We start from the raw sequence: 70626 nt of genomic DNA, 5'->3' as shown, positions 1-70626 counted from the left end.
TATATTTTTATTTCCATATAAAATTTTTTTTTTTTTTTTTTTTTTTTTTTTTTTTTTTTTTTTTTTGAGATGGAGTTTCGCTCTTGTTGCCTGGGCTGGAGTGCAATGGTGTGATCTCAGCTCACCACAACCTCCACCTCCTGGGTTCAAGCTATTCTCCTTCCTCAGCCTCCCGAGTAGCTGGGATTACAGGTATGCGCCACCACCCCCAACTAATTTTGTATTTTTATTAGAGACAGGGTTTCTCCATGTTGGTCGGGCTGGTCTCAGATTCCCAACCTCAGGTGATCCACCCACCTCAGCCTCCCAAAGTGCTGGGATTACAGGTGTGAGCCACCACACCTGGCCCTGTTTTGTTTTCTTTATTGTGAGAAAAAAAAAAAAAAACTTTTTAGTTTGATGGAACCTCATTTGTCTATTTTGGCTTTTGTTGTCTGTGTTTTCGAGTCAAATCCAAAAAATCATCACCCAGGCCAATGTCAAGACTTTTTCCTCTATGTTTTTGTCTAATAGTTTTATAGTTTCAGGTCTTATGTCTCTAACCCATTTTGAGTTTATTTTTATGTGGTATGAGATAAGGGCCTAATTTTATTCTTCTACATATGGACATCCAATTTTCCCAAGACCATTATTGAAAAGACTATTCTTTTCCTATTGCATGTTCTTGCCACCTTTGTTGAAGATAAATTGACCATAAATGTATAAGTTTATTCCTAGGTGCTCTATTCTGTCCCATTGGTCTATATGTCTAGTTGTATGGTACCATACTGTTTTGATTACTATAGCTTTACAGTATATTTTGAAGTCAGATAGTGTGGTGTCTTCAGCTTTGTTCTTTTTTTTTAAGATTGCTTTGGCTATTCAGGGTTTTCTGTTGTTCCATATCAATTTTAGGATTTTTTTTTCAATTTGTATGAAAAATGTCATTGGAGCTCTCTCCTGATGCCATATAAGACATGCCTTGCTTCCTCTTGGCCCTCCACCATGATTGTAAGTTTCTTGAGGCATCCCCAGCCATGCAGAACTGTGAGTCAATTAAACCTCTTCTGTTTATAAATTTAAAAAAAAGAAAAAAAATCATTGGAATTTTGATGGGGATTGCATTTAACCTGCAGATCGCATGAAACTTTTAACAATATTAATTCTTTCAATCCATGAATAAGGGCTATCTTTCCATTTATTTGTGTCTTCTTCAATTTTTTCAGCAACATTTTATAGTTTTTAGTGTACAGATCATTCACCTCCTTGGTTAAATTTTTTCTAAGTAATTTTTTATGCTATTATAAATTGAATTGTTTTCTTGATTTCTTTTTTAGATAGTTTATTGTTAGTGGACAGAATGCTACTGATTTTTGTATGTTGATTTTGTATCCTGCCACTTTACTGAATTTTTTATTAGTCCTAACAGGTTTTTTTTCCCCCTTCCTGAGGCTCAAACCTAACAGTTTTTTTGGTAGAATCTTTAGGGTTTTCTATATATATAAAGTCATGTCATCTGCCAACAGAGACAACTTTACTTCTTTCTTTCTGATATGGATGCTTTTTATTTCTTTTTCTTGCCTAGTTGTTCTGGGATCTCCAGTACTATTAATATATTTAATTGAAGTGGTAAAAGTGGGCATCCTTGTCTTGTTCCTGATCCTAGAGGAAAAGCTTTCAGCTTTTCACTGTTCAGTATGATATTAGCTGTGGGCTTGATAATAATATTATCTCATAATATGACTTCTATTATGCTGAGCTTTGTTCCTTCTATACTTAATTTCTTGCGAGTTTTTTAATCATGAAAGGATGCTGAATTTTGTTAATGCTTTTCTCCATGTATCGAGATGGTAACAATTTCTATACTTCATTCTGTTAATGTGGTATATCAGATTTATAGACTTGTGGTTGATGAACCATCCTTGCATTCCAGAGGTAAACCCTACTAGATGATGGTGTATGAAAAAAACCTGAGCTGTTCTCCTTGGAGAAGAAGAGGAACATGATTGGGGAAGGGCCAACAAGGGGCTTCTTATGTACTCTGTGATGACGTTCTAATATAATTCATAAACTGGGTTGCAGGTACCTCAGAATGTTGTTGGTTTTGTGTTTATACCGTTATTGATATACATTAAATGTGTTCTTTTGTATATACAAAATGTTTTACAATGTGTTTTTATAAAAGCTCTAGGAACATTAACCATGATGAAACCCAAGTCTACTCTAACAAATAATTGTTTTCCAGTGACTGCTGCTGTTTTTATTGTTGAAGAGACCTTATTGGCACTAGTCATTGATAGACTTGGAATTAAAATGCTTAGGCATGAAAGATATTCCAAGCACAAGACTTGTTTATCATTAAGGGTTTTTTTGGTCAGAAGCAACAGAAACTATCTCTGACTAGCATGCGGAAAAGAAATGTGCTGGTGGGATTTGAGATAGAACATAGAAGCTCCAACTCTCAGGGAGGACAGGACAGGGAAGAGCTCCTGATGTGACAGCACAGCCAACAGAACCTGCCGTTGGCCTAGCTTGGCAGCTCCAGCTGTTACACTGTTTTTGTCCCCTGGCTCAAGACTCAAATTCCAGAGATGAGGGAATCTGGCAGGGCTGGTTGCAGGTCCACCCTGAGCCTGTGAGGTTATCAGGCCTGCATGGCATTATAGCCCCAATTCACAAAAATGAGGGGAAGGCTAGAAGAGGTTCAGTGAAGTGTAAAAACAGTGATGAAAAACAGAAGTGTAAATACCATAACTCAAAAAAAGAGTGGCTGAGACTCTAGTGTGAATCACTTTCACTGGGACACATGAATTGGAGAGTAAGATGAGTTCAAGCAAACAGCCAAAAACTTGAGTGAATAAAGCCAAACAATAGAAACCAGAAATCCAAAAGTACAAACAGGAAGTATGAAGACTACCTAGAAATTATGTTTTGCTCCACTGGGCATCCATTAGTCCAGCTTTGAGTGTGTGCTATGTTGTGAGGCTCAGCCCTTTTGACTTTGAGCATCACTGCAGACTAGGTGATCTGAGACAACCTCTTACTGCAAAACAGTGCAGAGGACACACCCTTTGAGTTATCTTTGCTCCCACTAACTTTAGGAGAGGATTCCAAGAAAAATGAGCTGTTAACCTCTGGGAAAGTAGGGGTTGCCTTAGGGCAGCGGCACAGCTGTTAACACACTTTACCAGTGGAGAGGGTAGGAAGCCAAGCCACTGTACCAGGTTAGTGGTGCCCTCTGGTGACCAGTAGAGGCAGAAGCAACTTTTGTCTGGAAGAAAATGCATCCAAGTTAGAGCCCTAGATTAGGAACAAAAAAATGAATTCACGATTATTAGGAAGGCACATGGGAAATGCAACCACATTGTATGAGAGTAGATGAAACTAAAAACATTTGGAATCCCCCTCTCCCTCAAATAGCAGATCCTGGAACTGTCGAATACCAAACATACAGCATATATATATATGAGAAATGGTTGCAGAAATAACGGATGGAATGACACAGATGAGCACATGACAAGATGCAACCAGAAACAAACAGGGAGACTTAAAAACAGGTCTTCTAGAAATTTAAAAAAATATATTTATCTGTTGAATTTTTAAAAACCTCCAGAGGATGGTTGAACAGAAAATTAGACAAAGATGAAGAGAGAATTAATAAACTGGAAGATATGTCTACAGTAATCCACCAAAATGCAACACAAAGTGATAAAAATTTAAAATATGAAGGCTTTGATGAGATATATGAAGGACAGAATGAGAAAGTCTAACATATATCTATTTGAAATCCCAAAAGTAAAGAATAGAGACCCTGAAGAAGAGGCAGTACTTGAAAAGATAATGGCTGAGATCGTTTCAGAACTTATCAAAAAATATAAATATACAAAGCTAGAAAGCATAACATATCCTAAAATAGTAAATTAAAAATAAATTCATGCTTGAAGTATCAGAGTAAAGCCATGGTACACCAAAAATGAAAGAAGTTCTTAACAGGGGCCAGAGAAAAAGGACAGAGCATCTACAATGGAAAACAACTGGATTTCAGGGAAACCTTAAACAATGGTACTCAGAAGACAGAGAAAAAACACCTCCAGAGAACTGAGAGAAAATAACTCTTAACCTAGAGTTGTATACCCACAAAACTATTTTTCAGAAAGGGATACAAAAAAGACATTTTTACATTAGGAAAAACAAAAACATTTGTCATCAAGAAGCTTGTACTAAAGAAATTTCTAAAGACTATTCATGGAAGAGATATTCAAATCTAAATAATTATTATCTGAATAAAATAATAGTAAAGTATAATGTATGGAACTAAAATATGGAACGAGAGCATAAGCATAAGTTTAAAGTATTTTAAGCTTGTAGTATTATCAGGAAAGAGTTAAGATAGTAATTAATGTTAGAGGTGATTAAGTTAAATGTGCATTTTGAATGTTCATTGCAGCACTATTCACAATAGCAAAGACATGGAATCAACCTAAATGCCCATCAATGACAGACTGGATTTTAAAAATGTGGTACATATATACCATGGAATATACACAATGGAATACCATGCAACCATAAAAAAGAATGATACCATGTCTTTTGCAGAAACAAACACGGATGGAGCTGGAGGCCATTATCTTTAGCAAACAAATGCAGGAACAGAAAACCAAATACCGCATGTTCTCACTTATAAGTGGGAGCTAAACGATGAGAATACATGGACACCAAGAGGGGGACAACAGACACTGGGGCCTTCTTGAGGGTTAGAGGTGGGAGGAGGGTGAGGAGCAGAAAAAATAAATCAATAACCCCAATAAACATAAGAGGAGTATACATATCAATTAAAAAGACAAAGGCCCAGCACGGTGGCTCATGTCTATAATCCCAGCACTGTAGGAGCCTGAGGCAGGTGGATCGCTTGAGCTCAAGAGTTCAAGACCAGCCTGGGAAACATGGTAAAACTCTGTCTCTACAAAAAAAAAAAAAAAAATTATCCACGAGGATCACTTGAGCCCAGGAAGTTGAGGTTGCAGTGAGCCGAGATCGCATCATTGTACTCCATTTTATAAAAATTGTGACCAGAGGCTTTCGGGAACCTACTCTTGTTATTTTCCCTAGGAACAAAAGTTCAGTATTCATTAATTCAGTGTTTGTTAGGACTTTATAAAACATAGCTACAGCGAATAATGAGAATCAACCATAGTTCAATTTACCAAGAATAGTTAACAATTCTAAATTTGTGTATCTGGGCGAAAATAGCTTCAAAACACATAAAGCAAAAATTGCTGTAACTATAGGAAGAAATGGGCAAATTCACTAGCATAATAGGAGGCACCTTTCTGAATGATTGATAGGCCAAGGAGACAAAAAAATCAGGAATAATTCAGAAAATTTGAATAGCACAGTCAACAAGCTTGAGGATAATTGACAGATATAGACAGTACATTTTCCTCAAGCAAACATGGTACAGGTACAACAATTCTTATCACATATTAGCCCACAAAGCACGTCTCAGAGATTTTGAAGATTTGTATTACACAGATCACATTCTCCAACCAACTGGGTTAGAAGTCTGTATCAAAAAGGTAAATAAAACTAGTCATATGTTTGGGAAATTTAAGAAAACATTTGTAAGTAGCTCAAGAGTCAAACAAGAATCACAATGGAAATGTAAAAACAGAACTGAATGATAAGGAAATCACAAGGTATCAAAAGTTAAGAGCTACAGGGAAATGGTACTTAGGGGAAATACAATGCCTTAAAGACTTGTATTAGAAAGGAAGGCTAAAGTTAACACACTAAATGCCAGCTAAAAATTTTAGGAAAATAGGCTGGGCGTGGTGGCTCATGCCTGTAATCTCAGCACTTTGGGAGGCCAAGGTGGGCGGATCATGAGTTCAAGAGTTCGAGACCAGTCTGATCAACATGGTGAAACCCTGTCTCTACTAAAAATACAAAAATTAGCCAGGATGCTGAGGCAGGATAATTGCTTGAATTTGGGAGGTGGAGGTTGCAGTGGGCCGAGATCACACCACTGCACTCCAGCCTGGGCAACAGAGCGAGACTCTGTCTTAAGAAATAAAAAATTAGGAAAATAACACAAACTCAAAGCAGGTAGAAGAAAACAGACAATAAAAGATAAGGGCAGAAAATAATAAACTAGAAAACTAAGTACAAAGAGAAGTTCAACAAAGAAATGTATACTTTGATATGTGCTGGAGTCACATTGGAGACTTGTGACAAATGATGCTGGCACAACTAATTATCCACACCATGTACAAAAAATGAATCCATACAGGTTGAGGACTTATATGTGAAAAACAAGACTTCAAGGGTTTGAGAAGAAGATAGAGTAGAATATATCTCTGATGCTGAGCTAGGGAAGAATTTCTTAAACAAGACACAAAGAGTCCTAACTGAATAAGATGAATACATGTGAGTTCATGAAAATTAAGATTTCTGATTATTCAAAAGCACCATGAAGAAATCAGGCCTGGGTGCAGTGGCTCATGCCTGTAATCTCAGCACTTTGGGAGGCTGAGGCAGGAGGATTGCTTGAGTCCAGGAGTTCGAGACCAGCCTGGGTAACATAGTGAGAACCTGTCTCTCCAAAAATTAAAAAAGTAGCCAAGTGTGGTGGTAGGCACCTGTGGTCCCAGCTTCTCAGGAGGCTGAAGTGGGAGGACGGCTTCAGCCTGGGAGGTTGAGGCTGCAGCGTGCCATGATGGAGCCACTTGTACTCCAGTCTGAGTGACAGAGTGAGACCCTATCACAAAAAAAAAAAAAAAAAAGAAATAAAAAGTACAGGCCACAAATTGTGAGCTATTCAGAAGATATTCATAATGCATATTATGAACAACATGCAGACTGTATTAAGAATTTCTACTTATCAATAAGTAAAAGGTAAGCAACTCAACAGAAAAAAAGAGTAAAAGACACAAAGATTAACTTGTATACCCAATAAATGAGGGGACACATCCTAAACCTTTTTAGAAATCAGAGAAATGCAAATTAGCAGCACAATATCATTTTATACCCAACTGATTGGCAAAAAATTAAGGCTGACAGTAACGGGTGTTGGGGAGAAGACGAATCAATGAAAGTCCACATACACTGCTGGTAGGAGTGTAAATTCAAACAATCACCTTAGAAAACTATTCAGCATTATTTTGTAAAGTTAGGCTTCTCTTAACATATCCTGTAACCTAGCAATCCTAATCCTAGAGAAACTCTTGCACACATACTTAATACAGAGTTTAGGCATACGTCCATATGGACACAGGTATTAAGCAAAGAACAAAAGAATGAGAAACACATTCTGGGCCACCATATTCTCACCTGGAAAGCTCAGGAAATGCCTTTGACCTGCCAGGGTGACTGGGAATTGTGAGTGAGGAAACGTATGGTAATGAAAGCTCTTTGAGGGCCAGGTGCAGTGGCTCATATCTATATAATTGCTGATGCTTTGGGAGGTTTAGGTAGGAGGATCACTTGAGCCCAAGAGTTTGAGACCAGTGTGGGCAACACAGCAAGACCCCATCTCTTCAAAAAAATATAATAGGAAAAATTAGCCAGACCTGGTGGCACAGGCCTGTAGTTCCAGCTACTTGGGAGGCCAAGGCTGGAAGGTCACTTAAGCCCAGGAGTTCGAGGCTGCAGTGAGCTATGATTGCACCACTCCACTCTAGCCTGGGCAACAGAGCAAGATCCTGTCTCTAAAAACAATGAAAAATAAAAATTTAAGATACAGCTCTTTGAGACCTGTGATGTGGAACAAATTGAAGAATCAACTCCCACTTCTCTCACAACCAAAAATTTTCTATTCTTGTAGCAGAAGCCAGTGGCCCTGCTCCCCTGCACAGGGTTAAAGGCGAGGGAGGGTGGTGAAGCCAGCAGGACATCAGGGGAACCATGGAGGAAGGAGGTAGCGGCTCCCTTTGGACTCAGGCCTCACATTATCATTATTATTATTATTATTATTTTGAGATGGGGTCTCACTCTGTCACCCAGGCTGGAGTGCAGTGTTGTGATTGCAGCTCACTGTACCTCAGCTTCTTGAGTACCTAGGACTATAGGCACGTGCCACCACATCTGGCTAAATTTTTGTATTTTTGGTAAAAGACAGGGTCTCACCATGTTACCCAGGCTGGCCTTAAACTCCTGAGCTCAAGCAATTTGCCTTCCCCGGCTTCACAAAGTGCTGGGATTATAGGCGTGAGCCACCATGCCCAGCCAGGCTCCACTTTCTCACCAGCCTTCCTGCCTTCCATCAGTCATTCATCTACCCATCCAGTAAGGATCTTTTGAGCGTCTGCACCACAGGCCTGCACGCCCACCCTCCCTCTGTTGCTCCGTGGAATTAACATCTTACCTCAACCTTGTCAACACTTCTCCAGTCCTGGCATTTGGGCTGAAACCAAAGCTGCTCGCGGTGGCTGGGGTAGCAGATCCCATCCGGGCCTCTGGTTTGGCAGAACTGGTCTGGTAGCTTAGATCGGACCCGGAAACTGAGAGGCTAAAGAAAACTGGGCTAAGTCTGAAAGAAAACACACTGGGACTGTAAGATGCTGACGGGGACTGGAAATTCCAAACCCACCCCAGTTGTGGGCTTCCTCAGTCCAGTCTGACAAGCGTGTGTGGACACAGGGCAGGCACTGAGTGGGGTAGACAGACCATGGCCACGACCAGAGAGGATTTTGGGATCTAACAAAAAGGATGTCTTCTCAGACGCACTAGGAGAGAGCCTGGCTTCCAGAAGAGCCCTGCCAAGGCTAAGCAACAAGGAGGCCTTTCATCCTAGCTCCTCCTAAGTCCCCATGTCCAGACATTTGCTTGGTGATGCCATGGTAACCGTGATGCCACAATGGAACATTCTTCCCAAGGCGGTAGAAGAAATCCTTCTGTTGAACTCTACTGTGTCAGGCCAGCCTGAGTTCATTTCTCCTTGAGCAGGAGCGGTTCATGGAAGAACTCTGAGGATCATTCTGAGGATAAGAGGCGTCCAGTGTCATGAGTGGAACATGGTGACTTAGAACTGTGCACAGGGGTTCCTTGGGCTTCTGTGCATTGCTTGACAGCTGTGTGACCTTGGACTGGCTACTCGATGTCTCTGAGTATCAGTTTCTGAATCTGTAAAATGGCGATAATCAGAGTGTCTACTTCCTACTGCGGTTGTGCAAATGAATAAGCTAAATGCTGGGGCTGTTCCTATGTAAAGATACAGGCTGTCAGCCGGGGATGGTGGCTCACGCCTGTAATCCCAGCACTTTGGGAGACTAAGGCGGGTGGATCACCTGAGGTCAGGAGTTCGAGACCAGCCTGGCCAACATGGAGAAACCCCATGTGTACTAAAAATACAAAAATTAGCTGGGCATGGTGGTGCATGTCTGTAGTCCCAGCTACTTGGGAGGCTGAGGCAGGAGAATCGCTTGAACCTGGGAGGCAGAGGTTGCAGTGAGCCAAGATCGTGCCACTGCACTCCAGCCTGCCAATAGAGCAAGACTCAGTCCCAAAACAAAATAAACTAAAATAAACAAAGAAACAGGCTGTTAACAGTTAACAGAGCCTAGCATTCTTTTAGCCAGCAGAGTTTAGTAGGAAGGATAAAACCACAGCACAGGCATTAATCCCAGGGTGGGCTTCCACTAAAACTCTACTTCTCTTTCAGCAGCATTTTATGGCTACAGAGTTAAGGCAAGGGTTGAATTTCACGAGTCAAAAAGCAACCCTTTTCAGAGACCCAACTCTCTGGGGTGCTCAGGGGCTTGGGCTGAATTGAGAAGAAAATTGACAAGAGTAAGCTGCCTTCTCTTCTCGGGCCATCTCACAAACCACAGTGCGAGCCAACTGGTCCTGCCTCTTTACTACACAGAACCAAGCACTAGGGATGTGACAGGTCAGTGTCCTACATCTTGGAACCTTTGTTGGTAGAAAGAAGGAGAGCCTCCGACGTTTGGGAGGGAACATGTGTGTTTGGGAAGCGGATGGATAAAAGAGGCTTAGGAAACCCCGCATGTGTTTGGGAAGAGGATGGAGTCACTGGGTTTTGTTTCCCCAGCTGCCCATGGTGTCCGCGACGGGTCTCTCTGGGGATGGCAGAGATGCGAGGGGTGCTCCTGGTGCTGCTCGGCCTTCTCCATTCTTCCACCAGTGAGTGCGCTGCTTTCCTCCCTCTGACTTTAGCTGCACATGTGGCTTAGACGAGGATCATCCAGGAGAATGAAGTGGTCCTTAATGTCCAAGGAGGGGCTCAGGGAAGATGACTCACAGCACTTTGTGCTGGGCGGCCTGCATTGGTGGCAGGAACCAGGCAAAGAAGTGAATCATGGGACGTGGATGGAGGAAACTAAAGTCAGAGCCAATCCTTAGGGTGGTAGTGTCGTTAGGAAAATAAGGCTCTCTGGGTACAGGGGTGAGCGAGAGGCCTGCCTCTGCACTCCCAGCCCCTGCCCTGTCCTTCCTGGGGAATACTGCTCTTTTGCAAACTACAATCCCCAACGGCAGGACTGGTCCCAGGAGCAGCAGGGGCTTCTACTGCTGCAGGTGTCTGGGAGGCTACTACAGCCTCAGATGGCAGAAGTGGCAGCTGCGGTCCCCTCCTCCCTTGACCTCTAAGCTGCTCAGAACTAAGAATTCCAGCCTACAGAGGGCAGGTGGAGAGGAGATAGCTGGCTAAAGCAGGCTCTGTCCCACCTTGCTGCCATCCCAGCTGGCCCTGCCCTGTCTTCCTGGGGTTAGATGGGAGACATGAGAAAGTCCACACACACCCTCACACACACATGTGCGCGCGCACACACACACACATGCACATACACTCACACCCACACATATGGGCACACACACACATGCACAAACACACAGGCACACACATGGACTGTCACGCACACACACACGGACTCACACACACACATGCACACACACATGCACACATAGAGGTGAGTCCTTCAGCTCCCTCAGCCTCCTGCAGCTCCCTGTCTTCTTGCAGCCCCAAGGAGACCAGGGGATACCCAGAAAACACAGAAAGGTCTTCTCCCTCCTTAAAAAGCCACAGCTAACGGGTCAAGACAAGCATTTCATCTCTGGGTCAGATTTCCTCATTACGTCTTGTCTTTTAAGGGTTTTGTAAGGTCAGATAAACTAGCCAACTAGAGCTTTGAAAAAGCAAAAGTGGTCACACGCTCATAAGCTCTTGTGGGATTAGGGAAGGTTGGCGAATGCCTTGCACCGTAGATTGCCAACGTCTCAAGGAGAAATCAGACCAAAGATAACGAATCCTGTCTCTAGTGGTTCTGATGCACTTAGTGACCTCCCAGACATCATCTTGCTAAAATCAGTCTGTCATTGCTCCAGCAAAGTCACCAAGTGTCAATTAATGGAGATGTCTGGTCGTATGATGCCCCATGATGGAGAGGTCCTCTGTGCTCCTTTAAGGATAATTCTGTATGTTACAATCAGTTCTTAGGGTCATGGCTTGGAAACTGTTTTTGGTGCTCATATGTAAGGTTGCCCCCGGGGGAAGCCCTCCCAGACTTTATGTCCTGGGCAGAATTCATGCCCCCTCCTCTTATACTTTGGGCACACTCCCTGGGTCACATATCCCTCTATATCGCCATCACTCTTCAGCATGTCACTCTGATGGGCTCCTAAAATCCTTTCTTGGAATCCCAGGCCCTACCTCAGCACCTGCCAGGGCTGAGTGTGGTTGGATGCATGGCTGAAAAAGGAGTCACTGGTCGGGCGCAGTGGCTCACGCCTGTAATCCCAGCACTCTGGGAGGCTGAGGCAGGCAGATCACTTGAGGTCAGGAGTTCAAGACCAGCCTGGCCAACAGAGCAAAACCTCATCTCTGCTAAAAATAGAAAAATTAGCTGGGTGTTGTGGCGTGCATCTGTAATCCCAGCTACTCGGGAGGCTGAGGCAGGGGAGTCACTTGAACTCGAGAGGCGGAGGTTGCAGTGAGCCGAGATCGCGCCATTGCACTCCAGCCGGGCGACAGAGTGAGGCTCCACCTTAAAAATATATAAAAATAAAAAAAGGAATGCACAAGGTCACACATACTACTAGCAATCACAGTGATGACATCCTGTAGCCTCTGGAAAATTCTATGGTACATTAATGAAGAGAGCAGAAATGCAAATAATGTCTTCACATTCTTATGAAAGTAGTTTTAAAGCTGGGCACAGTGGCTCATGCCTGTAATCCCAACACTTTGGGAGGCTGAGGAGGGAGGATCTCTTGAGTTAGGGGGCTCTAGATCAGCCTGGGAACATAGCAAGACCTCATCTCTACTAAAAATAAAAGAATTTAGCCAGGGGTGGTGGCAGGCACCTGTAGTCACAACTACTCCAGAGGCTGAGGCAGGAGGATTGCTTGAACCCGAGAGGTTGAGGCCACAGGGAGCTATGATCCTACCACTGCACTCTAGCCTGGGCGACACAATGAGATCCCCTCTCAAAAAAGAAAAAAAGAAAAAAAAAGAAAAGAAAACAAAAATAGCTTTAACCTTGCAGATCCCAAAAGTGTGTTGAGGACTCCCGGGGGTTCCAGACCAGGCTTTGAGAACTGCTGATGAACACGAAAGATGGCAGACATTGCCAATATGTACCGTTATGTGTTCAATAGATGAGAGTTTTTATTTGTAGTCTAACATAATTTTGGGATTCAAAAATGCCACTGAGCATCTTTTAGGGTGAAGAAGACATACTAGGAAGAAGAAAGAAGCAGGGGTTGCGGGTAACGTTAGTGATGATCGAGACAGCCCGCAGAAGAGAGGGTCCTGAGGTCTCCTTGCCCCGGCAGTGAGGCCCCGCACCTGCTCCGCAGGTTGTGGCGTCCAGAAAGCTTCCGTTTTCTACGGTCCTGACCTCAAGGAGGGCTTGGTCAGCAGCATGGAGTTCCCGTGGGTGGTGTCGCTGCAGGACTCGCAGTACACACACCTGGCTTTCGGCTGCATCCTCAGCGAGTTCTGGGTCCTCAGCATCGCATCCGCCATTCAGAACAGGCCAGTGCCCCTGCTTTTGGGGCCCGCAGCATCGCCGCGGGTGAGGGTGGGGGTGGCCCTGTCTCCTGCTCAGCCTGGGGAGGCCCTGCAAGGTGCATTCTGGGGGACAGGGCTTTTTACCAGCTCAGCGTTTGCTCTGCTGTGAGCCCTAAAATCACCGGTTGCCAAGGCTGATCTCTGCTGTGAGGACTGCAGGCCTCGCAATGGAAAAATGAAAAGATGAGTCCTCCATTCAATGCAGGTGGGATATTCATTCTGATTTTACTGCCATCACAGAGGCACTGGTTCCTAATACTAGGGTCCCTACCGCTTATCCTGTTCGGCCAGTCGATAGGAGCCCTTACCTTAAAACACTTGGGCCTTAGAAACGTTACTGCCACAAATACATGTACACAGAGAAAAGCCTCGAAAAAAATACAGAAACACTTTTAAGAGTGCTTATCTCTGCATGCTCAGAATGCACAATTTCTGCTTTCTTCTTTTAGCTTCTCTGTATTCTGCAAATTCTGTAGTACAAATATGCATTCTTTTAAACCAGAAAAAAATCATAAATATTACTAAAAGAATAAAGTTTTTGGTAAATATTTCTCACTCTTTGACCCAGTGATTTCATTTCTGGGAATCAACATTAAGGAAATAATTTCAACCACTGGAAAATTTGTATGTACAAAGTTGTTCCTAGGATGGTTAATTACACACACAACACTGAAAAGAAACCTAATGTCCCACTATTGCGATGAAATTATAATTGTTCATATATATACATGCTATACACATAAATATATATTATACATAATATATAGTATATAATATACATGTAATTATATACTAACTCTATTATACATAATATACATGTATATTATAACATATATGTATATTGAATATATGTACACAATACTCTATTATATGTAACATATAGTATATAATATATAATTACATATAAACACACAGAGAGTATTGGGGGAGAGAGTATAATGACTATAATTGGCTAAATAAATTATAATATAAATCCTTGATGGAATATTATGCAGCTGGTAAATACTTTAACATAGGATTTGTATTTTTAATTAAAAATACATGTGCAGCCGGGTGCAGTGGCTCACACCTGTAATCCCAGCACTGAGGCTGAGACGGGCAGATCACTTGAGGCCAGGAGTTTGAGACCAGCCTGATCAACATGGCAAAAACCTGTCTCTACTAAAAAATACAAAAATTATCTGGGCATGGTGGCATGCACCTGTAATCACAGCTACCAGGAAGGCTGAGACAGGAGAACCACTTGAACCTGGGAGGTGGAGGTTGCAGTGAGCTGAGATCGTGCCACAGCACTCCAGCCTGGGTGACGGAGCCAGATTCCATGTCCAAAAAAAAAAAAAAAGTATGTAGTAAAATGTTCACGAGAAACCAAAGGATGTACAGTGAAAAGCAGCTCCTTCCCTCCCCCACCCCTCAGTCACTAGTTTTTCTCCCTTGAGTCACATTCTGTCACCAATTTCTTGCCTATTCCTTCTTAAATACTCAAAGCACTCATGGATATCGATATACCTATAGGTCTGGCTATATTGTTTCTTATGTCTATTGACAGAGAATTTTCTTTCCCCTTGTATTAGTCTACTTAAGCTGCCATAACAAATATCACAGACTGGGTGGCTTAAACAACAGAAATTTATTTCTCACGGTTCTGGAGTCTGGAAGTCTGAGATCCAGGTGTCAGTAGATTTGGTTTCTCCCGAGGCCTCTCTCTTTGGCTTGCAGACAGCCACCTTCTCGCTGTGTTCTCACATGGCCTTCCCTCTGTGCCTGTGTATTCTTGGTGTCTCTTTCTCTTCTTATAGGGACACCAGTCCTGTTAGATTACAGCCCCAGCCTATACCTCATGTAATCTTAATTACCTCCTTAAAGGCCCTATCTCCAAATATATGGTCAAATTGGGGGTTAGGACCTCAACCTACAAATTTTCAAAAGAATGCAATTGAGTTCATAACATATCCGCGACACACCCACCATGCAACTGGTAGCACACCATACACATTAATTTACTCACAGCCTTTTTTCACTTTATCATAAATTTTAGAGACCTTTTCTTATTGGTACATAAATGGCTAATGCATTATTTTTGTCAGCTGCACAATAGCCTGTAATGGAAGTACCGTAACTACACAGTCCTCTGTTAATGGAAATGTAGGCTGTTTCTAATCTGTTACTGCTGCCAAAAATGCTGCAACAGACATACTTGTACACGCATTATTTCACATACATGCAAGTGTGCCATAGTGTAGACATCCCAGGAGTAGAAAGACTGGGCTAAAAACGACATGCATTTAAAATCCTGAGAGCTACTGCCAACTAGCTCTCCATGGAAGTTCTGTTTTCTATGTAGTGTTTTCATTATGGCTATTTTCTATCTGGTCCATTCTTTTGGTTTTGATTTTCTCTTTGACTCAAAGGTTTTATTAAAGGGAGAGCTTGATTTTTTAATTTTATATAATTTTTTTTTTTTTTTTTTTTGGAGACAGTCTTGCTCTGTCACCCAGGTTGCAGTATAGAGGTGCGCTCTCAGCTCACTGCAATCTCGGTCTCCTGGATTCAAGCAATCCTCTTGCCTCAGCCTACCAAGTAGCTGGGACTACAGGCGCATGCCACCATGCCCAGCTATTTTTGTATTTTTAGTAGAGATGAGGTTTTGCCACGATGGCCAGGCTGGTCTTGAACTCCTGATCTCGGGTGATCCACCCGCCTTGGCATCCCAAAGTGCTGGGATTATAGATGTGAGCCACCATGTGTGTCCAAGACAGAGTTTTAAAATGTCCAGGTGCTAGGGTTTTTTGTTTTGTTTTCTAACATTATTGAATTATACCATGTGGTGATCTATTTAGGATTTGTTGAGGTTGTCCTGCCTGTCTACTATGGGTGGTCTATGTGAATATTTTCACAGGTAAATTAAAAAGTTCATTCATTCTCCATGGTTGGTGTATAATTCAATATATAAAATTGGGCAAGGAAGTCTACTTTATCTGTCCTAGACTGTCAGAGGTGAATTAAAATCGCCTACCAGCCAGGCGCAATAACTCACACCTGTAATGCCAGTACTTTGGTTAGACAATACAGCCAAACTTAATTAAGATGACCTCATCTTTGTTAGTCTGGATGTCCAAGGATTCCTTCTTTGTCACTCAAGTCCAGCAACTTTACTAGTTGTGCTGGATTTCCCCCACCTGCCCCTTCAGATCTACTCTACTCTTCTACCCTGCCAGGCCCCAGGAGGCTCACCTGTATGGGTTATACCAGTGGTCTTTTTTGCCTTCTGGATTCCAGCTGGTTTTGGCCAACAATCATATAAGAGGCAAGAGATCAGAGGGAGTGGGGAGAGTGAAGTCAGGGTCCTTACTCCTCCGAGGACTACTGCATATTGGCTGCTGGTTGGCTGCTTTTACCAGCTAAGTGACCCACTCTACACAGCTCTGTCTGATCACATCCTCCCCTCACCTAGAGCCCAGAGACAGTGTCAGCACAGCGTCGTTACCTCACCAGGAGCTGCCTATAGCATGCAGTGCCCAGAGCTGTCCTTGTGGTTTCCCTGCATCCTGCCAAGACCTTTGTAAAAAATCCCTTTATTAAACTCACCCCAATTAATCTTATTTGAGTAGAACATTTATTTCCTGTTGGGACCTGACCAGAACTATGTCTCAGCGTTAACTACCCCAAACTATATAGTGGACAGTCAACACTACTGGAGGTAGGTTAGCTGTCTCCAAACTATAGATTCAAGTCTTAGTTCTGAAAAGTTTTCTTAAATTATATCTTGAAATATCTTTCCTGTTTCATCATTTTGGTTACTTTCTTTGTGGTCAGCTGGGTCTCCTGTGACTGCCTTATCTTTCATTTTCCTCTCAAGCCTTTAAAAATCTTTGTTAATTTTCATTTTGGTCACATTTCTCAATGCCCCTAATTGTGTTTTCTGTGGGCCCTATTCTCCTTTATGCTGCTTTTGATTTGGGCTTCATTTTGGTGATGGTCTTGTTTCTTTTCTTTTTGCTTCTTTGATGAGAACATGCTCAACAAGCTTTTTCTGAGCTCTGTGGCAGTCAGTGTCATCTATAACTTTTGCACTCCTGCCATCCTTCCTTTCATCAGCTCTTCCTTTGACTCTGAGATCTGAATTCTTTAGCGTCTCTTGGTTTTATGGTGTTTGTATTTGTTCCTCATTCTCACAGTTTCTTGGGTGATTCCCAAGAGGAGAAAGGGAAAACACCCAACTCAATTCTATTGTTATTAGAACTTTAATTTCTCCAAAATGTATTTACAGAATATATAATAAGGAAAGATGCCTATCTTAAAATGTCAAATACTAAAAGCGGGAGTCAAGATGACATCTTTGGTAGAACTGCAATTACTACTTTGGCAAACTACAATATGTAAAAAACAAACAAACAAAAAACCTATTCATAGAAAAAATGTTAATCAGCAATAACATGTTAACAAATTTTCTTTAGTGGTGGGGCAAATGGTGTTAAGATTGAAGAATCTCCAGGATTCTGCAGGCTCACAAAAGAGGGCACAAGCCTAGGGGTTCATAAAAGATTTCCTATAAACTTGAGTCCAAAGGGGTCAGGAAGAATTAACACATGGAATAGGAGTGTTCCAGGCTGAAAAAACATAAATAGGAAAACAGGGAAGTGTGAAGCTTCCTTGCTGTCTTGGCCTCTCAAGATTCCCTTGCTCTCTCTCCAGGAAGGACATTGTCGTTATAGTGGGTATAAGTAACATGGATCCCAGCAAGATTGCTCACACAGAGTATCCAGTCAATACCATCATCATCCATGAGGACTTTGATAACAACTCCATGAGCAACAACATAGCCCTCCTGAAGACAGACACAGCGATGCATTTTGGCAACCTGGTCCAGTCCATCTGCTTCCTCGGCAGAAAGTTGCATACACCACCAGTCTTGCAGAACTGCTGGGTGTCAGGATGGAATCCCACATCTGCAGTTAAGGCATTCCTCCTCCCAGAGGAGGCTGTGTGTGTGCTGGCAGTGGGGGTGACCTGGATAATCCAATCTAGGGCCTATCTTAATTTAATAATGGAGCTTGCTTGAGGTTCTAGAGTTTGGCTGAAACCCTTACCTAATCAGTCAAGTCTCCTAGGGCTTTCCCTTTCTGTTGCCACTCTTCTTTTTTTTTTTTTTTTTTTGAGGCAGGGTCTTTTTCATGCAGTGGTGCCATCACGGCTCACTGCAGCCTTGAACTCCTGGGCTCATGTGATCCTACTGCCTCAGCCCCGAGTAGCTGGGACTACAGGCACATGTCACCATGCCTGGTTAATTGTTTTAAATTTATTTTTTGTGGAGATGGGGTCTTGCTATATTGCCCAGGCTGGTCTCAAACTCCTGGGCTCAAGCAAGTCTCCCACCTCGGCCTTCCAAAGTGTTGGGATTAGGCATGAGTTACTGCGCCCATTCCGTGGCCATTCTTACATCACATTGGTCCTTTACCCTCTAGCCCTACATCAAAACTGAAAGTACAGAGGCAGTGGACACCCTGGAATGAGTACAAGGGTACAGAGGGGTGAGAGGATGTTAGTCCCCAAACTAGGGCTGATTGTCCTCTTGTCTAAGCCATCCTTGTTTTCTTTCATTTTGGGGAAAGAAAGAAACAAGGAAATGGATGCTCTCTAGAAGAGGAGGAAGGGTATTCTCTGCTTGTTTGCACATTCGAGTTCAAAGTGGAGGTAGTTTTTAGCAAAAACTCAGTCACAGGTTCTTATTTCTATGAAAAAAAAAGGAATTTACAAGAACATATCTGGCAGGGCACAGTGGCTCATGCCTGTAATCCCAGCACTTAGGGAAGCCAAGGCAGGTGGATCACTTGAGGTCAGGAGTTTGAGACCAACCTGGCCAACATGGTGACACTCCATCTCTATAAAAATACCAAAATTAGCTGGGCGTTGTGGTGCATGCCTGTAATCCCAGCTACTCCGGAAGCTGAGGCAGGAGAATTGCTTGAACCCGAAAGGCGGAGGTGGCAGTGAGCCAAGATCACACCACTGTACTCCAGGCTGCGTGACATAACAAGACTCCAACTCAAAAAAAAAAAAATTCTCACTCTCATTTGGCTATGTGAGTGGGAGTTGTGTTGACATAGGGGACTGCCTTCTCATTAATAATCCCTGGGCTCTCTGTTGCATGGTCCAGACAGGAAATCACATGACGATGAGTATCCTGAGGAAAATCTTCGTGAAAGATCTTGACATATGTCCCCTACACAAACTCCAGAAGACAGAATGCGGCAGCCACACGAAAGACGAAACCAAGACTGCCTGCTTGGTAAGAACCTCATGGAATAGAAGCTAAGTGTTGAGAGTAAGCCTTGGTCACATCCAAGGGAGCCTCAGACCCCTTCCCTAGATGGGGAGCTCTGTGAAGGCAGGGACTAGAGTTTGGGATGAATGGCTGTCTCTGGAGTGAACAGCACTTGGCAGACAGTATGCGCTCAATAAAAATCTGCTGAATGAACTAACCAGTCATGATTTTCAGTGTAACATGATGAAGCTTGTCTAAGTCACAGGTGCTTTTTAACTAGCTAAAAATTTGAAAGTCTGAGTCCAAACCACACAGGCAGATATGCTTTGAGCAGGTCTACAGTGTGGGGCTGCTGTATTCAGCTTCTAGGGAACCTAGACGCCCCTCTGATGCTATCAGTTATTGGGTTTTTCTTCTCTGAGAAGCCCTGCCCTCCAGCCAGATGAGAGCTGTACAGATGTGGCTGTCCTACTGCCTCAAAAAAAATGTGTGGAAGTCACACACACCTGGTTCAGGCCCCTTCATATCCAAATCTGGAGAAAGTGTGGCTTACTAGGGTCACACAGTCAATAAAAGTTAGAGCAAAGACAAGGACCTAGGTCTACCAGATATCCAGATAGAGTTTATCTCCTCTACTCTACAATTGCTTTTCTAAGAGGCTTATCACTCACTCTCCTTTAAATAACCTTCAGGACACCTGATGGGGAATTTTTTTTTTCCCTATAGGATCCAGAAAGGCAGGATTTTTAGAGCAAGGGGAAAAATACATATATAAAGATAATTTTTTCTAAGTCATTTTATTGCAAAAGCATGGACTGCCTCTCATTAAGAAATACATTTGCCCTTCCAAAGTTGGTGTAACATCTATTGAGTGCCTACTTCGTACTGGGTCCTCTGCCAGGTGGGGGATCTTAACAATTTCCTAAATTAGATAATGTGTTAAAATACGGTGAAGATTGAGCTTTTTAACAAAATTCTGCCCTCAACCATTCCATCAAACAAGTATCATACGTCCTCAGATCTAAGATGCTGCCAATTATGGAATGCACCATCATTTTATGTAATCCTGAGAAAGAAAAAATGCTGTCAGTTTCTCTGATATCAACTGATTAAAAGACATAGCCTGGCCGGGCGCGGTGGCTCACGCCTGTAATCCCAGCACTTTGGGATGCTGAGACGGGCGGATCACAGGGTCAGGAGATCGAGACCATCCTGACTAACATGGTGAAACCCCCATCTCTACTAAAAATACAAAAAATTAGCTGGGCATGGTGGTGGGCGCCTGTAGTCCCAGCTACTCGGGAGGCTGAGGCAGGAGAATGGCATGAACCCAGGAGGCGGAGCTTGCAGTGAGCCGAGATCGTGCCACTGCACTCCAGCCTGGGCAAAAGACTGAGATTCCATCTCAAAAAAAAAAAAAAAAAGACACACCCTAATTTCAAAGATGTTGATTTCTAACTGTATCTTAGATTCAGTGGAATATTCTAAGCTATTTCTACTCTAAGTGACCATCTTTTAAAATCTAACTGCAAAGTTCAGGTTGGTTTTTAACTGTGACACACCTCTAAACAGGCCTTCATTTTTTAACAGAATTATGCTTGCACACCACCTAATGGTGACCGGTCCCCGTAGAATCCTGTCTTAGAAATATGTTCTCAGGTCCAGAGGTCTTCAAAGCCACAATTCCCACATGTAGAATCAACCACCAGGTTCAGAATCTGCCTATGGGTTTCCCCAAAACCCAACAAAAGCAGAATCACTCTGCACTCACCCATCCAGCCTTTATTCTACCACTGTTAGGGCTTTTGCTGAATGTCAAGGGAAAAGATCACACACTGAAAGACCCCACTCTGGGCTGTGGCCGCTCCCTTGGGAGATGAAGTACGGTAGCTCCAGAGGGGCATCTGGAGCTGTTCACCTCTGCCTCTTGTGCTTCAGAAGTCGCAGTCCCTACAGCATTATGGGGAAGAGAAAAAGTGCATATGCTGTGCCCAGGTGGAACAGCGACCTGCAAAACCATGCCATAGCTGAGGACATGTCCCAATCATTCATCCAATCATTCATCCTAAATCACATTCTTTTTCTTGCTCTGGCTATACCACTACAGTTAAACTGTGAATGGGACTGATGAAGCAGGGAACCATGTCATTCTTAGCCAGGGAGCCCCCATGACCTAGGCAGACATAGTGAGGTGCACACAAGGGCCTGTTCACCAGTCAATTGAAAAGTCAAGAGTTCTGCACTAAAGCACCCCCTTCCATCCAAAGAGAGGCACAGAATGAAGTCCTCAAGGACTTCCTCACGTGTCTGGCCTTGACCTGCTGAGATCACCAGGGAATCACGGTAGCTTTTCAGCACGGCCTCCCTGCTGCCCTGCCCGCGGAGTTGCTCCTTTCTTCTCCCACTGGTCTTTCTCTCTGTTCTGGTGTGGCTTCCTTGGAAAAGGGGAGATTTATTGAAAGAGAATACCCCGCTGGGCATGGTGGCTCATGCCTAATCCCAGCACTTTAAGAGGCTGAGGCGGGCAGATCACTTGAAGTTAGAAGATCAAGACCAGCCTGGCCAATATCATGAAACCCCATCTCTACTAAAAATACAGAAATTAGGCTGGGTACGGTGGCTCATGCCTGTAATCCTAACACTTTGGGAGGCCGAGGCGGGTGGATCACGAGGTCAGGAGTTTGAGACCAGCCTGGTCAACATGGTGAAACCCCATCTCTACTAAAAATAAAAATTAGCCAGGCGTGGTGGTGGGCGCCTGTAATCCCAGCTACTGGGGAGGCTGAGGTAGGAGAATCGCTTGAACCCAGGAAAAGGAGGTTGCAGTGAGCTGAGATCATGCCATTGCACTCCAGCATGGGGGACAGAGCAAGACTCCATCTCAAAAAAAAAAAAAAAAAGTGTTAGTTGGGCATGATGGCACATAGCTGAGCTACTCGAGAGGCTGAGGTGGGAGAACTGCTTGAAACTCAGAGGTGGAGGTTGCAGTGAGCCAAGATTGCACCACTGCACTCCAGCCTCGGGGACAGAGAAAGAAAGAAAGAAGGAAAGAGAGAGAGAGAGAGAGAGAGAGAAATACCCAAGACAGACCACACACCCAGGCCTTGGATGGTGAGGGGCTGAGGCAGCTGCTCTCTTGCCTTCTGCTGCTCATGGTTGAGTCTGTTCAGATTGTTTCCTGTTGTTAATTGCAGCCCCATTCTGTGTCTCAGTCCAAACCGCGAGAGCAACATGTCATTGCCTGGGCCTTCCAGCCAGGCAGGCCACACAGGTCAAAGGTGGCTGGCTAGCCTGGGGATGACCACCCCCTTCTTGGACACAGTTGGGCCACAGGAGGGGCAGGAATTCCTTTGAGAGGAGATCTGGGGGCGTGGGGTCAGGGCAGGTAAGGTAATGATACCTAGTAGTTGCCTTGTTGCTTTTCCCGTCTTCCCCAACTTTTCAGAAAAATGATGGCCTTTATAGAGACATCAAGATGACGGTAGCTAATATTCTATTGAGTGTGTGCTGTGTGCCAGGCACTGTGCTGTGCTCAGCACGTGTTACAGGCATTAACTGTGTTCCCACTTTGGCTCAGAGAGGATTTGGTCACTTGCCAGGGTCCCATATCTAGCTAACGGTGCCAAGCTTCTACTCCCTCACCTTAGGTAAAGTGTATGTGGCAGAATTCCCGAGTGCCAGAGGACTGCTCCCTTGGGAGCGGGGAAGACCAAGAGTACAGCCAGCCAGGCTGGTGAGCAGCTGCCAGGCGGCAGGAAGTGGCTTAAACTAAGGGTCGAAGCAAGGCAGAGAGAAGGGAAAATGTGAGCATTTCAGGACGGAACGGAAACAAACACCAACATTTCAGGAATGAGAAGCCAGAAGAGAGGGAAGGTTTGGCCAAAGGACTGGAAAGGGGCAAGAAAATGAAGTATGAACCAGGAAGCTATAGGCAATCAGTAGAAGTCCACAGCTAATTTGCATAATAAAAGGAAAAGTCATCTTGCTGGAATTTGTGGTGGTGGCTGCCTAGATTTGAAATTGTACCCTATAATTTGCCCCATTTCCAGTGAGAACCAGCATAAAACATTTCTAGAACAAACAGTATATTGCACAAAGATAGATTTACAACAAAAACTAGTTTTTCTAAGACTTGAAGCCTTCTGTCTTTTGTCACAGGGGGACCCAGGAAGCCCAATGATGTGCCAGCTACAGCAGTTCGATCTGTGGGTTCTGAGAGGAGTGCTGAACTTCGGTGGTGAGACGTGCCCTGGCCTGTTTCTGTACACCAAGGTGGAAGACTACAGCAAATGGATCACATCCAAGGCTGAGAGGGCCGGCCCTCCCCTGTCCTCACTCCACCACTGGGAAAAGTTGATTTCTTTCTCCCGCCACGGACCAAATGCCGCCATGACACAGAATTCTGATTCTGAACTGGGCCATGTTGGATCATACTTGCAGGGACAAGGAAGGACCATCACGCATTCACGACTAGCAACCAGCTCTAGAGATGATCTAGATGTTAGGGAGAAGGGTGTAAAGGAATCAGGCCGGTCTCCTGAGGCATCTGTACAACCCTTATACTATGACTATTATGGTGGGGAGGTGGGGGAAGGTAGGATTTCTGCAGGTCAGAAAAGGTTGCATCAGCCCGCAGAAATCATCTTGGTTTCCTTCATGCTTGTTTTCTTTTGCAGCAGTGTCTAGTCCAGGAGCCACCCCACCAAACTGAAGAGTAAGCTCAGAATGCTGAGTGCCAGGCATTCACCATGCTGTTTTGGTGTCTGTTTTTAATAGTTGCACACCAGGGCTGCCATGGATAAGCCCACAGCACACACTGGGCTGGCTCTCCCTCCTCTGTCCCTCTCCTGGGTGTGGGAAGGTCACTTTTATTATGCTTGTGAACTAAATGCTGGCTAACAAGTGTCAAACCATTAGAGCGCCCTGTGGTTCTTTCACTGGCAACAGTTCCAGGGGCCAGGCTGTGAAAACACTCCCCATGGGCAGATGTGGCCCAGGAGGTGATGCTCAGCCTGGCTGGGGGGTTGGGAACACCAGGCAGACAGGGAACAGTGAGAGGAGGCGGTGACTAGAAAGGAGCTGATTACTTTAATAGGTCATGTTGTGGTCTGTAAGCTGTGGCCTGCCTCTGGCTAATTCCCAGCAAGGTAATCTGCCTGCAACTGCTCATTGGTTATTTTCATTCTATTCCAAGCCTTACGGTAGCCTTTTAAGGACATCTGAAAGAAAAAAGAAAAGAAAAGAAAAAGAAAACTATAAAGGAGAGTGGGGAGAAGGTCACTTGGGGAAAACTGTGGTTACTTAGAATGCAGCCCTCATCCAGCCCCGTGATGGTGCAGGCAACCCTGTGTGGGGCAGCGTGTCCCCCATGCATGCTGCTGTGTGGGGGCCACCAAGGGGTAGCACCCACCCAGAGGATTTTTCTATAGAGCATGTTTCTTCTGCTCAGTGAAGTAAGAAGTTGCATGCTCCTGCCACGATTCTGCTACTTCTCAGTTTCAGATCTAAGGGGCCCAAGTTTGGATCCTAATTTACTCTCTGCTGCAAAATGGCCAAAGGAGAGGCAGGAGAAAGTAACATAGGAAATGGGAGCCAGGGTCTAGATGTGAAAACGCCAAGGTCCCAGTTTTCCAAGTGACCTGACTGGCTTTCTAAGCTACTCTGATGATGTCCTGCGTGACCTCAGTTTGCAACGTGGCCATGGCAGTCTGGGTGCTTGTCTTTCTTCTGACGCCAGCATATGGTTTCCATTGCCCATTTATCCCCCGCAGCTCACAGGAGCAAGGGCGCTTCCTGTCACACTACCATATTCAAAGTCTGCAGGATTCGTTCAAAAGCAGAAAGACCCATGGCGACTGTGTACACGCATGGAATGAGGTCCTGAGTGATATTAAAAAATCTATCAGTATCTCATTTTTTAAAAAACTGACTTCTCCATGTATAAAGTAGCAATCACTAAATTACCAGTGCAGAGGGATTCAGAAACTTCTAGAATTCATTAAGAAAACAGGCAACTAAAAACACACTATTACTACAGAGTTTCTCCCTGAAAATGGAAAAGACCCTGCCCCTAACAATGCAAAAGGGGGAACTTAAAAAAAAAATCATCCTTCATCTTGGTTTAATAGTTAAAGCAACTGCTGAGGTTTCTCCCAGAAATTACATATCCAAACATCTGTATTCTTAGCCCAAAGAACAAAATCCTAAATGAAAACATTGAAGACATAAAAGACTGCCCATCTCGGGGCTCCCCGTGGCTCACCTCTGCTATCTCCACTTTCCTTTCCCACATCTTGATGCTCTTCTCCAAGTCCCCATTTAAGATCTTCTCCCGGACGTAAGTCATCACCTGTGGCGCCCGGAACTCAGCCAGCTGCTTCCGGAGCCTCTTGTTCACTGCCTCGGCTTTGGCCCGGTCCTGGGTTGGGAAGGACCAGTTACACCCAGGGAACCCCAGAAGCTCTTGCTTTGAGAACTCACTGGCCCTGACATATCTTCCCATGGTTCTAATAGAGTTCCAAAAATAATGTTTACATTTTCAAAGAGGTTGGGGAGGGGGTGGGAATCACAAAACTCTGATTTTTTTGCAAAACATATTTTAAGCCAGTTCAGAAACACCTAGTGCGGTCTAAATAGTCTTGTTTCTTTCATTCCTTTCCCTTTTCTTTTCCTTTCCTGTCCTTTGTCTCTCTTCCCCTTTCCTTTCCTTCCCTCCTTCCTCTTCCTCTCCTTTATTAAGGAATGTGTTGTACTTACTTTGACTTCTTAGGGTTTTTCTGTGTGTGAAAAATTGTGTATTTAAGTGTACTTCAATCAGACTCAATTCACTTCCATGTCTTTTTAAATTATAAGGTATATATATAAAACATAAAATTTATCATCTTAACCATTTTTAACTATACAGTTCTGTGGCGTTAAGTACATTCACATTCTTGTGCAACCATCACCACCATCCATCTCCAGAACTCTTTTTGTCTTGTACAACTGAAATTCTGTACCCGTTATACAATCACTCCTCCTTCCCTCGTCTCCCAGCCCCTGGCCCCCACCATTCCACTTTCTGTCTCTATGAATTTGACTACTCTGGGTACCTCATATAAGTAGAATCATACAGTATTTGTCCTTTTGTGACTGACTTATTTCACTTAGCATAATGTCCTTAAGTTTCCTACACATGGTAGTATGCGTCAAAACATCCTTCCTTTCTAAGGTGGAATGATTTTCTGTTGTATGGATATACCACATTTTATTTATTTTGTTTATCCATCCATCCATCGATAAGACACTTGAGTTGCTTCCACTTCTTGGCTATTGTGAAGAATGGTGCTGCCAACATGGGTGTATAAAACTCTGTTCAATTCCCTTCTCAATTCTTTTGGGTACATTCCCAGATGCAGAATGGCTAGAACCTATGGTAATTCAATTTTGTAAGTAATCCTTGTCTTTTAAATATTTATTTTAAAAATTGTCATACTGTAAAATTCATTAGCCCTTTTAATAAAATGCATTTTTAAAAAATTAACATCAGCTGGGGACAGTGGCTCACCCCTGTAATCCCAGCACTTTGGAAGGCTAAAGCAGGCGGATCACTTGAGGTCAGGAGTTTGAGACTAGCCTGGCCAACAGGGTGAAACCCCATCTCCACTAAAAATACAAAACTGAGTTAAGCATGGCGGCTTAGGCCTGTAATCCCAGCTATTTAGGAGGCTGAGGCAGGAGAATCGCTTGAACCCAGGAGGCGGAGGTTGCAGTGAGCCGAGATCATGACGCTGCACTCCAGCCTGAGCAATAGAGCGAAACTGTCTCCCCCCAAAAAATTAACATTATCCTTTTTATTTTACTAATTCTTTTGTTTAGGCTATACATTCAGTTCAAATGGTACACTGTGACGAGCTCCCATCCCACTCCTGTCACCCCATCAGGAGGGTCTCCTGCCTAGAAGCATACACTGTTTTTAGGTTTTGTGCATCCTTCCAGAAATCTAGGCTTATACAAACATGTTTCCCTTTTTTGACCTAAATAGTAGCATACTCTATTCACTTTTATTCATCCAGATGTTTTCATTCAATAAATCTTGAAGATCTTTCTGTATCAGCACATGAAGAATTTACTCATTCTTTTTGACAGCTACATAATTTTCCACATGGATGTACCATAATTTAACAATTATCCCACAGTCACTTAACTGTTTAATCTCTTGCTATTACAATAAACAATGCTGCAATTACTAACCATCTGGGTATACATCACATTGTCATTATGCAAGTGAATCAGTAGGATAAACTACTAAAAGTGAAATTGCTTGTTCTAGGGCAGTGGTTCTCAACCAGAGGTAATTTTGCCCCCAGGGGACATTTGGCAATGCCTAAAGACATTTTTGTGGGAATTAGAGGGGTGCTGCTGGCATCTAGTAGGTAGAGGCCAGCGATCCTACTAAAAACCCTACAATACACAAGACCTCCCCCTGCCCTGCCACCACAAGAAAGAATTATCCAGCCCCAAATGTCAATAATAATGTGTTTAGGGTGAAAAACCCTGCCTTAAGCACATGTGCACGTTAATGTTTGGTAAACAGTGCTAAATTCCCCTTTATAATAATCAAGACAATTACACTTCCGCAGTAATGTTTGAGACTGCCGGTTTTCCCTCATTCTCTCACTACAGTTTTATCAACTCTTTGATCTTTGTCAATCTAAGAGAAGGAAAATAATATCCCATCATAGCTTTATTTTGTATTCTTTGTATTATGAGTGAGGTAGAACATTTTTCACGTTTCAGTATTTTAGCTTTTCAGTAAACTCTTGAAAACTTTTGCCCATTTTTTCTATTAGTTATTAGTTTTTTCTTGTTGATCTGTAGAAGTTATTTGTTTGGAGTTATTAGCTCCTTGTGATTTTAGATACAACATTTTTCCAGTTATTTACCTTTTGACTTTGCTTATGATCATTTTTGCTATGCGAAAAACTTACATTTTTATATAACTCACTTTACTGATGTCATAGTTTCTAGGTTTTATATTTTGAAAGGCCTCTTCATTCCAAGATTAAAAATTTTCCCAGTATTTATTTTAGGATTTTAATGGTTTTCTTACTTACATTTAAATATCTGATATACCTGAATTAACTTCAATATAAAACATAGTTCCAACTTAATTTTTTCCTTAATGGTTGCCCAGTTACCCCAGTTACCCCATGTCATTTATTCAATAATCTGGCTGTCTGTTGATTAATGCCATGCCACTTTTATCATAAAGGTATCAACATCAAAGTTTTATCAAATATTTATATACTTATATGATCTGTATCAGGGTTCATTATAGGACCTTATACATTTTTCTTTGATCTTCCAGCCTATTCCTGAGCTTGTTTTAAATATTGTAACTTTATAACATATTTCATTATCTGATAGGGCTAGTCCTCTCATTTATTCATTTGGAATTTGGGGATACTCTTTTTCCCCCGCCAAAGGAATTTTTGAGTCAGTTGATTTAGATTCTTAACAACAAACAAACAAAAAAACCTTACTTGGTATTTTAATTGGAATATCATATTTCACAGATCAACTTAGAGAGAACTAACATTTTTATTATGTTGAATCTTCCCAATATAGTATTGTCTTTTAATTCCTTGCTTCACAAAGCACAATCTGTGGCACTAGAAACACCTGGGAGCTGCAGACTCCCAGGCTACCCTGGACCTACCCACTCAGAATCTGTATTTTAATAAGATCCCCAGGTAATTGGTTTGCACCTTTCACTGTTTCAATACACTATAAAACAAGCCACTAATTTAATTTTTATTAACTTGTTTTCAGAATGAATAATAAATTGTCAGGTGTTCAGTGAATAGCTCCTGTCTGTTTAGCATAAACAAACAACTGTGGAGAGACCCAAAGATGTGGGCAGAACCATCAATGCATACTCCTATTCAGATGGTGATTTGAGAATACCTAAGATAAATATTATGAAGCAGCAAGAACGAAGGCATTAAAACATAAGTACTATAGCTGTGAGGGACACACTGAGAAGACCAGAGATTATGATCCCCACCCAGCAACCCACAGCAATGTCACTATGGGAAAAGTTGTCCACTGTCCCACCCCAGTTCCAGGGCAGCAGTGCAGAAGTTTTGCCCAGGGAGAGAGGCTGTGTATTTGTCTGTTTTCACACTGCTGTAAAGAACTACCCGAGACTGGATAATTTTATAAAGAAAAGAAGATTTGATTGACTCACAGTTCTGCATGGCTAGGGAGGCCTCAGGAAACTTACAATCATGGTGGAAAGTGAAGGGGAAGTAAAGCACATTTTCACAAGGTAGCAGGAGAGTGAGCACGTGCAGGGGAAACTGCCACTTTAAAAACCATCAGATCTCGTGAGAACTCCCTCACTATCATGAGAACAGCATTAGGTAAACTGCCCCCATGATCCAATCACCTTCCACCAGGTGTCTCCTTTGACACATTGGAATTACAATTTGAGATGAGACTTGCGTGGGGGCACAGAGCCAAACCAAATCAGGCTGTAAATCAGAGGGCCATGGAATGTTGCCCAAGGGGACCTGCTTTATTTGGAACAGAGATGGGGAACTCATGCCTAAGAACTGTGTGGGAAACAATGGAGTTTTTTAAGGTAAGCAATTTAGAGGAGGCTGGTAGTTCCACAATGTTAGTAGCAGCAAGTAAAATAATAAGCCAGCTATATGTTTAACAGAACAGAGAAAGAGACCACTAAGAAGAGCCCTTTGAGAGTTGGGGGAAGCCTCAAAGACTGGCAACACTTTGCCTCTGCAAAGGGGCCTGCCTTTAATTGAATCAGAATGTAAAACAATTAATGTCTCAGGGTACTGTTGAAAGCAATAGAGCAATTAGCTAACAATTAATGAAGGCTGATGGCCAGGTGTGATGCCAATAGAGGTAGACCAGCTGTAAGCTTAGTAGGAAGATGCAGAGTCAAAGAGAACTCAGCAGAAGCAACAATTATCCCTGGTCATCAGGGCAATTGTATACATGACCAAGGCTGCACCAGGTGAGAAGAAATATTAGAGAGTACTAACAGCAGGGGGCCGGGCGCGGTGGCTTACGCCTGTAATCCCAGCACTTTGGGAAGCCAAGGCGGGTAGATCACGAGGTCAGGAGATTGAGACCATCCTGGCTAATATGGTGAAACCCCATCTCTACTAAATGTACAAAAAATTAGCCTGGCGTGTTGGCGGGTGCCTATAGTCCCAGCTACTCAGGAGGCTGAGGCAGGAGAATGGTGTGAACTCGGGAGGCGGAGCTTGCAGTGAGCCGAGATCGCACCACTGCACTCCAGCCTGGGTGACAGAGTGAGACTCCATGTCAAAAAAAAAAAAAAAAAAAGAGTACTAACAGCAGGGGAATAGACTTTACTGATCTAGTCCAGCCAAGTCACTCAACAAGTAACAAGCAAAAACTATGACAAGCCCAAGAAAGGGGTGGGAGGGATATCAAGAATTGCTATATCACCTAAAATATACAGCTTCCAACAAAAATTATGAGATAGGCAAAGAAATAGGAAAGCATGATCCACCCAGGGAAGGCAAAATAAACTGCCTTTGAGGGAGAGCAGACGGTGGACTTAGCAGACAAAGTCTTCAAAGGAGCTATTCAAAAAACCAAAGGAAACCATGTTTAAAGAATTAAAGTAATAATAATGTCTCATCAAGTAACGAAAATCAATAAAGAGGTAGAAATTCATTTTTAAAACATAGAAAATCCGGAATCTTTTCAATATGATGACTGAAATGAAAAAATTCACCACAGGAGATTGACAGCAGATTTAAGCTAATAAAATAAAGCACTGGTAAACTTGTAGATTGATAGAGATCATGCAGATTGAGGAGCAGAGAGAAAAAAGAATGAAGAAAAATTAACAGTCTCAGAGAAAAGTGGAATACCACTAAATGTACCAATATACAGGTAATGGGAGTAACAGAGAGAGAAAAGAAAGAAAAAGGAGTAGAAAAAATTATTCAGATATAATGGCTGAAAATTTCACCAATTTGTTGAAAAACAGTAAGCCACACATCCAAAGGGCTCAACAAACTCCAAACAGAAGAAATGCAAATAAATCCACACCCAGAGATTCATCACACTCAAAATGTTGAATGGCAAAGCAAAGAGAAAATATTGAAAACAGCAAGAGAAAACAATTCATTACATACAAGAGAAGCCCAACAAGATTAACAGCTGATTTCTCATCCGAAACAATGAAGGCCAGAAGGCAATGGGCTGAAAGAAAAAAACCTGCCACTCAAGAATATTATATCCTCAAAATGATCTTTCAAAATGAAAGCAAGCAATCAACACACTCAGATCTTGGTTTCTAATGTCATTCTCAAATAAAAGACACCAAGCCTCCTTGGAGAAATGGTGGATTCTAGGACTGAGGCAGAAAATATCTAAGATGAGCCTAGAACATCTTCTGGTGCCAGAAAGGAAGTGCTAAAAAAAAAAAAAAAAAAAAGCCATAAAGATGAAGAGAGTCAAAGGGACACCAAATTCAACTGAAAGAGCTCCCAGTGGCCAACCTGGAACAATCTGAGCAACAAAATAAATAATGTAATACAGTCACATGCCACATAAAACATTTTGGTCAACAATGAACCACTTATGAAGATGGTCCCATAAGATTATAATGCTATATCTTTACTGTACCTTTTCTATGTTTAGATATGTTTGGATACACAAATACTTAGCATTGTATTATAATTTCCTACAGCATTTAGTATAATAACATATTTTTCAGGGTTATAGCCTGGAGCAACAGGCTACACAATACAGCCTAGGTGTGTAGTAGGCTATACTATCTAGGTATACCATCATAGAGTACACTCTATAATGTTCACACAATGATGAAATTGCCTAACAATGCATTTCTCAGAATGTATCCCCATCATTAAACAATGCATGGCTTATGATATTATAACCCAACATATAAAACAAATATCTATGAATTGAAACTGATATAAATAAATGATGTTAAAAATAAATAAATGATGTTAAAAATAAAAAATGGGGGAGAATAGATAAATCTCCTATACAGAAGAATTCCAAATAAATTATGTGGAGCACAAATCCCCACTCCTTAAGTATGGGCCGTACATAGTGACTTCCTTTCGAAGAGTACAGTATGGAAAGGAGGGAGAGTAACTTCACAGTGAAGAAATCCGTAACATACTATCCATCTATGTGATCAAGGTTCACATAAATGATGAGTCATGTTGATAGTAAACTCCCTTGATATGATGTGATGTGAATAGCACTTTACGTCTGTGGTCTTCCCCCTCAAGACACATAAACCCCAATGTAATCATGAGAAAAACATCAAACAAATCCCAGTGGAGGAACATTCTACAAAAACCTGACAAGTACTCCTCAAAATTGTCAAGGTCATCAACATCAAGGAAATTCTGAGAAACTGTCTCAGCCAAGAGGAGCTTAAGGAGACATAGCAGTAAATGTAATGTGGATATCCTGGGTGGGATCCTGGAACAGTTAAGGGACGTTAGGTAAGAACTAAGGAAATGTGACAAAAGCACAGACTTTGATTAATAATACTGTATCAATACTGGTTCATTAACTGTAATAAACACATTTTACTGATATAAGAGGTTAAAATAGGGGAAACTGGGTATGAGGTGTATGGCGGTTCTCTGTGCTATCTTCACAATTTTCCTGTAAATCTAAAACTTCTAAAATAAAAGTTTATTTTTGAAAAATAAAGGAAAAATAAAGACATTCCCAGATTAACAAAAACCTACAGAAGTCATGGTTGGCAGACCTGCCTTACAAGAAATACTACAGGAAGTTCTTCAAGCTGAAAACAAGTGATACCCTACAGGAATATGAAATCGACATTTAAAAAGTAGTGCAAATAAAATTAACTGTATAATAGGTAATTATAAAAGACAGTATAATTGCATATTTCTTCTCTTAACTGATTTAAAAAGCAAGTATATAAAAATACATATATAATTGTATTTGGGGAACTATAACATGTAATCATGGAGTGTATTTGACAGTAACAGCACAAAGGAGGCAGGTTGAAACAAAGCTGTATTTACATAAGAAACATCAGATAGTAACTCAAATTCACAGGAAGAAAAGTAAACAAAAAGTTCATATGACAAACTCTGTGAACATATTTCATCTCCTTTCTTCTTTCAGCTTTTGAACTCCTCGCGCACACCATTTAAAAAAATTAACTCAAAATCGATTATAAACCTAAACATAAGAGCTAAAATTATAAAACTCTTAAAAGAAGACAGAGGAGAAAATCTTCATGATATTGGGTAAGGCAATGATTTCTTATATATGACACCAAAAGCACAAGATCAAAAGAAAACAAATGGATAAATTGGACTTCTACCAAAACTAAAAACGTTTGTGTTGCAGACAAAACTATCAAGAAAGTGAAAGAAAATCCACAGTATGGGAGAAAATATTTGTGAATCTTATACAGATGATCCCTGACTTACAATGGGTCAACTTAAGTTGTTTTTTTTTTTTTACTTTAAGATAGTGCTAAAGCAACACACATTCAGTAGAAACCATACTTCGAGTACCGACATAACCCATTTTTCACTTTCAGTACAGTATTCGATAAATTACATGAGACATTCAACACCCTATTATAAAACAGACTTTGTGTTCGATGATTTTGCCCAGTTGTAGGCTAATGTAAGTGTTCTGAGCATATTTAAGATAGGCTAGGCTAAGCTATAATGTTTAGTAGGTCAGGTATGTTAAATGCATTTTTAACTTACGATATTTTCAACTTACAATGGGTAAGTTAAAAAGATAAATAACTCAACTAAGCAAAGGACTTGACTAGACATTTCTCAAAGAAAGACAAGTGGCCAATAAGCACATGATAAGATGCTCCATGTCATTAGAAAATTCAAACAAAAACCACAACGAGATATCACTTCATACCAAGTAGGATGGCCATTTTTTAAAAAAACTGAGAATAACAAAGATGTACGGAAACTGGAACCCTCACACATTGTGGGAATACGAAATGGGGCTGCCACTTTCAAAAACAGATTGCTAGTTTTTCTAGGTGTTAGACATAGAATTACCATGTATAACCCACAATTCCACTTCTAGGTATATGTCCAAGAGAAAAGAAAACACGTCAAGAGAAAAGAAAACACGTATCCACAGAAAAACTTGTACCAGGATGTTCATATCAGAATGACTCATGATAGTCCTGAAGTGGAAACCCAAATGTCCACCGAGTGATGAATGGATACATAAAATGTGGTCTGTCCACACAATGAAATGCTATTCAGCCATAAAAATAAACAAATGATACATGATACAAGTGTACCTTGAAAATGTTATTCCAAGTGAAAAAAGCCACTCATAAAAGACCACATATTGTATAATCTCTTTTAAATGAAATGTCCAGAACAGGCAAATCCACAGAGGCATAAAGTAGATTAGTGGCCGCCGAGAGCCGGAGGGTGAGAGTGGGGTGTGGGGAATGGAGAAGGATCTTTTCTTTTCTTTCTTTCTTTTTATAAATAAATGTACTTAAGTAGATTTTTGTTTTGTTTTGTTTTGAGATGGAGTCTCCCTCTGTCATGCAGGTTGGAGTGCAATGGCACAATCTCGGCTCACTGCAACCTCCACTTCATGGGCTCAAGCGATTCTTCTGCCTCAGCCTCCCAAGCAGATGGGACTACCAGTGCCCATCACCACGCCCAGCTAATTTTTGTATTTTTAGTAGAGGCTGGGTTTCACCATGTTGGCCAGGCTGGTCTTGAACTCCTGACCTCAAATGATCTGCCCACCTCAGCCTCCCAAAGTGCTGGGATTACAGGGTGAGCCACTGCACCTGTCCTATGGGGAAGGAGGTCTAATGGGTGCAGGGTTTTTTCCTGGGGTGATGAAAATGTTCTAAAATTATTGTGATGATGGTTACACAACTCTGTGAATATATTATAATCCACTGAACTATACACTTTAAATGGGTGATTATATGGTATATAAATTAAATTCCAATAAAGCTATTTTCAAAACATTAACAAGAAAACTAAAATATACTAAGCAGTGAATTCCTGGCTTTAAAAAAAATCAATTTTAAGTTTTACTTTTAATCTAATAACTACCAACCCAAGGAAAAAATAAATAAGGACCACAGCAATTCTGCATTAAGAGAGTTCACAGGTTTTTGCTTTAACTTTGCTTCTTGCCACTCTGTACTGAGACTGGGGTTTTTTTGCGGAAGATGTTGGTTCTCCATCGAGAAAATGATGTGCATGCTGTGACGTAACTTAGATGTGAATAATCCTGTGGCTTTGGGGCCACTGTAAGCAAATTTGGGGCCACACAAGACAATGACACTAATAATCATACAGTTTTAGAGGTTAACAAAGCGTCATTATATGTGGTCCTCTCTAGCCACTACAATAAGGGCAGTAGATCTATTTCACAGACATGGAAACAGTCCTATTTAAAAACTTGTTCAAGACTAGAAATTGGCAGCACCAAACCTCATACCAGGCCTTCTGATCACGAGTCCAGCACTCTTTCTCCTGCGCCCCAAAAAGTTCTCTTTGCATCACATCCTATGTGCATTTAAGTTAGGGAAATTCAGCTATCAATGCTCAGCAAAGTAATGAGAGAGGTAAATTGCAATTTAGATAGGCAGGGAGCTCAGATGACTCCATTCACCTCTTCACACAGTGACCACAGGCCTTGGAGCGAGCCCAGGACAGAGGTCACAGGTCTGCTGTCCTTCAGTGGTCTCTGCTACAGGCTACTTAGGCTGTGAGTGTCTAGCCCGGGTATCAGGCGAGATGTCATATGGTTATGACCTCTCTCTCTGTTTCTCTCTCTCTCTCTCTTTCTCTCTCTCTTTCCTCTCTCTGTCTCTCCTTTACATCAAACATTCTATTTTGGCATGTGTACTTTTTTTCCTATCAGGGACATTACTACATGCATTAAACATTTTTCCTGGGGTTGTAGACATGAAACTTTGAATATTGTACTTTATGGGTCACTTAAGGAATTCCCAAATGTTATTTGGACTCTACGAAATTTTTGTTTTCTGAGGTGACTCTAGAACACAACTCAGCAGTAAAATGCAACACACCTGGACTGTAGGTCTCCAAGTGCCACTTTGTGCTTTGATGGCCCAGAGCTATTTTGATTTTTATGGTCTAGGCTTTTCTAGATAAACCAGCAAGGTGGCTTAGATCTTGGTAGACCTTGACTCAAGCCCTTATAAACACAAGAGACAAATACCAGAAATACCACATTTTGCCCTCTCCTACCTCCTCTACTTGTAGTGTTTCTTTTTCAATTTTGTCAAGTAGCTCTTTTCTCAGCAAGATCTCCTTGTCCAGATTGATGTATATTTCCATTGCCTTGTGAAGCTTGCTCTGAAATATAACAACACAGCAAGTCTTGAGCTAAGATGACCTCTCAGAACCGCAGGAAGGGGAGACAGCTCTTTGTTAACGAACAGAAAAGCAGGACCATCCAGAAAGTCCAAATTGCCTTTCTCACTGTTGCCCAGATTTTCCAAATCCTGATGTCTGAGAACTGGTGCGGGAGGAGAGGACCTTGGAGTCTTGTCCTCAGCTGGACAGGCAAAGAAGTAAGGTACACGGGGACCTAAATCCTGCCCTACTACTCACTAAGGAGATCTTTGGGGAGGTCCCAGAACCTTTCTAAACTTGGGTCCAGTCGCCATGTAGGGTTGTGGAGAGGTGTACAGGAGACAGCCTGGTAGAGTGCTGAGGCACATGGAGAACATTCAACAAACAGCTGCCATGACTATCTCATGTGGATGGAGAGTGGGGAATACTCCTCATAAGGTGGGTGCTACTGCTATCTCCATTTATAGGTGAGAGAACTGACCCTTAGGGAGGTAAAACCATTTCCCCAAGGACACAGAGACCAGGGGGAGCCGGGAACTGAGCCCATACAGTGAGATCCCACAGCCCACAGGCTCCACCACCGTCTCATCACCTAATGAGGCCGGGCCTGCTAGTTTTAGAGGAGTCCTGCAGGAGCACAGCCTTGCAGATTCCCATGGCATCATTGCCCTTCACTGGCTCCTGCAGGCCCCACCCCTGCTTCTTAGATTGGTCCCCTTTTGACCACTCTCTCTCAGTGGGGAAGAGTCGGCCAGAGGCGCTGGGATGTGCTTTGCTGGGCAGAGGAGTGGGCCAAGGGAAAGACACAGTGATTTGGGGGAGCTCACTCAACAAACCCTGAAAACCCACCCACCAGGCACCAGCTCCTGCACCACGCACTGGCCAGTGAAGCAAACTAGGCTCTGCCACCAGAAGGCTGGCTCACAGCCCGGGCAGTAGGGGAAAGGCAGTAAAATAATTGCAAGAAGAAATGTAAGACTGCAATTGTGCCAAGCTATGAGAATGCCAGGACAGGGTTGGAGAAGGTTTTCCTGAAAAAAAAAAAATATATATATATATATAAAATATATATATTATATATTATATATATAATATATGTATATATAAAATATATATTATATAATATATTATATATAAAATATATATTATATTATATATATCATATATTATATATAAAATATATATTATATATTATATATTATATATTATATATTATATATATTATATATATATTATATATTTTATATATATATGCTGGAAAGAGAGCTGAAAGGTTGAGTCAGTATGTCTAGGTGAAGAGGGAAGAGAACATTCCAAGCTAAGGAAAGAGCCAAGGAGAGGAGGATCTAATAGGAGCTGGGAGAGTGGGTAGAGAGCGGCAGGGCCACAGTCAAAGTGAAGGCAGGAGGAGGGGGCAAGGGCATTGCCCCCGGGTGTCAAAACAGAGAAGACTAGAACCACCTGCCTGGGGGACCTTCCGGCACCCAGGGGCCATTCTCTTCCCCACTCCTATTTTCAGGCCTCACTTCTTAAGGCTCATTCCCGGTTCCATGTCCTGCCTGAGAATTGCTCTGCTAACGAAAGCAAAAGTGAATGAGACCAGACTGACAGGGTGAGGTGTGGGGCCAGGGAGATGGGGCAGGACTTTGCTGCAAATCCAGCAATTCAGGAGGGAGGAAGGAGAGTGGAGGGAAGACAAGTGGTCACCAACTTAGAGCGGCAGGGCAGGAAGGAATGGAGGTACAAGAGTAGCAGCGAGGCCATCACTGGCTCTGCCAGGGCAGTCTCCACGAAGGCTGATTAAAGCTGCATTGGTGATGCCGAGTCAAGATGTGGGTCCCTTGGGGAGGCCACTTCTGAAAAGGACTGCATTCACTTTCTATTGCTATGTAACAAATTACCACAGACTTTTGTGGCTTAGAGCCACACCCATTTATTATCTCACAGCTTCCATAGGCCAGGAGTCTGCACACAGTGTGGCTGGATTCTCCCCCACGGTCGCATCCGGCTGAAATCAAGGTGTCCGCCAGGGCTGTGGTTCTTGTCAAGGGCTCAGGGTCCTCTTCCAAGCTCCCTTATTGCTGGCAGAAGGTACTTCCTTGAAGCTATAGGACCAAGGCCCTTGTTTTCTTTGGGGCTGTCAGCAGTAGGTCGCTCTCAGCTTGCAGAGGTCCCTCTTGAATCCCTTCCATGTGGCCCCTCTGTCTTCAAGCCCACAATGGAGAAGACCTCCTCCAGCCATTTCTCCTCATGGTTCATATCTATGACTTCCTCTTCCAGAGAAACTGTTCTTTCAAAGGACTCGTGTGATTAGGTCAGGCCAAGTGGGTGATCTCCCTGTCTTTAGTCAACTGTGCCATACAGTATAACCGAATCATAGAACAGAACAGAACTTAACCGAAACCATCATATTCACAGTCCTGGCCGGAGATTATACAGGGTGTAGATACCAGGGGCTGGGGAGTCTTGGGGACATCTTAGAATTCTACCTACAAGGCCCCAGATCACTAGTTTACAGGCAGTCTGGAGTGACTCATCACAGCTGTAGTCACATGCTTACATTTCACCAAACTCCACCAGGCAGGGCTTGAGGGCATAAAGTCAGAGAAAAAGCTGCCACCTTGACTCAGGCTCACACATGAAACTCACAGAAGAGAAGAGCCCATTTCTGCCTGGTGCTGTCTCAATGCTGTACCCTTAGCACTTAGCCTGGTGCCTACCCTACTGAAGGTATTGGTACTTTTAGTATAGAGGAAAATTATTCTGCATGTCTTTAGCAAGGTTTCACACTTGGGTGTTTGATATTTGTTTCTTTATTTTCATTTTCTGATTGCTGGGAGAATGAATGTTTCATATTTACATCAAAGTGGCCCCTCCTGTCACCCTCCCACGCCTACCAAATACACACCTGTTCTGCAAGCAGTTCATTCAGCAATATTGGCCAAGCACCTGCTTTGGCCAGGCACCATCCTTGATGCTGGGGACATAACACATACTAGAGAGAGCACCATCCTGGTGACACAAAACTTGCTTCCAAGAGGTGAAGAATCTTGCCTAGATGAAGCACCTCCCCCAGCAGAACATTCAAGCACAGGCAAGGTCTGACTCCACAACTCAGTTTTTCTGCCTCCATTTCCCCCAGGAATGGCTCTCACTCTGCCCATGGTGGCCTGTGCTGCTGATCTCAGGTACTACAAGCAATCTGCACTGTGTGTTTAGACCCATCCGAAAGAGGTCAGGCCCTGCAACCTGGCAGTTTGATTTTAAAAATCAGTAGCTCCATTTCCAAAGCCCTTGGCTTTTCCCCCACAAGACCAGGCAGGCCCTGTGCTACTTAACTGATTCCGTGGGATAAGATCGAGGTCCAGTGTGATCTAAGCAAGTACAACTCACTCTCTAGGCAACGAGGGCCTGGGAGTCACAGGAATTGGCTTCCTCTATAAATAACAGTGATCAGATAAGCTAAAAACTGATGAGAGAAGCTAAAAGTCGAGGATCTGTTGGATGTTTATGACACATAAATTTCAGAATGCCAGCACACTGTTTTCTACATGCTGGAAAAGGCAGTCGGGTGGGATACACACTGAGTTAGGTGGGATGTACACTGGACTGGGAGTCCCACCTCTATCAGTAACTTGTTGCTTGAATTTGGCAAATACTCTGCATCTTTTTTTTTTTTTTTTTTGAGACAGAGTCTTGCTGTGTTGCCCAGGCTGGAGTACAGTGGCATGATCTCAGCTCACTGCAACCTCTGCCCCTGGGGGTTCAAGCAATCCTTGTGCCTCAGCCTCCCAAGTAGCTGAGATTACAGGTGTGCATCCCTACGCCCAGATAATTTTTTGTATTTTTAGTAGAGATGGGGTTTTGCCATGTTGGCCAGGCTGGTCTCAAACTCCTGGCCTCAGGTGATCTGCCCACCTAGGCCTCCCAAAGTGCTGGGATTGCCGGTGTGAGCCACTGCTCCCTGTCTACTCTGCATCTTTGACCCTCGGTTTTTTCATTTGTAAAAGGAAGATGTTGAACAAACGTAAACCTGGCCTAAACGCATTCACATTCACATTTTTAAACTGTGTGGACCAAACAAAGTCCACCTGCGAGCTACCTAAGCTCATAGCCACCGTTGTCACCTGGGCACTATGCGAGGGGTCAGCAAAACTTTTCTGTAAGGAACCACATAGTAAATATTTTAGGTTTTGCAAGCCCAGAAGCAAAATTGTGGGTATTGTGTACTTATATTAACAAGAGAAAAAAATCCTACCAATGTTTTATCGATTCAATTCAAGATATAATAATTGAGTACAATATTTTAGAACATAGGTCTACTAATGAAAGAAATGGAATTTCTAAGGAAGAAACCAATGTTGCTTCATTTGGTTTCCAGTTAGTGTTTTCTATGATCAAATTGGTTATAAAGGTTCTTCTGTAATATCATTCTTAGCTCACAGGGCAGTGGGTGGGGATACACTGGCCTGTAGTTGCTGAATACTACATTAGATGGTCTCTAGCAGGGTAACCAGATGGCCTCGTCTGTTGGGGCCAGGCCCTTTGTGTGCCTATAGTCTCTGCCTAATTATTAATAGTGCCTCTTTTCCCTCCCAAAAGGGTTCTGTTTGGATGATACATTATTTAGTAGTTTTCTGATTTATAGCTAAGACTGCTTTCCTTTGCAGGGTTTTAAGCAGGAAAGTGCTTATAATGTGCTCAAATTAAACAGGGCTCTAAATGTGGTTAGTTCTCAAAACTCACCATCCATAAAAATCACTTGGGGAATTAACAACAACAATAAAAAAGAAAACAAAATAAATAAGATGCATAGCCCTTACCTCCTAATTCAATTAGTCAGACTAGTCATCTATCTATCTATCCATCCATCCATCTACCTACCTATCATCTGTCTATCTATTTTTTTTTCTTTTTAAAGAAAAACCCTCGTTCTCACACACAGCCAGGGTTATGGGAGCATTCAGGAAATTTCAGGACACATGGCTTGACAGTGAGGGGGCACCTAAGCGCTGTATGAAACTGGGGTGCACAAGAACCTCCCTGTGGCCAGAAAGGTGAGTATGGAAAGCCTTGGGGGAGCCTTAGGCATCAGGGATGGCCTTACTTTGTAGGCATTGAGGACCTGCAGAGTATTTCCAGATGAGAGCTTTAGCTGGGTCAGTTCTTGATTCCTTGCTTCAATTGTTTCGAGAAATTGAGCGTTCTCTATCTTCAACTGCTGAAAATCAACATCATGAAGGGCCTCACCCACCTCTTCTTTCTACAGCTCAGAAAGATGAAAGAAACGATGATACGTCAGCTGTGATTCTGAATGTATGGCTCACATCTTGCAACTCTTGATAAGACTTTGGAGGTCAGTCACCATTCAGTCATTCAACAAACACATATTGGGCATCTGTTTGGTCCCAGGCATGGTGTTAGGCACTGGGAATAGAGATTTAAGTAAATACAATGTTCCCTGGCTCCAGGCAGTGCATATGAGGGTTTTCAGATAAGCCATTGACTCAACAGTACGGTGCAGTGGGATGTGTTGTTCGGGGGAATGTGGGGGAGTGGGGGCAGAGGGCACACAGATGTCGCTAAGCCAGGCCAGGGGAGGATGAAAGACTGAGTCACACACAGAGGACATCCCACAGTGGGTGGTGCCTAACAGGGCCATGAAGGAAGAGAAAGAATCAGGCCATTTAAAAGTTGTTTTTAACATGAAAAATCCAGGACAAGCAGCCCATAGATTCCCCCATCTTTGATCTGATATTTCTGCACTGCAGTGCCCAAGTGTATAAGGTTCCCTCCCTGTCCTGGCCCACCTTACCAGCCCTGCCAGGTCTATGCCACTTTATATCTGTGGCAGACAACAGACCAACTTGGGAACTGCTGTTCCTCACTCCCACGCCTCACTCATGCTGTCTGTCCTATCTCCTGGGATTCATCTTCTTCCCCTTTCCAAAACAACACAACTTCCTTAAGCCCCAATACAACCATTCCTCCAGCTCCAATGCTCCCAACCTGTTTTCCACACTGGAAGGTGATCCCTCTCTCTGCTGAGCCCCTGGAAGCTTTAGCTCTGTGATCCTTGGTATGTAGCTTCTTCTTTTTTTTTTTTTTTTTTTGAGACGGAGTCTCGCTCTGTCACCCAGGCTGGAGTGCAGTGACACAATCTCGGCTCACTGCAAGCTCCGCCTCTCAGGTTCACGCCATTCTCCTGCCTCAGCCTCCCTAGTAGCTGGAACTACAGGCGCCCACCACCATGTCCGGCTAATTTTTTTGTATTTTTAGTAGAGACAGGGTTTCACTGTGTTAGCCAGGATGGTCTCAATCTCCTGACCTCGTGATCCACCCACCTCGGCCACCCAAAGTGCTAGGATTACAGATGTGAGCCACCGCACCCGGCCAGTCCTTGGTATATAGCTTCTGTATACAATTACACATACACACCTTTTCTCACAACACTGCTGTCCACTAGTCTAGGAGCTCACAAGGGCAGGGCCCATGTCTGTGTCATCTCTGTGTAGCAGCGGCATTAAGGTTGAAGATCATCCATCTACTCCCTATCTCCAGCTTAAAGCCCCTCTTCAAGATGCCCGTGCTTGCATGAACCTCCAAGTACCAGGAACTGATGATCTGCAGACAGCTCCACTGGGACCACTCACTGCAGAATTTTTTCTTGCACTGAACTCAAATCTCCTTCCCTGACACCTCCGTCCACAGACCCAGCTCTGCTCTCCCTTCCTGCTGCAACCCTGAGCACTTGGAGACATGGCTGTGGCCCTCCTGGGCCCTCTCTCCTCGGGCACATCAGTCCCAGGCTCTTGGATATGGTTTCTATTCCCGACATCTGGCTTGCTCTCCGATGTGAACTCTAGTTTGCCAATTCTTCCAAGGGTGGGGCTCACCCTGTGACATGACACATGTAGGGGCCGCTCAGACACAGCAGAGAAAGTCTACCCCTTCCTTGTTCTGGGCACTGTGTTTCTATAAGTGCAGCCTACGCCATAGCATCACCACCAGCTGAGCTGACTTTATCAGGTACTCTGTGGCTAAGCCAACCTGTACCTGATCAGGTATTTTGGGGGATCAAAAGTGTAGGGTGTTACACTTGTCCTTCGTCACTTCATGCTGTTAAATCTGTCCCAGCTTGCTGAGGTCTTTCTGGATCCCAAGTCACTCAAGCAATAGTGCCCCAACGTGTTAATTCTCCTGCCCAGTTTTGTGTCCTTGTCAGTAGCCCCCTTTGATGAGCATGCCACCAGTGCCCAAATTCAAGTTAATAATAAAAATATTGAGCTAGGAAAGGACGGAACCATGTTTGCCTTACTGCCTTTCATCAGGAGCCATTAGGGTCAGCTGGTGGCGATGCTAGACACATCAAAGCACATATAACTGTGCCACCAGGCCATTTTCCCAGAAAGGGCCAACGAGTATGTCTTGAGGGTCTTTTAAATTCACACCAACTCTGTCTACAGAAAACCTCTGATTTGCCTGCACAGTCATCATATGAGTTTCCTATTGCTGCTGTAACAAATCACCACAAACCTGGTGGCTTTAATGCAAATTTATTATCTTATAGTTCTGGAGGTCAGGAGTCTGAAATGGGTTGGGAGGCTCAAATCAGGATCTCAGCAGGGCTGCATTTCTTCCCAAGGCTCTAGGGGAGAATCTGTTGTTTCCTTGTCATTTCCAGCTTCTAGAGGCTGTCTGCAGTCCTTGATTCCTGGCCCCTTCTCCCTAGCATGAAAGCTCATCACTCTGATCTCTGCTTCTGTTATCATAGCTTCTCCCACCCTCCTGCTTCCCACTGATAAGGAGAGAGATTATATAGGGCCGACCCAGGTAATTCAAAACCATCTCCCCATCTCAAGATCCTAAATTAATCACATCTGCAAAATCCTTTTTGCCATGTAAGTTAATGTATTTACAGATTCCAGGGATTAGGATATGGACATTTTGGGGTGGGGGTGGGAACCTTATTCAGCCTGCCATGGTAACCTTAAAAAGAAACAGAGAGAGAGAGAAAGGACCACATACCTGCCTCAATTGTGAAAGCAGTTTTTTCCTCTGAACTTTGAGAGAAACATTTTTCAAACGTAATTTCTCCTTCATATTATCCTAAAACATAAAGGCATATTTTAATGCATTTAATCTATTTCTCTCCTTTTTCCCATTGGTTTGAAAAGTGGATGGTTCTGGGGCTGCAAACCAAAACTTGAGCCCTAACATTCTGTCACTTATTTTAGGTCCTTTTACTTCTACTTAAGCTGGGGCTGGTATGATATTTCATGACCAAGAAGCAGAGGACATTGGTTTTGCAACATGCAAATTTTACATTGCTTTCAAAATCAAGATTATTTGGCTGTATGCTACTGTAGGGGTCTTTCCTGACAAAATGATCTTATGATTTTTGGTCTTGTATTCCCATGGTAGTTTACATAATTTTTATTACTCTTAACATGTTAGGGTTAGTAACCCTACCTTGTCTCCAGGATCTAAAGCTTGACATATTGTAAAATCTCTGGAAATGAAGGTTACCCCCCAAATTCTCCTTTTTTCTCATAACAACCCAAGGTCTATCTCCTGATAACAAAGGATCTCAAAGAGCTTTAGATTCACCTGTAATCCCAGCACTTTAGGAGGCCAAGGTGGGTGGACTGCTGGAGTCCAAGAGTTCAAGACCAGCCTGGGCAACACAGTGAGACCCCATCTCTATAACAATTTTTTAAAAGGTTTTTTTTAAAAATTTGAAGAAGAGATTTACCTGTCCTACTCCACAGTCATCTGTCTAGACAGGCTGGACCAGACCAGTCTCATACCTTTCTCAAGAAAAGATAACAGATCTTGAAACAAATAACAAAACAAAAAACAGAAATCAATCTGAGGTACTGTTAATATACATCCTGCCTGGCTGGTGTTAACCTTGATAAACATGCATTCATTCATTCATTCATTCATTCATTTATTTTTTCTGAGATGGAGTCTTGCTCTGTTGCCCAGGCTAGAGTGCAGTGGCGTGATCTTGGCTCACTGCAACCTCCGCTTCCCAGGTTCAAGCAATTATCCTGCCTCAGCCTCTCAAGCAGCTGGGATTACAGGCGCACACCACCTCACCCAGCTAATCTTTGTATTTTTGGTACAGATAGGGTTTCACCATGTTGGCCAGGCTGGTCCTCCAGCTCCGATGATCCGCCTGCCTCAGCCTCCCAAAGTGCTGGGATTACAGGCGTGAGCCACTGCGCCCAGCCATAAACATACATTTTAAAACACGCATATACACATACACTTTCAGGGATGCAAAGAAAATCTGCATATGTGGGCAACATTTATGGTAGACCAAATGGAGCTAGGCTGCTTCACATGGATGATTTCTATAACATCCCTGCAAGAATGTTTTTTCCCTTTTTAAGCTCTGTCTGCCAACTCACCCTCCGGCGGTTCGTGTCCTCTATGTATTTCATCACTTTCTGAGTGGCCAAAATACTCCCTTTCTTCTTGGATATGGCTTTTAGAATATCTTTTTCAAACTCATGCACTGCTCTCGCAACTTCATTCCATCGAATTTCAGCCTCCTCAATGATCGCCTGGGGGATCAGCACAAAGAGAGAAGAATGTTTCCAGCAATCTTCAAGGATGTGTCCTCTAAGAAAACCTAAGTTCCCAGGCCTCTTTGTGTCCCAAAATATGTTTCTTCTTAGTCTTAGGAACATATCCTTAAGATACAAACTTGACTATTCAATGTTATTAGTTAAAAGCATTCTTTGAAAAATAGAATCCATAAAAAGAGAGCAAACAAAAACAGATGTCAGGTATCTATCTTTTTTTTTTTTTTTAAATGGAGTCTTGCTCTGTCGCCCAGGCTGGAGTGCAGTGGCACAATCTCGGCTCACTGCGACCTCCACCTCCCAGGTTCACGCCATTCTCCTGCCTCAGCCTCCCGAGTAGCTGGGACTATAGGTGCCTGCCACCACGCCCGGCTAAATTTTTGTATTTTTAGTGGAGATGGGGTTTCACCATGTTAGCCAGCATGGTCATGATCTCCTGACTTTGTGATCCGCCCGCCTTGGCCTCCCAAATTGCTGGGATTACAGGCGTAAGCTACCGCACCTGGCCTTTTTTTTTTTTTTTGAGAGAGTCTTGCTCTGTTGCCCAGGTTGGAGTGCAGTGACACAATCTCAACTCACTGCAACCTCTGCCTCCCGGGTTCAAGCAATTCTCCTACCTCGGCCTCCTGAGTAGCTGGGACTACAGGCACCCACTACCATGTGGGTGGTGTCTCTTAGCTAATTTTTGTATTTTTAGTAGAGAAGGGTTTCACCAAGTTGGCCAGGTTGGTCTTGAACTCCTGACCTCAGGTGATCCGCCCACCTCGGCCTCTCAAAGTGCTGGTACTACAGGCATGAGCCACCATGCCTGGCCAAGGTATCTATCTAAATATGTATTTCCATATTTGAGATTATTTATCCATTAAAAATATCTGTAAGGATATACATCAATACATGAACCATAGTTACATCTACAGAGATGGATTAGTGGGGAAATAAAGAGGCACTCTTATTATATTTCTGTTACTTTTAAAAAAAGACATTATACTTCCAAGCCTGAGTATTTGAGGGGGGAGAATGGAAAAAAATAAAGAAGATATTATAAAGTCAGGTATGGTGCCCATAGTCCCAGCTGCTCAGGAGGCTGAGGCAAGAGGATTGCTGGAGGCCAGAAGTTTGAGGCTGTAGTGTGCCATGATCGTGACTGTGAATGGCCACTGCACCCCAGCCTGAGCAATGCAGTGAGGCCCCATCTCTTAAAAAAAAAAAAAAAAGTTATAAAATGAATATATGTATTGACATAAAGAGATGTTGTTAAGTGAAAAATACAGTTTACAAAATAACATGATACTATTTTTTAGAAGAAATTCATATATGCATAGAAAATTATCTAAACTGTAGGAGGTAAATGGAAAGTCAACAGAAATTACCTGTGAGTGGTAAATTGTGAATGTTTTCAAATGTTCTTTTAGCTTAACTGTATTTTTCAACATTCTACAACATAGATTGCCTGGAAATAAGAAAACACTTACACACACACACACCTTACTATAAAAAATAAAATGGAATAGTATCTGTAGCCAGACTGCAAATCATCCTAGTTCAGACTTTTTTTCTGGGCACCAAGAAGCAAAAGCATTTTCACTGGCCGACCTCAGGCTCCAGCCTCTTTCCAGCCCCATCATCTCCACATGGTAGAACATCAATCCACCTGAAATGCTGCTTTCAACACATTGCTCTCCTACTCAAGTATCCTCAGTGAGGTCCAGCTTCCTAAGACATCAAAGATAAACTCCTTGGCATGGCTCTCAAGAAATCATTGCCTTACTCAACCTGACTTCCTAAAGCAGCCTCCAAAGTAGCCTCTTCTCTAATCACACCAGCCTCCTCAATGTCATGAGCTCACCATGCTTGTGCCCACCTCCACTTCCTTGCCCATGTCATTCTCTTTACCTGGGGTGCCTTTCTTTCCCTGTACCTTAAACAGATATCATCATTCTTCAAGATCATGCCAAGTCCCTTTTAAGCCCTACCTCCTCAACACATTCTTTTTGACCACTCTAGCCCATACTGATCTCTGTCTCTGCACTTGATGCTTACATTGCACAACCTAGCAGGTCAGGATAATGCTACCACATCCCAACCTCCTTTAACTTGCTAGAATTCAACAATGCATGTTTGGAAAGAGAGATAGGAGGGGTGGGAGAGTGGGATCAGTTGATGTATACAGATGGTTGCATCAATGAGAGAGACATGAGTCTACTGATCGGTCCCTCTTGAGACAAGTGTGATTCTGTGAATGCCCACATTTAGAAACAGAAAAATAGAAAACTTTAGAAATAGAACAGAAGTATCTATTTTTCATACAACATGGGTCTCAAATGCAAGCCAACAACGTCATCCTGTGGGCAACCGAATTAACAGTGATGTTTCTTCTCTGGAGGAAATTGACTGTATTGGACTCACTAAGAGACACTACTATATTAGTCTGTAACAGGGCATGAACCATGGGCATGTGTGCCGTATAGAAATGCTGACCTAGGGGCCGGGCGCGATGGCTCACGCCTGTAATTCCAGCACTTTGGGAGGCTGAGGCGGGTGGATCACGGGGTCAGGAGATCGAGACCATCCTGGCTAACATGGTGAAACCCTGTCTCTACTAAAAATACAAAAAAAAATTAGCCAAGCATGGTGGTGGGTGCCTGTAGTCCCAGCTACTTGGGAGGCTGAGGCAGGAGAATGTCATGAACCTGGGAGGTGGAGCTTGCAGTGAGCTGAGATTGCACCACTGCACTCTAGCCTGGGCGACTGAGCAAGACTCCGTCTCAAAAAAAAAAAAAAGAAAAAGAAGAAAAAAAAAGAAATGCTGACCTAGGGACTTTTCACTCAGGTCACTGACTGTGATGGTTAATATTAGGTGTCAACTTGACTGGATTCAGGGATGCCTAGATGGCTGGGAAAGTATTGTTTCTGGGTGTGTCTGTGAGGATGTTACCAGAAGAGACTGATATTTGAGTCTGTGGACAGGGAGGGGAAGATCCACCCTCAATGTGGGTGGGCACCATCCAGTTGGCTGCCAGAGCAGCTAGAGCAAAGCAGGTGGAAGAAGGTGGATAAGCTTGTGGACTGAGACTTCTGGCTCTCCCTCTTCTTCCCATGCCCGACAATTCCTTCCGCTCCTTCTGCCCTCGGGCATCAGACTCCAGGTTCTTTGCCTTTAGACCCTGCTACTTGTACCAGCGGCTTCCTGGGGGCTGAAGGGCCTTCGGGCACAGAGTAAAGATTGCACTGTTGGCTTCCCTGGTTTTGAAGCTTTCAGACTTGGACTGAGCCACTACCGGCTTCTCTCTTTTCCCAGCCTTCAGACAGCCGATCGATTGTGTGGGACTTTGCCTTGTAATCATGTGAGCCAGTTCTCCCTAATTAACTCCCTTTCATATATACATGTATGCTCTTGGTTCTGTCCCTCTCGAGAACCCTAATACACTAACTTAAACCTCAAACCTGTTGTATTATTAAGAAATTACTGTAGGCCGGGCATGGTGGCTCACACCTGTAATCCCAGCACTTTGGGAGGCCAAGGCAGGAGGATCACGAGGTCAGGAGATCGAGATCATCCTGGCTAATAGATGAAACCTCTTCTCTACTAAAAATACAAACAAATTAGCCAGGCGTGGTGGCGGGTGCCTGTAGTCCCAGCTACTCAGGAGGCTGAGGCAGGAGAATGGCATAAACCCAGAAGGCAGAGCTTGCAGTGAGCCGAGATCACGCCACTGTACTCCAGCCTGGGCAATAGAGCAAGACTCCATCCCCCCCCCAAAAAAAGAAAGAAATTATTGTAAAATTTTAAGAGCATTTAGGGTTATCGTAGTTATGTCTTCTAAAAGAATTCATATATTAAAGATATATACTGAACTATGTACAGAGATTCACTAGGATTCACGTCCTAGTAACCCAGCCAGATGAAGGGAAAGTTGATCAACCAAAAGAGGCCATATGTTGATGATCACTGCACCCAGGTGTTGAGTACATAGGGGTTTGTTGTGCTAGCCTCTCTACATTTGTGTATTTTTGAAATTTCCCATTAAAAAAAAGTTCAAAAATATGTCGTCCCCACAAGCAGGTGGTAAGTTCCTTGAAGATAGGCCCTGGATTCGCCTCATCCTACTTGTGTTTCTTCTAAAGCCCCAACAATCACATGAACCCACTCTAGATACCTCTTGATGGGGTGGAGGTGGGGAGCCTGGGCAGGACAGGCTGCGCCGGGAGGAAGGTGTACCTCGTGATGCTGCATGTCGCGTTCCGCATTTGCCCTCATGTGCCGTAAGTCATCCTTCGTGTCTTCCAGCTCCTTTTGTACCAGCTCAAGTTTTTGGTCGACAGTCAGGCCCACCCCACGGTCCACACCTGTCCGGGATTTGGATCTACGCCTGCCTCGAAACTGCAACCCAACAGAAACAAAGCCATTGTCAAAGAGGAATTAGTAATGAACCAGCCCAAGGTAGGCATCGAAATGATCCTTTGACCTGCTAGAAGTTCTCCAGAGTGACAGCCGGGGAGAATAAATTCACGGTAAAAGGATGCTGGATATTAGGCCTGAGCTGACATTTATTTCTCAAGTCATCGTAAGCCCCTGCACTAAATACTTCAAAGGCCTATGTTTGACAATGAAGTGAAAATAAATAAGGGTAAACATCTTGAGGTGGAAAGGCTGTGAACCTGCTATAGACTAACATTCAAGTCAAGGACAGGGGAAGCTCAGAGGTACTTCCTGAGCTGAACACAGGAAAGAAACTGCATCCGTGGGGGACTGTGTTCAGCAAAACAGACAAACAAACATCTTGGACTTTCTATGCATTTAAGGCAAAGGTCAGAAGTGGGTGGTCCAGGGTACATATGGGTTTGCTTGGCCTTCAAAGGATAAGCCTCCACAGATAACCCCTTTGAGACAAGGGCCTGTGCCAGGCCTACTTTCCTCATTTAGGTGGCTGGCTGGGCCTTGTAAACAGTTGAGTCCCTTAATTTAAATGATTTTTTTTTAAAATTCTTTTGAGACAGAGTCTTGCTCTGTTGCCCAGGCTGGAGTGCAGCAGTGTGATCATAGCTCACTACAGCCTCAAACTCCTGGGCTCAAGTAATCCTCCCACCTCAGCCTCCCAAGTAGCTAAAACTTCAGGTGCATGTCACTACATCTGGCTAATTTAAGAATTTTCTTTTGTAAAGATGGGGTCTAGAAATATTGCCCAGGCAGGTCTCGAACTCCTGGTCTCATGTGATCCTCCCACTTTAGTCTCCCAAAGCGTTGGGATTACAGGCCTGAGCCACTGCACCTAGCCAAAAGAAATTCTTTCAAGTAAACTAAGATATGCTGGGAGAGTCAATCCACTATTAACTGAACCCAATTTCTTTCGTAGTCACTTGAAAGAGAAACCCTAGAGGGCAAAGAAAAATCAAAAGTAAAACAGGGAGAAGAAGGTCCCATGGTCAATTGGCCATAGAGGGCACACCAAAGGCAGATACACAAATGCCACTTGCATTTAAGGGGACAAACAATAAAAGAATGTTCTAGATCTCCATTGTGTACCTGTGCATAATCTGCTGCTGACATTTTAATTTCTGATAATCGTGAAGGTCGCTGATCCCTGGGCTCCAGTTTAGCGTAATATTTCTCAAACATCTCAGTCTCAGTTCTGAGAGCAGAGTTTACATAGCTGCAAGACAGGGTACCTGAGTAAGTTCTAGTAATAAGAGTTTAAACCCCAAATAACTAGTGTTTAATAACTAGTGGACCTGCAAGACCCCTTAACCTCTTGGTGCCTTAGTTTCCTCACCTATAAAATGGGTATAAGAATAGAACCTGGCCGGGCGCGGTGGCTCAAGCCTGTAATCCCAGCACTTTGGGAGGCCGAGACGGGCGGATCACGAGGTCAGGAGATCGAGACCATCCTGGCTAACACGGAGAAACCCCGTCTCTACTAAAAAATACAAAAAACTAGCCGGGCGAGGTGGCGGGCGCCTGTAGTCCCAGCTACTCGGGAGGCTGAGGCAGGAGAATGGCATAAACCCGGGAGGCGGAGCTTGCAGTGAGCTGAGATCCGGCCACTGTACTCCAGCCTGGGCGACAGAGTGAGACTCCGTCTCAAAAAAAAAAAAAAAAAAAAAAAAAGAATAGAACTTTAGGGTTCTAATAAGGAAGACAAAGCCTCTGGGACAGTGCCTGACACATAGTAAGTGCTATATATTTGATATTTTTATTAATATGTTTAATGAGCCATAAAATTCAGAACACTAGTATTACATTGAAAATTGTCATAGGTTTCAAGTATCATTGAACCCATTTGGGAAATTATTTCTGAATTACTATATATTATATATATACATATTTTTAAAATTTGTTTAAGAGACAGGGTCTTACTCTGTTGCACTCACTGTAACCTTGAACTCTTGGGATCAAGCAATCCTCCTGCCTCAGCCTCCCAAGTAGCTAGGACTACAAGTGCACAACGCCATGCCTGGCTAATTTAAAAAAATTTTTGTAAAGGTGGTATCTTGCTATGTTATCAAGGCTAGGCGCCAACTCCTGGCCTAAAGTGATCCTCCCACCTTGGTTTCCCAAAGTGCTGAGATTACAGGCAATAATAGTCACTGTGCCCACCCTGAATTACTATAATATTGAAGTTACACACACCCACAATCTTCAGATGTTTCCTTTGGTTTATGTTTTTCAGTTCTTTTATTTCCAGCACCCAATAGATGAAAAGTATCAACCAGAAGTTTATCATAAACTGTGGAAAACTTTGAACAGAGGAAAAGAAAACATACCCAGTTTATCCTGTATATGCCAAGGTTATAACCTTTTTAACTTCTTAACTTCTCTTATGTGTGTATGTGTGTGTGTGTTACACACACATATATATGTATATATATATTTAAGAGAGAGAGAACAACTTTGATGTTTTCATGTGTTATTGATCTATTACATTGGTGCAAAAGTAACTGCAGTTTTTGCTATTACTTTTAATAATTCCTGTTTGGCTGAATTTTAAGACTAGTGGGGCCAGACGTGGTGGCTCACACCTCTAATCACAGCACTTTGGGAGGCCGAGGCAGGTGGATCACCTGAGGTCAGGAGTTCGAGATCAGCCTGATCAACATGGTGAAACCCCATCTCTACTAAAAGTACAAAAATTAGCTGGGTGTGGTGGCAGGAGCCTGTAATCCCAGCTATTCGGGGGCTGAGGCAGAAGAATCACTTGAACCCAGGAGGCAGGGGTTGCAGTGAGCCAAGATCATGCCATTGTACTCCAGCCTGGGCGACAGAGCAAGTGAGATTCCATATCAAAAACAAAACAAAACAAAACAAACTAGTGGAAAAGGCTGAATGGAAAACACAATCTATCAAACTAGCTTGCTTTTTCAGCATATATCATGCTCCAGGTGTGTGTAGTCTGTGGAGTCATACCTGAGTTTGAATCCCAGCACTACCACTAACTGTGTGAACCTAGGGAAGTGACTTAACCTCTGTGTCTTTGTTTCCTTACCCCCACCTCCTAGGGTTGCAGTGTCATCATATAAGATCATATATGTAAATGCATGGTACATAGAAACACTCAAAAATGAGAACTATTAGTAATAATACCTCAGTTCTGACCTAAAGTATTTGTAGCTGTGTAGAAGTAACATCTATTCAGCTGCTAGAGCTAGGATATTCTGTGCAAGACCAGCAAGTCGTACAACTAAACTACATCATGGAATCTTGATATCCAATTTACTTGCTATAGTAGTAGATATAAAGTAGACTGCAAAACTAAAATAAAATAAAATAAACGCAGACTATTGGGCCAGTCATTCTTTACTATCCATCTCCATGCTTATATCCAGGTTCAGGCACACGTTGCCTCATACTAAAACCATCTCAGTAGCTAGGTTTCTATTCTGCTGCCGTGTTAGTTTTATCACAGATTTTTTTTTTTTTTTTTTTTTTTTGTGAGACTTAGTCTCTCTCTGTCGCCCAGGCTGGGGTGCAGTGGCACAATCTCGCTTCACTGCAACATCCGCCTCCCAAGTTCAAGTGATTCTCCTGCCTCAGCCTCCAGAGTAGCTGGGATTACAGGCACGCGCCACCACGCCTGGCTAATTTTTGTATCTTTAGTAGAGATGGGGTTTCACCATGTTGGCCAGGCTGGTCTCAAACTCCTGACCTCAAGTGATCCGCCCGCCTCGCCTCCTAAAGTGCTGAGATTACAGGCGTGAGCCACTGTGCCCGGCCTTATCATAGAATCTTAGCATCAGAAAAGGGCTTAGAAGTCACCTGGTCCAACTTGCCTCTGTAGAATTGTGGATCGGCTAAGCACACCGTCTGGCACGAGAGAGACTCATCCGGCTGAAACTCTCACTTTCCCAATTACCCTCTGGGCTTCCCACCACCGGCCCCACCCCCTCGCCCCACCACCCGGATCTAGCTCCACCAACAGCTTGTTGGTTCAGTGGTGGTGGAGACGCAGGAGCAGAGGCAAAGTCTCCCCAGTGCTCAGTGCGAGCTTGGATCTTCTCCATGCTAGTCCCCAGGTCCGAGGCCGCCCCGGGAGGAGGGCCCAGGAGGAAGAGGGGCGGCCCCCAGGCGCGGGCCGCGGTACCTGAGCTCCTCCACCAGCCTGCACAGCTGGATAACAGGTAGCTCCTGCTCCGACCCTTCATGGGAGTCGGAGAGGACGCTCTCGATCTCATCATCAGTCATCACTCTACCGAAGTGGTCCCTGCCAATGCCGTGTGCCCAGGAGCTCCAGGTGCCGGCGCCACACGTCACTCCGGCTGCGACGCGGCGATGCGGCGGCGCGTTACCCGGGCGACCAGACGCGAGGAAAGGGGTGGGGCTTCCGGTGGCCCCTCCCCGCCCTGCCCAGCCTGTCTCCGTGCGGACCCAGCCAGTTTGCTGGCATTGACCGCACGCCTAAGTGCGTTCAGTTTCACTTCTTTAACAATAACTCTTAAATTGATAGTAATAATAGCAGCTGCTGTTTCTCAGCACTTACTGTGTCCTTGGCATCGTGTTTAGCATAGTTTTTGAAAAACCTTCGCCACAACTTTATAATGGTATCTTTCACTGTCTCCATTCTCCCAATAAAGAAACTGGGGCCCAGAAAATTAACACGATTTATCAGTGTCCTTTTTCCCCTGTCCCACTGGGAGGCCCCTGCTCTGTTCACCTGGGGCTTCCTACATGCTAACAGCAGCTCCTCTCAGATATTAACATCCTGCATTTCTGGAAGGAAAAAACGTGGCTGATAAAAATGGGTATACATTCAAGAGACATCCCTAAATAGTTTCTGAATATCTACTGTGTCCTTAGTATCCTAGGGGGAATGTCTGCAAAAGACCATTCTGATCCTCAAGGAGCTTCCAATTAAATGAGTGAAACAGCCTCTAAACAAGCCGCTGGAACCTGGGGTGCAGACAGCAACATCATGCGTCACACTGTGCATCGTAGTCATCTCCTTAAGTCCTCAAAACAATCTGGTACAATTGATATTATTGCCGTCATCTTACAGATCAGAAAACCAAGGAATGGAGTAGCTTAGGTTCCATTCCACTCAAGAATGGAATCAAGCTCCGGTGGAACCCAAAGTCCGTGCTGTTAACTTCTACGCTGATGTGAGACATGGTAAGGATCAGGGAGGCAACACGGGAGCTCTCTGCTCCCCATCGGGATAAAAGAGGACAGAGGGCAGGACGGGGAGACTTCTCCTAGGGAGGGTGAGCTCTAGATGTGCTTAGAAAGCAAGATGTGATAAAGTGCTTGGGGTGCGTGTCAGCCACCTTCCCCTGCAAGGGGCATGCATTAGCACTGACAGGCACTCCCTAGATCTGAGGGAAGGTTTTTGTTTTGCTGCTCAGGGTGCACAAGGTTGGGACCAGAGTAGAATTACTGGAGATGGCAGCAGAGAGCTGGAGCCCTACCACCTTCTCTCTGGCGGTAGGCCTCTTTAGGTTCTAGGGACAATGCAGACCACATTTAGGAATACTTAATATGTCCATATTCAAGGTGACACAAATGGATGCTATCCCCAGGTGACATAAAAAGGTGCCAGCTCCAAGTGTACCCAGAGCAAGAAAGGGCTCTGTAGCAAGTTGAGAGGCTATGATGCAAACAACCCTGCCAACTGGGCTGTGTGATACAATAGACTCTATGGCATTGGGGGTATCCGTGGTGAAAAAACATGCAGCAGGAATCTTAAAGCAAGACCCAGCAGGAGAATCACAGCAAAGGACCCAGGATTCTGAAACAAGACCATACAATCCACAGCAGAGAATTATATGTCTTTTGAGAAATAACTCCTGGCCTGTTACTATACCCTGGTAGAGACAGAACGCTGAATATATGGGGTACCAAGTGACCATGCATCCAGTCCTGCCCTCTACCAGCTGGGTTCCGCTGGACCCACTGAGTTATTAAGCAGGACAGGCCCAGCCTCAGTCCTGGAAATGGTTAATCCAGGGTTGGGCCTCAGCAAGACCAGAGAGCATGAGTAAGCTGCATGAGCAGGTAGCCCAGACCAACGTGGCACCCACCACATTTGCACCAGGATCCCTCCCCCAGCTCAAATGTATGACTATATTTGCAGGGGCTTGGGGAGGGAGTTCACGACCACCTGGAAGAGAAGGCAAAGGCTTGAGCTCAGTTTACAGATGGGCTGGCTTGGAAGCCAAAAATGGACAGTGGCTGCATTACAACCACTTCACAAAAGGTAGTGAAAGACAGTGGAAAAGGAAAGCTTCCCAACTGGCAGGGTTGTGAGTGGTCTTGCGGCTGGTCATCTATTTTGTGTGGAGAGAGAAATGGCCCCAGGGGACGCATCTAATTGGAAACTGTTTTTTAAATTTTTGTTTTTTTGGAAGGGGGAGTTTATTTTTACTTTTTTGAGACAGGGTCACACTCTGCTGCCCAGGCTGGAGTGCAGTGCAGTGGCACATTCATAGCTCACTGCAGCCTTGAACTCCTGGGCTCAATCGATCCTCCCACCTCAGCTTCTGGAGTAGCTGGGACTACAGAGGCATGCCACCATGCCTGGCTAATTTTTTTTTCTTTCTCCCTCTGTTCTTTTGTTTTGTTTTGTTTTGTTTTTGTTTTTCTGTAGAAATGGAGGTCTCGCTATGTTGCCCATGTTAGTCTGGAACTCTACCCTTCAGAGATCCTCCTGCCTCAGCCTCTCAAAGTGTTGGGATCACAGGTATTAGCCACTGTACCTGGCCTAATTGGCATCATGGACTCAAAGACTCCCCATCAGGCTGGCTGGAACTTTGTTAGCGCCGTGCTTTGATCTGGGATGGCTGCTCCCTTGCCCTCCCTCCGTCCTCTCCCAGATGTCATCACAGTGGGAGGCTGTCCTTGTCTACTCCAGCTTCCTCTCCTTTGTCCATCACAGACGCTTTCCCCAAGAAAGAGATCTCTTCATGTCTAATTTTATCTTGGTTTGGAGGACTCAAACCAACACAAAGAATAAATTCCAGTCTTAAAGATATTATTCTAATTTGGTAACATATTAGATGTATGAACTAAAATTTGCACTTGCCAAACAAAAATATTGTTTGGATCACCTTGCTGTTCAAGCTGCTTTACATGTTTTAAAAATTGTGGTTAAAAAATACATAACATGGCCGGGCGCAGTGGCTCATGCCTCTAAATCCCAGCACTTTGGGAGACCCAGGCAGGTGAGAAGAAAAAGAAAAAAAAATAACATAAAATTTACCATCTTTTTTCTTTTTCTTTCTTTCTTTTTTTTTTTTTTTTTAGATGGAGCCTCACTCTTATTGCCCAGGCTGGAGGGCAATGGCATGATCTCAGCTCACTAAAACCTCCACCTCCTGGGTTCAAGCGATTCTCCTGCCCCAGCCTCCTGAGCAGCTGGGATTACAGGCGCCCGCCACCATGCCTGGCTAATTTTTTGTATTTTTAGTAGAGACAGGGTTTCACTATGTTGGTCACGCTGGTCTCAAACTTTTGATCTCGTGGTCCGCCGGCCCCAGCCTCCCAAAGAGCTGGGATTACAGGCGTGAGCCACTGCACCTGGCCTGTAAAATTTGCCATCTTAACCACTTCTTTTTTTTGAGACGGAGTCTGGCTCTGTCACCCAGGCTAGAGTGCAGTGGCGCGATCCCGGCTCACTGCAAGCTCCGCCTTCCAGGTTCACGCCATTCTCCTGCCTCAGCCTGCCGAGTAGCTGGGACTACAGGCACCCGCCACCACACCCGGCTAACTTTTTGTATTTTTAGTAGAGACAGGGTTTCACTGTGTTAGCCAGGATGGTCCCGATCTCCTGACCTCGTGATCTGCCCGCCTCGGCCTCTCAAAGTGCTGGAATTACAGGAGTGAGCCACCGCGCCCAGCCCATCTTAACCACTTCTAAGTGTACAATACAGTAGTGTTAAGTATGTTCACACGGTTGTGCAACCAATCCCCAGAACCTTTTTATCTTGCAAAATGGAAACTCCATATTCATTATAAAACTCTATACCCACTTCTCCCTCCCTCCAGTCCCTGGCAACCACAGTTCTACTTTCTGTCTCTATGAATCTGACTACTCTAGGTACCTTACATTAGCGGGATCATATACTATCGTCTTTTTGTGACTGGCTTATTTCACTTAGCATGTCTTTAAGGTTCATTTATACGGTAGCATGTGTCAGAATTTCCTTTCTTTTTAAGGCTTAATAATATTTTGTTGTATAGATATACCACATTTTGTTTATCCATTCATCAGTTGATGGACACTTGAATTGCTTCCATCACTGCCTTAATTTTTTTTTTTTTTTTTTTTTTTTGGTGAGATGGAGTCTCACTCTGTTGCCCAGGTTGGAGTGCAGTGGCACAATCTCGGCTCACTGCAACCTCTGCCTCCCAGGTTCAAGCGATTCTCCTGCCTCAGCCTCCTGAGTAGCTGGGATTATAGGCACATGCCACCATGCCCAGCTAATTTTTGTACTTTTTTTTTTTTTTTGAGACAGAGTCTCGCTCTGTCGCCCAGGCTGGAGTGCAGTGGCCGGATCTCAGCTCACTGCAAGCTTCGCCTCCCGGGTTTACGCCATTCTTCTGCCTCAACCTCCTGAGTAGCTGGGACTACAGGCGCCCGCCACCCTGCCCGGCTAGTTTTTTTTTTTTTTTCCCTGTATTTTTTAGTAGAGATGGGGTTTCACCGTGTTAGCCAGGATGGTCTTGATCTCCTAACCTCGTGATCCGCCCGTCTTGGCCTCCCAAAGTGCTGGGATTACAGGCTTGAGCCACCGCACCCGGCCTAATTTTTGTATTTTTAGTAGAGACGGGGGTTTCACCACGTTGGTCAGGCTGGTCTTGAACTCCTGAGCTCGTCATCTGCCTGCCTTGGCCTACCAAAGTGCTGGGATTACAGGTGTGAGCCACTGCGCCCAGCCACTGCCTTAGCTTTTAAACACAAATTAAAATTCCAAAAAAGTCACACAGAATAACAAAACTGAAGTAACTCAAGTTCCATTTCTTTGTCTTTGCTATCACTGTACCATCTTCACTTATTTTGAACCCGTTGTTCAAATGCAAGAATATATTATACCACAGGAGCTGGAGATGAGAACTTTACCCAAAACAAGCCCAAACTTTTCCAAACCTATAGAAACTTATTCACAAAATAAATGAGTATAACTGAGTCTGTGAGTTTCAGGGGATGACTGTATAGCAAGGAGTTCTCTGAATCGAAATATGCCGATTTGAAGCCAAAATGTGTACCATAAAAGCTCAACATTAACTGTAGCCGTTATTTAGGACTTAGACCCACACATGATTTTTGGGGGGAGGAGAATTTTGTTGCTATCATTGTTTAGAATTGCCAGCACCCAGTAATAACAATTTTTAAAAGACCAACTTTTGGTTGATTTTATTATTGTTTTAAAGGTCTTTATGGACAATGCAATTCTAAATTATTTCCTACACCATAGGTAGAACCTCCCACTACTCTGCTCTTGGTACACCATTGAGAAGTGACAATTCCTTTGGCGACAGCTGTCCTAGTACTCTGAACTTTCTCTGTAAGGAAAGGCACAGGAGGGGTTACTGCAGGAGGGGTTTCACATACCAAATGAGGGGTCTCCAGACTGTCACCAGATGAGCTTATTGAGGCTCTGGAGTTTGGGGGCAAGGGGCTGACATCTGCCTCATGCCCCCAAGAAGTTAAAAGTAGAGGCTGGAGGGATCTGTACATCTAACGGGGAGGCAGGGGCAAGGGCTACCAGGGAGCAGGCTGCACTGACCCCAAGATGGGGCAAGAGAAAGGATTTTCACGGGTCAGATGTCTTCATAGAAAGAGGCTGGAGACATATCCAGAAAATGCAGAAGACCAAGAGGAATCTTAAGAAAAAACACTGTGACTCATATCAGGGAATCAGTGGGATTTATCTGTGGGAGAATCATTAGGGAGCCCACAGTAGCCCTTCGAGAATGAGAAGCTTTGGGGGCACAAGCAGGTCACAAGAGCATAAGCCCAAAATCATTGCTGTCATGTGAGACCTCTTCTGTCTCTTACATCTCCCCTTGTTCTCTCGGACTTCACCCTGGAAAGTCCAGAGGCAACAGAATGGAGAAGAGGAGGGGAGAAAAGCAAGATGGGAAAAGGAGACTGAGGCTGATCTGAACTGAGTATCTCATCCAGTTATTAATCCTGAAAACCTCCATATCCCAGGGAGGGCTCCAGAGACGTGGAGCTGAAGAAGGAAATAAACAGATCCTGGCTCAATCCTCAATCAGTGGAGTCAGTCACAGCTGAGCAACATATATTGCTTTAATTGATGTTAAGGAAGAATTGAGTTAGTAAGGAAGAGGGATATTTCAAATATTGGCAAACAAAAAAAATAGTAGTAATAACAGCCAACATTCGAGTGCTTTGTTCCCTAACCCTGTAAAATAAGTACTATTGTAATCGAGTATCCCAGCCTCAAAATGCGTTTTAAAACATTTTTCCTTTCTTGCTTCCAGCCTTGAAACATACTTTGAAACTTTTTGTTTTGCCTTTTCCCACCAGCCACTTCTATGAACAGTACTCGCTTATCTAATTATGTGCTTGCTTAGAAATTCCAGGGATCAATTTTGAAACAAGCCAGGCAGAGAGACCCGGCTGCGGAACCGTCTGATTAGGGGGAGTTAGGAGCAGTTAGCCCACCGCTACCGCAGTTAGGATGATACAAACCGGTCCTCCAGACAGGCGATGACTCAAGATAACAAGACCTCCCGCTGCACCGCTCCCGCGTGTTTCCCCCACCTTTCTCCTTCTTAAACCCCTTCACTCAGCCCAAAAAGTTAGAATGGTCTTTCAGAGGCATGAGCCTGGCCATTCCCCAACTGCTAGCATTTGAATAAAGTTGCTTTCCTTTCACCACACCTCACTTCTCGTGTTTTTGGCCTCCAAGCGGTGAGCAGCTGGACTCGGTCAGTTACACTATTACTCACCTCATTTGTATAGGTGAGGAAGTGAAAGCCTGAGAGGTGATGTGAATTACTCAAACAGCAGGTGACATGCAGAGCTGGAGCCGAAAGCTTGTACCTTTAATCATTACTCATTTCTTCCCATCCCAGTCCTTCTCCTATCCATCCAAAGCCATTCCCACTAAGGTCTTGGAAGAGTTCATTGAGATTACATTTAACCAGGTAGCAGGCATGGAGCAAGCTCTGGGTTATTATTTTCCGAGATTAAAGTCCTGACTATGCAAATGTGCATCTCCAAGATGTAAGAAGCTTAGTACATTTTCCTTTGTACTGCCTTCTCTTGATATTTTCCTTTGTAGTGTCTTTCCTTGATCCTGCTCATCTTCAGAAGTGTGGAGGAGACAGAAAAAATATTTGAAGAAATAATGGCTGAATTTTTCCACATTTGATGAAAATTACAAACCTATAGATCTAAGAAGCTCAACCAATCTCATATAACAATAAACATGAAGAAAATGACACCAAAGAAATCATAACTAAATTGCTTACAACTAGTGATGAACAGAAAACCTTAGAAGCAGCCAGGAAAAAAAAAAAAAAAAGACACAGTATATACAAAGAATCAAAGATTAAAATGATAGCAGATTTCTTGTAGGTAACAATTCAAGTTGGTAGAGTTCTGAAAGAAAAAAAAAAACATCTGTCAAACTAGAATACTTTACACAGCAAAAATATCTTTTAAAAATAAAGACAAAATAATTTTTTTTCAGATATTCAAAAGCTTGAAAGAATTTGTTGCCAGAAGAGCTTCACCATAAAGATATGTTAAAAGACGTCCTTCAGGCAGAGAGAAGATGATACCAGATGGAAATCTGGATCAACACAAAGAAATGAAAAGCACTAGAAATGGTAACTAAGTGGGTAAGTAAATATATTTCTCTCATTTAATTCTCTTTGAAAGATAAATAACTGTTTATATAACAAAAATATGTCGCCCAGGCGCGGTGGCTCACGCCTGTAATCCCAGCACTTTGGGAGGCCAAGAAGGGCGGATCACGAGGTCAGGAGATTGAGACCATCCTGGCTAACACGGTGAAACCTCGTCCTACTAAAAATGCAAAAAATTAGCCGGGCGTGGTGGTGGGCGCCTGTAGTCCCAGCTACTCGGGAGGCTGAGGTAGGAGAATGGTGTGAACCCAGGAGGCAGAGCTTGCAGTGAGCCGAGATCGTGCCACTGCACTCCAGCCTGGGCGACAGAGCAAGACTCCGTCTCAAAAAAAAAAAAAAAAAAAAAAAATGTCTTGTAGAGTTTACAATATTTACATTGTAACTGAGCATGGTGGCTCATACCTGTAATCCCAGCACTTTGGGAGGCAGAGGCCAGTGGATCACTTGAGGTCAGGAGTTTAAGACCAGCCTGACCAACATGGTGAACCCTCGTCTCTACTAAAAAAAAAAAAAATACAAAATTAGCCAGGCGTGGTGGCACATGCCTATAATCCCAGCTACTTGGGAGGCTGAGGCAGGAGAATTGCTTGAACCCAGGAGGCAGAGGTTGCAGTGAGCCGAGATCAGGCCATTGCATTCCAGCCAGGGTGACAAGAGCAAAAAACTCCATCTCAAAAAAAGGAAAAACAAACAAACAAAAACATTTACATTGTAGAGTTTATAAGTGAAATGTACGACAATGATAGCAGAGAAGAAATGGGAGTGTGATGGTATAAAGTTCTTATACTATACATAAAGTGGTATAATAACACTTGAAGATAGACTGTACTAAGTTAAAGAAATGTACTACAAACCCTAAAGCAATGATAAAAATGACACAGCAAAGACATAAAACTAAAAGAGTAGCTTTAATTCTAGACTGAATGTCTAGACAATGTAGTAGACAGAATAATGGCCCACAAAGATATCCAGGTTCTAATTCTTGGAACCTGTGAATATCACCTTGTAAAGGGGGGAAAGGTCTTAACAAGTTTGCGATTAAGTTAAAGGTCTTAAAATGGAGAGGTTATCCTGGATTATGTAAGTGGGCTCTAAATGCAATCACAAGTGTCCTTACAAGAGGGAGGCAGAAGGAGATTCTACTATAGAAGAGAGAAAGCAATATGACAATCTCAGCAGAGAGAGACTTGAAGATGCTATGCTGTGAACTTTGAAGATGGAGGAGAGGGCCTAGGAGCCAAGGAATGCAAGGAATGAAGCTCTAGAAACTGGAGAATTCTCCCCTCAAGCTTCTACAGAAAATACAGTCCTGCTGAGTGAAACCCATTTTGGACTTCTGGCCTCTGGAACTATAAGAGAATAAATTTGTGTTGTTTTAAGCCACAAAGTTCGTGGCAATAGATCACAATAGCCTATGAAACTAATATAGCTAAGTCAACAAAGGAGATAAAGTGGAATTGTACAATATTCAAATGGATCCAAAAGAAGGCAGAAAAAGGAAAACAAAACAAAAAGAACAAATAGAAGCAAAGCAATAAAGAAAAAATAGATAAGCTGGACTTACTAAAAACTTTTGTGCTTCATAGAACACCATCAAGAAAGTGAAAAGACAATCCATAGAATGAGAGAAAAATTACAAATCATATATTTGATGAGGGATTTATATTCAGGATACATAAAGAACTATTATTACAACTCAATAACTAAAAGATAAGCAAAGAGGCCAGGCGCAGTGGCTCACGCCAGTAATTCCAGCACTTTGGGAAGCTGAGGCGGGCAGATGACTTGAGGTCAGGAGTTCGAAACCAGCCTGGCCAAGACGGTGAAACCCTGTCTCTACGAAAAATACAAAAAATTAGCCAAGTGTGGTGGTGGATGCCTATAATCCCAGCTACTCTGGAGGCTGAGGCAGGAGAATCACTTGAACCCAGGAGGCAGAAGTTGCAGTGAGCCAAGATCATGCCATTGCACTCCAGCCTGGCAGCAAGAGCAAAACTCTGTCTCAAAAAAAAAAAAAAGATTAGCAAATGATTTGAATGGACATTTCTCCAAAAAAGATATACAAGTGATCAATAAGCACATGAAAAGATGCCCAGCAACATTAGTCATCATGGAAGTGTAATATATAATAAAACATATATAATTAAAAAGACAGATAAAAACAAGTGTCAGTAAGAATGTGGAGAAATTGGAACCCTCATAAACTGCTGGTGGGAATGGAAAATGGTGCAGCTCCTTTGGAAAACAAAGTTTGGTCCTTCCTAAAAGTCTAATCATAGACTTACATTATGATCCACCAATTCTACTCCTATTATATACTCAAAAGAAATTAAAACACATATCCATGCATGAACTTGTACATGAATGTGCACAGGGGCATTATTTAAACTAACCAAAAAGTGGAAACAACACAAATGTCCATCAACTGATGAGCAGATGAACAAATGTTGTATCTATAAAATGTAATATTATTTGGCAATATAAAAGGAATGAAGTATGGATACATACAATAAAGACGAAGCATGAAAACATTATGATAAGTAAAAAGAAAGAAAATCACAAAGAATCACATATTGTGTGATTTTATGTATATGAAATGTCAAAAATAAGCAGATACCTAGAGACAAGAAATAGATTAGTGGTTGTTTATGGCTGGGGTAGGGAAAAGGAGGGATAAGTGATGGATAAGGCGTGTGGAGTTTCTTCTGGGATAAGAAAAATGTTCTAAAATTGATTGGGGTGATAGATGCACAACTTTCGAATATAGTAACAGTCACTGAATGTACTCTTTAAGTGGGTGAATTGTTAAGTATGTGAATTATATATCAATACAGCTGTTTTTAAGAAAGAATAAGTAGAAAATATCAAGATGGTAGATTAAAATCCAGCCATATCAATAATTACATAAAATGTAATTGGTCTAAACATTCTGACTAAAAGGCAAAGATTATCTGATTGGATAAAAAAGCAAAACCTAAATACATGCTGCCTATAAAAAAAAATGCACTTTGAATATAAAGACACATGTGGGTTAAAAGTAAAAGGGAAAAAGATACAAACACTAGTCAAACAATAATACAAACACTAAAGAAAGGTGAAGTAGTTATGTTAATATCAGACATAGTAGATTTCAGAACAAAGGATACTATTACCTGTAATAAAGAGGGTCCATTTATAATAATAAAGGGATGAATTCATAAATACATGATATTTATGCATCCAATAAGAGAGCTTCAAAATCCATGAAGCAAAAACCAATAGAATTGCAAGAAGAAACAGACAGACGGATTCACAATTAAAGATTTCAGGCTGGATGTGGTGGCTCACGCCTGTAATCCCAGCACTTTGGAAGGTCGAGGCGGGTGGACCACGAGGTCAGGAGATCGAGACCATCCTGGCCAACACAGTGAAACCCCGTCTCTACTAAAAATAATACATAAAATTAGCCGGGCGTGGTGGCGGGCGCCTGTAGTCCCAGCTACTAGGGAGACTGAGGCAGGAGAATGGTGTGAACCCAGGAGGCGGAGCTTGCAGTGAGCCGAGATCGCGCCACTGCACTCCAGCCTGGGCAACAGAGCGAGACTCCATCTCAAAAATAAATAAATAAATAAATAATAAAGATTTCAAAGATATCAACACCAATCTCTCAAAAACTGATAGGCTAAAAGGACACAAAAATAAGTAAGGAAATAGAAGATCTGAGCAGCTTTATTAACTGAAGTGTCCTAACGGACATTTCTAAAACACTCCACCCAGCAACAGCAGAACTCACATTCTTTCCAAGTGCACACAGAACATAACTAAGAAGACCATATTCATAAAACAATAAACTTCAGTATATTTAAAAGTATTTGCCATACAAAGTATGTTCTCTCACCACAATAGAATTAAATTAGAAATGAAACAGAAAGACATTTGGAAAAACCTCTAATATATTTGGAAACAAGATAACACACTCTTAAATCACAAATAGGTTAAAAAACAAATCAGTAAGGAAATTAGAAACTACTTTAAATGGAATAAAAATCAAACACCAAATATTAAAATAAATAGCATGCATCCAAAGCAGTGTTTAGACAGAAATTTAAAATACTAAAATGCCTGTACTGCAGAGAGAGAGAGAGAGAGAGAGACCACCTTCATGGATCACAGGGCTAAATATTAAGATATCAGTTATCCTGCGTAATTAATCTGTAGAATCAATGCAACTGTAATTAAAATCCCATCAGACTTTATTTTTGTGAATTGATAAGCTGATTCTAACGGCCACACAGAAATTCAAAGAACAAAGAAAAAACAACTTTAGAAGAAAGAACAAAGGAAGAGGAAGAGCAAAGTTGAATAACTTACATTACCTGACTGTAAGACTTGTTATAATGCTACAGTAATTGAGACAGCATGGCATTGGTGACAAATCGACAATGGATCAATGGAATAAAATAGAGTCCAGAAACAAATCCACACATATATATGAGCCATGGAACACTATCTGTCATCCAAAAAAAAAAAAAACACACACACACAGGGAAAGGAATAAACCATGGATGCGGGTAATAACATGCATAAATCTCAAAATAGTTTGAGTGAAAGAAGTTGGATTTTAGAAAGAGTACATGCTGTATGATTCTATTTGTATACAATTCTAGAAAGTGTAAGCTAATTTACAATGATGAAAAGCAGATTAATGGCTGCTTGGGATATGGAGGGGGCAGGGAAGTGGGAATATGGTGGAGGGGATCACATAGGGGAACAAGGAAACTTTTGGGAGTGATGATTTCGTGGGTGTAAACATATATCAAAACTTATCATCCAGGCGCGGTGGCTCACGCCTGTAACCCCAGCACCTTGGGAGGCCAAGGCGGGCAGATCACAACGTCAAGAGATCTAGACCATCTTGGCCAACATGAAACCCTGTCTTTACTAAAAATACAAAACTTAGCTGGGCGTGGTGGCGTGCACCTGTAGTCCCAGTTACTTGGGAGGCTAAGGCAGGAGAATCACTTAAACCAGGGAGGCAAAAGTTGCAGTAAGCCAAGATTGTGCCACTGCACTCCCGCCTGGTGACAGAGCGAGACTCCATCTCAAAAAAAAAAAAAAAGAAAGAAAGAAAATTTATCAAGTTGTACACTGTACAATATTTATGTACCTGCAGTTTGTTTATTTCAATTACACCTCAATAAAGCTGTAAAACAAACAAATAAACATGCTGTCTTCTGTACTCCAGCCTTGTCTACATCTAATCACCTACTCAACATCTGCACTTACATGTGTAATGGACACGTAAAACTTAACATACCTGCACTAAACTCATGACTTTTCCCCTCCCTCCAAACCCATTCTTCCCCATCTCAGTAACTGACAACTTCATCCTTCCAGGACAACTTCATTACTCCTTCCAACAAACCTGGGAGTAGTCCTTGACTAACTCTTGACTCTCCTCTTTCTCTCACCTCCAAATCTGATCTGTTAGCAGATCCCACTGGCCCAACCTTCAGAGTAAAGCTAGAACTTGACCTCTTCTCATTACTACAACCACTCTAGTCCAAGCCACCATCATCTTTTGTCTACATTATAGCAGTCATCTCATCACTCTGCAGTTTGTTATGGGTCAATAAAACTGCAAGATGAGGGGCAAGGGCCAGGCATGATGGCTCATGCCTGTAATCCCAGCACTTTGGAAGGCCGAGGTGGGCAGATCACCTGAGGTCAGGAGTTCAAGACCAGCCTGACCAACATGGTGAAACCCCGTCTCTACTAAAAACACAAAAATTAGCCAGGTATGGTGTCACGCTTCTGTAATCCCAGGTACTTGGGAGGCTGAGGCAGGAGAATTGCTTCAACCAGGGAGGCAGAGGTTGCAGTGAGCCAAGATCATACCACTGTACTCCAGCCTGGGCAACAGAGTGAGCCTGTCTCAGAAAAAAAAAAGAAAGAAAGAAAGAAAAAGCTGAAAGAAGGAAAAAGAGGAGGGGAAGGGGGAGGAGAAGGAAAGGAAGAGGAAGAAGAGGGGAAGGAAAAGAAGGGAAAGGAAGGAAGAAGGAAGAAAGGAAGAAAGGAAGGGAGGGAGGGAGGGAAACACTGCCCAATCCCAAATTCTCATCCCCTTTTGTTCTCACCTCCACCTCCTGTAGTGCATTCACCACACAACAGCCAGAGGGATCCTGTTAAACGTAAGTTAGATCATGCCTCTTCCTAACAAAGCCTTCCAATGACTTCTCAACTCACTCAGAGTAAAACCCAAAGGGCTTTACTGTGGCTGACCCTGTCTATCACCCCAGTTATTTCCTCTCTGACCTCAGCTCCTACCCCGACCCCTTCACTTAGTCCTTTCTAGTCACACTGGTCTCCTGGCTGTTTCTCAATCGTGACAGGCATCCTCCTGCCTCCCAGCCTTCATCCTGGCAGTTCCTCTGCCTGGACACTCTTCCCCCAGATAAACACATGGCTCATCCTTTCACCTCCTTCAGATTCGATTATCTTCCAAGGAGGTCTCCTCCTCCTTTCTGCCCGCTTCTCGGTCCTGGCAACTTAGCAAGCAAAGTGGTTTGATTTTAAAGCAAGCACCAAAAATACAAAGTCAGTGTGAGCCAGTATGTTTCCAGGCGTCCTGTTCCTAGCAGAAGAGTTCATACAAATACGGTTATCACCACATCAGCTCCTTGCCTGTGCTGCTGATTTTCCCTTTACCCCTTCAAATCACCACCTCACCCATCCGTGTGCTAGCGATGCTCCCTCCCTCAACCCCCTTCCCCATAATCCTGTCCCTCCCTGCCCTAAGCCCTGGGAGGCTGGTTCCTGTGGACTCCATTTCCCAGGCTCCCTTGCGGCTGACTTCGAGTTGGTTTCAGCCAATAAGAGGCGTCCAAGGAGACAGGCGGGCGGGAAGGGAGAGCACCCAGTATATTTCTTCTCTGCTCTCCCACCCCAGTTTTGGCGGCGCACAGCCTCTCCTTGATGATACCTCGTGTCTGGCTGACCCAGGACGCTGGTTTTATCATCCCTCCCCTCCCCCGTCTCACCTAGAATTACCTGGAATGCTGCTGGTCTCTGGGTGCCACAACCATCTTCGCAGGTTGCCTTATTCACAGTCCCATGGGAATGGAAACAGCCCCCGTCACCAAGGTCTCTTCAGCTGAACTGAATAGGGTTCTGTTTCCTACAGGACCCCGACTAATAAATACACCTGGACTCCACCTACCTGAGGATTTCACGTCAGCTCCAAAAACTACCTGTTTGCCCACTAGACATAGGTTCACTGTGCAAATATCCCTCGGGAAGATGACTATTGAATATAAAGTCACTCTAAGCTGTAGGGTATCGGCTTCTTTTCTTGGAGCCAGGCTTTGTAAGGGGGTGGGGTAGTAACAGGTGTCTCAAAGAAGTGGGAAAGGGGATGGCTTGGAGGTAGGGGAGTCAAGAGCAGATTGCGTTTAAATGACCCAGGGTTCCAGGCCTGGCTTGGCTACTGGTAATTACTTCGGTAATAACTTAATGTTTTTGTGCCTTAGTGTCCACCTCTGTAAAGTGGGGATGACATTTTAAGCGTTTACCCTATGCATGTTACAAGGATATCATCAGGCTAATATGCCATCAAATGGGATAAAGTAAGAAGAGGCAGCAGTTTGGAAAGTATGACACCAAGATGGGCACCCCAGCACCTCCTCCTCTGAGAGGAGCCACTGCCCTAGTTTGGCAGCAGTCTATAGTAGATTACTACCTGAGAAACTGAGTCAGCTTGCAGGCTTTAAGTGATAATAATGATAATTTACTTGTCATTGTTATTTCTTAATATATTTATTACCAATTAGGTAATATTATTATTGCTTAATAAAAAACACTTGTAACAAGTATTGTTTCAGTTACTATATTTCTTGAGTGCTAGCTGTGTGCCCAACGCTGTGCTAAGTACCTTCTACACATTATCTCATTTCATCAGCGTAATGATTCTGTGAGATACAGGTACCTGCATTAGCCCCGTTTTACTCATACGCAAACTGAGGTTCAGCGAAGTTAAGCAA

At 43.3% G+C, this 70626-nt stretch overlaps 2 protein-coding genes across 3 annotated transcripts; one reads left to right on the top strand and one right to left on the bottom strand.

Annotated features, from left to right (window-relative positions):
- Window positions 1–10030: 10030 nt before the first annotated feature.
- PRSS54 (serine protease 54) lies at window positions 10031–24184 on the top strand. The gene is given in 6 exon segments (XM_025370364.1): window positions 10031–10069; window positions 10071–10119; window positions 12793–12970; window positions 17702–17960; window positions 19164–19295; window positions 23430–24184. Coding segments are annotated over 6 exon segments (1182 nt in total). The 5' UTR covers window positions 10031–10033; the 3' UTR covers window positions 23958–24184.
- A 159-nt stretch (window positions 24185–24343) lies between these two features.
- Window positions 24344–55034, bottom strand: CCDC113 (coiled-coil domain containing 113). 2 transcript variants are annotated; one of them, XM_025370362.1, is made up of 9 exons: window positions 54855–55034; window positions 51803–51929; window positions 50498–50659; window positions 46102–46257; window positions 44711–44791; window positions 41790–41945; window positions 36575–36682; window positions 25534–25689; window positions 24344–24490 (listed from the first exon to the last, which is right to left on the bottom strand). In XM_025370362.1, exons 1-9 carry the CDS (start codon window positions 54953–54955, stop codon window positions 24404–24406), a joined length of 1134 nt encoding a protein of 377 aa, XP_025226147.1. In that variant the 5' UTR covers window positions 54956–55034; the 3' UTR covers window positions 24344–24403. The 2 variants fall into 2 exon arrangements, with proteins under 2 accessions (XP_025226147.1, XP_025226148.1); XM_025370363.1 differs by lacking the exon at window positions 50498–50659 and having other exon boundaries at window positions 54855–55027.
- Between the last annotated feature and the right edge of the window lie 15592 nt (window positions 55035–70626).

The sequence above is a fragment of the Theropithecus gelada genome, chromosome 20 (genome assembly GCF_003255815.1).
Source record: "Theropithecus gelada isolate Dixy chromosome 20, Tgel_1.0, whole genome shotgun sequence".
Taxonomy (NCBI): Eukaryota; Metazoa; Chordata; class Mammalia; order Primates; family Cercopithecidae; genus Theropithecus; species Theropithecus gelada.
Note: the sequence above shows the minus strand (reverse complement) of the source record. Positions and strands in the feature narration are given on the sequence as shown.

Coding starts and splice junctions, on each gene's coding strand:
- CCDC113 (XM_025370362.1), bottom strand. CDS start 54,955: ATGACTGATGATGAGATCGAGAGCGTCCTCTCCGACTCCCATGAAGGG. Junction 44,792..46,101: donor AGGACACGAACCGCCGGAGG/GTGAGTTGGCAG, acceptor TTTATGTTTTAG/GATAATATGAAGGAGAAATT. Junction 41,946..44,710: donor TGCTTTCACAATTGAGGCAG/GTATGTGGTCCT, acceptor TCTGAGCTGTAG/AAAGAAGAGGTGGGTGAGGC.